The 71,196-nt window shown below is 30.9% G+C and overlaps 7 protein-coding genes and 1 pseudogene across 15 annotated transcripts; 6 read left to right on the top strand and 2 right to left on the bottom strand.

The window, feature by feature from the left end:
- The first annotated feature begins 1,540 nt into the window (after positions 1-1,540).
- On the top strand, positions 1,541-9,119 carry LOC111293850 (diacylglycerol kinase 5-like). Of its 4 annotated transcripts, none has more exons than XM_022886865.2 (13): positions 1,541-1,698; positions 2,321-2,524; positions 2,596-2,718; positions 2,821-2,949; positions 3,363-3,448; positions 4,603-4,726; positions 5,089-5,137; positions 5,815-5,897; positions 6,958-7,025; positions 7,431-7,511; positions 7,943-8,030; positions 8,153-8,269; positions 8,543-9,119. In XM_022886865.2, the coding sequence occupies exons 2-13, from the start codon at positions 2,333-2,335 to the stop codon at positions 8,870-8,872; spliced, it is 1,470 nt and encodes a 489-aa protein (XP_022742600.1). In that variant the 5' UTR covers positions 1,541-1,698; positions 2,321-2,332; the 3' UTR covers positions 8,873-9,119. The 4 variants fall into 4 exon arrangements, with proteins under 4 accessions (XP_022742600.1, XP_022742634.1, XP_022742609.1 ...); XM_022886874.2 differs by having other exon boundaries at positions 1,562-1,698; positions 2,318-2,524; XM_022886881.2 differs by having other exon boundaries at positions 1,668-1,865.
- A 6,157-nt stretch (positions 9,120-15,276) lies between these two features.
- LOC111298317 (zinc finger BED domain-containing protein RICESLEEPER 2-like) lies at positions 15,277-16,221 on the bottom strand. Its single transcript, XM_022893083.2, has 2 exons — positions 15,603-16,221; positions 15,277-15,512 (listed from the first exon to the last, which is right to left on the bottom strand). Exons 1-2 carry the CDS (start codon positions 16,219-16,221, stop codon positions 15,277-15,279), a joined length of 855 nt encoding a protein of 284 aa, XP_022748818.2.
- Positions 16,222-19,024: 2,803 nt separating this feature from the next.
- Positions 19,025-27,037, top strand: LOC111293819 (diacylglycerol kinase 5-like). 5 transcript variants are annotated; one of them, XM_022886791.2, is made up of 13 exons: positions 19,025-19,386; positions 20,009-20,212; positions 20,284-20,406; positions 20,512-20,640; positions 21,054-21,139; positions 22,163-22,286; positions 22,650-22,698; positions 23,376-23,458; positions 24,519-24,586; positions 24,993-25,067; positions 25,861-25,948; positions 26,071-26,187; positions 26,461-27,037. In XM_022886791.2, exons 2-13 carry the CDS (start codon positions 20,021-20,023, stop codon positions 26,791-26,793), a joined length of 1,467 nt encoding a protein of 488 aa, XP_022742526.1. In that variant the 5' UTR covers positions 19,025-19,386; positions 20,009-20,020; the 3' UTR covers positions 26,794-27,037. The 5 variants fall into 5 exon arrangements, with proteins under 5 accessions (XP_022742526.1, XP_089601418.1, XP_022742543.1 ...); XM_089745292.1 differs by having other exon boundaries at positions 19,230-19,386; positions 20,305-20,406; XM_022886808.2 differs by having other exon boundaries at positions 19,230-19,386; positions 20,006-20,212.
- A 26-nt stretch (positions 27,038-27,063) lies between these two features.
- On the bottom strand, positions 27,064-29,958 carry LOC111293840 (protein THYLAKOID FORMATION 1, chloroplastic-like). 2 transcript variants are annotated; one of them, XM_022886835.2, is made up of 5 exons: positions 29,584-29,958; positions 29,187-29,454; positions 28,623-28,839; positions 28,181-28,296; positions 27,064-27,589 (listed from the first exon to the last, which is right to left on the bottom strand). In XM_022886835.2, the coding sequence occupies exons 1-5, from the start codon at positions 29,786-29,788 to the stop codon at positions 27,511-27,513; spliced, it is 885 nt and encodes a 294-aa protein (XP_022742570.2). In that variant the 5' UTR covers positions 29,789-29,958; the 3' UTR covers positions 27,064-27,510. The 2 variants fall into 2 exon arrangements, with proteins under 2 accessions (XP_022742570.2, XP_022742588.2); XM_022886853.2 differs by having other exon boundaries at positions 28,181-28,237.
- Positions 29,959-45,747: 15,789 nt separating this feature from the next.
- Positions 45,748-46,861, top strand: LOC111298611 (uncharacterized). The gene has a single exon (XM_022893336.2). It carries the CDS (start codon positions 46,188-46,190, stop codon positions 46,452-46,454), a length of 267 nt encoding a protein of 88 aa, XP_022749071.1. The 5' UTR covers positions 45,748-46,187; the 3' UTR covers positions 46,455-46,861.
- Positions 46,862-47,840: 979 nt separating this feature from the next.
- On the top strand, positions 47,841-48,653 carry LOC111298610 (uncharacterized). The gene has a single exon (XM_022893335.2). The coding sequence runs from the start codon at positions 47,893-47,895 to the stop codon at positions 48,157-48,159; it is 267 nt and encodes an 88-aa protein (XP_022749070.1). The 5' UTR covers positions 47,841-47,892; the 3' UTR covers positions 48,160-48,653.
- A 7,324-nt stretch (positions 48,654-55,977) lies between these two features.
- LOC111298609 (uncharacterized) lies at positions 55,978-56,705 on the top strand (annotated as a pseudogene).
- Positions 56,706-62,268: 5,563 nt separating this feature from the next.
- On the top strand, positions 62,269-66,683 carry LOC111298608 (vesicle-associated protein 4-1-like). Its single transcript, XM_022893334.2, has 7 exons — positions 62,269-62,775; positions 63,786-63,856; positions 64,266-64,347; positions 64,500-64,618; positions 65,818-65,895; positions 66,020-66,145; positions 66,268-66,683. Exons 1-7 carry the CDS (start codon positions 62,499-62,501, stop codon positions 66,325-66,327), a joined length of 813 nt encoding a protein of 270 aa, XP_022749069.1. The 5' UTR covers positions 62,269-62,498; the 3' UTR covers positions 66,328-66,683.
- The last annotated feature ends 4,513 nt before the right edge of the window (positions 66,684-71,196 follow it).

The raw sequence follows: 71,196 nt of genomic DNA, 5'->3' as shown, positions 1-71,196 counted from the left end.
AAGGAACTAGAATAGAGAGATCACAGGGGAGAAAAAGAAAAAAAAGTTTCTTTCCAGCTCCTTTCTTTTATGGTTTTAATATATACATTGTTTGGTATGATTTTTCATTTTTTTTATGCATTTTTAGTCTTTGCAAACTCTATTCTCTTAGGCTATGGTGAGTCACCTTTCATTTGTCTCATTTCTAATTCCTTTTTTTCCCCCTAAAATTGTCAAGAACCCAGGTAGGGATATAATAAAATAGTTTCTTGATTACTAATCAAAACCCATGACTAGTTAATGCTGGTATCCTGCATGGCTTCAAATCACACTCCTTTTTCACCATCAGTGAAAATTTGGATAAATTACTGTGTATATCTTTTGTAGATATTGGTGTAATGAATGGGGCAGTGTTGTTTATCAAAGAAAACCTCAAAATCACATAGTTTAAGTAGAAATCTTGTTTTGTAGCCTGGATGTATTCTTTTTTTTTTTTTGTCAGATTAACTTGAATGTACTTTCACTCATAGGCTCACTTGTATTTGGCAAAACCTCAAATTACATAGGTAGGCATTACACAATTATCCTAGCAGTAGCCACATTCTATAAGGTAAACTTTTAATGGGTTTTGCACCATGTTTCCCATTACTTCTAACAGGTTCGCATAGTTGCTAGGATTGGTGGTGGCTGTTCACTCATGGTTTCTTTTGTATACTTAATTGAAATCTCCTTTGTTATGAAACTTGGGTGTCTGACTTCCCTCATTGAAGTATTCATTGTCTTTGGAATCTTCCTTGGTTGGCCTCAAACATAAACTAGAGATTGATACTTGGTTTTGTAGCAATACCAGCTATTGCAATTGAATTAGGTGTTTTTTTCCTTTTGTTGAATGAAAATTTTTGTCCAAAGGATGAAAAAAATAAAGTCTGGAATCGATGTTTGCTCAACCTATATTTGTGGCTGTACAGGTTGATTAACATTTAATCTGTTTTACAACACTATTAATGCTCTTTGAATTATGTGAAAAATATTTTACATCTTAAAGCTTAAAGATCTTTTATAAATAGAGGAACTGGTGTTAAGGTGTGTGATCAAATAATAAGGTATGGAATAAATAAGAAAAAGTACCACACAGCCTTCAGAGGCATAAGGGGCCTTTATGAAACCAAATGCCTTATGAAAGAACCTTTATTAAGGCAAATGCCTTATGAAAGGCACACAAAAGACTTGCAACGGCTATAATGATCGCGGCGGGAGGATTCTCGTAACAGTGGTAGACCCCAAGAATTTGCCAAGTGGAATCTGACGTCAGAACGTATTATCGGCCTTTTAGTTCAACGAATCATAAAGGGTGCAGCTGCTCGGCTCCATTAACAGGATAATATAACAATGGAAAAAGCCTTAAAAAAAAAATCCCAAACGATTGGTTTCCATAACGTAAACATTTATTGACGTTGGTCTTGTGCTCTTTATTTTTTATCAAATAATTTCGGAAATAAGTTCTCAAAAGGCAACCATATGATCTCTTTTATAAAATAAAAAAATAGTAATAATAAATACCTATACAGAACAAGTCAACTCTGTCCTTCTACATCTCGTCTTTAAACGTTTCATACAAATTTCAGAACCCGAGTTAACGAACTGTAAAAAAGCTTTATTAATTCAACAAAAACAGAGAAAGATAGTTCGAAACCAGATCTCTTCAGATTCATTTACCAGGTACCTCATAAATCTCTCTTTTTCAATCAAATTTCATCCCGTAATCGCAAGCAATCGAATCTCCTTTTAATTTCTACTATTTGGTTGGTGTTCTTATTCACATTCTCCAACACCCACCGAGAAAGCTTCTCTTAGCGAAGCTTTCTGCTCAACAGTTTCTAAATACGGTTGAGTAAAATTTTCTTCTCTTTTTCTTTTTGCTTGCAATGGATGCCTTTTTGTGCATTTTTCGTGTTTGTTAAAATTCCTGAATTCGAATGTTATAACATAAACTTATTTTCTTTTATTTTTTGGACTTGTGACTTAGAGAGAGTTGACTTGGCTAGAAACTTTCTTTCTGATTGGAACCTTTTCCCTTCTAATCATTTAAGTACTGATAAGTCGCTCACCCTGTTATTTACTGGTATAATCAATCTCATCGTTATTGTTGTTCAGCGAATGAGCTTCTGGAAATCCGTAATGCAGGGGCTTTATATAAGAGATCACATAATTCTATGATTTTAATCTCTTCATGGTTCACCATGGTGGAAAATTTAAATTCTATGTTATTTATATTTTAAATATTTTGTTTTTAATTCTGTTGTACCTTGATTTTGACAATCATTGATAATTTGGTAAGCAGTTGGGCCCGACAATGGCAGAATCTAACTCGGACTTGTTGAAGGAATTCTGCATCCCTACATATATATTTAATGATGAAACAAAGATCTCTGATGTTCCTGATGCGCCTAAATTTCCAGTACTAGTTTTTATCAACTCCAAAAGTGGCGGTCAGTTGGGTGGGGATCTTCTTAAAACATATAAAAGTATCCTCAATGAACATCAGGTACGTTTAGTCTTTCACGATTAATATTCGGATATTTGCTTTGGGGTTTATCTCTGTGTAACTAATTTCAGGTATTTGATGTGGGGGAAGAGGCCCCTGATAAGGTGCTTCACAGAGTTTACATGAGACTAGAAAAGTTGAAACAAGAAAAAGATGAATTTGCCTCTAAGATTCATGAGAGATTAAGAATAATTGTAAGTTGAGCCTCAGATAACAAGGAGCAGCAGTGCAGTTATTATTATTATTATTATTATTAATTTGTTTATTTTGCTTCTCACGAGTAGCTTGTTCTTTAGGTTGCTGGTGGTGATGGGACAGCTGGCTGGCTTCTGGGGGTTGTTTGTGATCTTAAATTGCCACATCCACCTCCAGTTGCGACAGTTCCTTTGGGAACTGGAAACAATCTGCCGTTTTCATTTGGCTGGGTGAGTATCTGCTTGCTCTTATTAGTTGTAATCAAGTATCGAATGATAGTTAAAACTGTAATGATATGTTTTCTTACATAGAGCAATCTAGGACAATTAATAAGTGGTCATGCTGTCATTTTTTGGGCACAACATGCTTTTAATTGGCTTGGTAGTATTTGAATTTTCTATACTCCGGTTTTGTTTCTTGTTGTCTTTTTTAATGTGGAGCAGAGGTAAGTTCACACTCTCAGTCAAACAAAATATTCAGAGCCCTTGCTTTCAGTAAAATTTGTAATGTTTGCTGAAAGTTCTTCTAATTCTTGATTGGCACTAGGCAATAGGAATCTGCTGGAAGTCTTTATATCATGAATAATCTCCTTAAATTTATGAGTATTCAGTGCTGGTCTAACTTGCAGTTTTCTAAATTACAGGGAAAGAAGAATCCTGGGACTGATCGTAATTCTGTGTTATCATTCTTGGAACAAGTAATGAAAGCGAAGGAAATGAAAATTGACAAGTAATGTAGTTGAAATGACTCGCTCTCTCTCTCTCTCTCTCTCACTCACACAGACACACACAAAGACACATGCTTGATACGAATTGTAGTTGTAAAATCTGGAACTCCCTGATCTGGCATAGTGCTGATGATAGCCAAAGTGTGGTTTGCATATCCAATTTCAGTTAAATGGGACTTTGCCTCCTTTAAGTGATGAACCTTTAGTGATGCGATATGCTCCCATCTCCGCTACCTGGTTATCATGTAAATTGTTGTGTACATTATTTAGACACATGTAAAACACTTGTCAATCCTTTGATCATGTATTAATAGCTATCAAGCATGCAGTAGGGAACAATTATGATCTATTAATTCTCAATCCTTTCTGTGTAACTTTATAAATGGAAGTTCGGGCAAAATTAAATGTGTAACATTTTTGACATATAAATCTTCTGGGAAAGATGTAGTATATAAAAAAAGAGTTCAGTGCTGTATAGCTACATCATTGAGAGAACTTTTTTTTCTTTTTATTTTCTTGGTTGATTCTTTCCATCATTTTCACTAGTATTCAATTTTAAGGAGGACAGAATTAAAAAAGATACAGATCAAATTAAATATATTAAGATTTAGCATAGCAAAATAAGGCAGACTAAACAATACTTCTTTAAACTCACCCAATCAAAAAGCCTTCAATTCTTACAAGAGAATAGAAGAGATCATACTTTCATACAATAACTTTTTTGATATAAGGAAAAAAATGAAGAAAGGAAAATAAGGCAGACTAAACAATACTTCTTTCAACTCACCCAATCAAAAAGCCTTCAATTCTTACAAGAGAATAGAAGAGATCATACTTTCATACAATATCTAAAATTGAATTATATGTAATGATCAATAAATTCGGTTTAATTCTCTATCCATATGTGCCAAAAAACGAAGCATTTTTGCATACCATGCTGCTTAACTCTCAAAGTCCAATTTATAACTACATTACTGCATTATTCTTTTTTCTTGTCACTTGTGTTTTTTAGTCTCTTTATGGATATAATGTTTCATTTTGGAAAAGTATTCTCATACCAACATACATCTAAATTTCTTTTTTCAATTAAACCACAGGGTTGACTAATATAAAGAACTTTAATATAGTTACTGATATATGCATTTTTGTGGTTCAGTTGGCATATTCTCATGAGGATGAGAGCTCCAAAGGAAGGTTCCTGTGATCCTATTGCACCTCTTGAGCTACCACATTCTTTACATGCATTTGGTCGTGTCTCTTCAACAGATGAATTGAACATGGTAAAACATTCTACCATTGCCTTCTGTGACTTCTTAGAAACATTTCTCTGTCTTACTCTCTGTTTTTTGCAATCAAGAAACTGTATGCTTTTTAAAAGCTTAAGGCTATCTCTTGTAACTTGCAAGTAAAAACTTCCAATACCCTTTTATGACTTTGAATGGTTCTTAATTTTCTTTGCTCTTCATACCATATGAATATTTTCAGTAGCACATAATCCTTCCTGAAACTTTTGGTCTAACTTCCAGTTTACATTCTCTACCTGATTCTTGAGATTTATGAAAGAAATCCAATAGGTGTATAGAATCATTATACCATAGTTGGTATTATTTTCCATTCTTATTTGAAAGGTTTTGCTCCTCAGGAGGGTTACCATACATTTCGTGGGGGATTCTGGAATTACTTCAGCATGGGTAAGAGTACTTTCTCCGGACAAGTATTCAAACTGTTATGTTGATAACATAAAGCTATCTTTATCTTCTTACAGAGTGTCTTATAACTGTGGATGCCTTTAAAATGCATCTGTTTTTGTAATGATGCTTTAAAGTGCAAATTGATTATAATTTCTGACATAATAAATTAACACAGTTTTTTATTCCTTTTACTTTCCGTTGCCTAATAGAAATTAAACAATTCTAGTAAAGAATATATGATTGAACAAAAACTTTATGAAATGATAGGTTTCTTTATGCGTCCAGTTCCATTTTACATCTGGTTGAACTATCGTTTTGAAATTCCAAGAAACTAGTTTTTGAGTCCTTTTGTTTCTTTTGCAAAGGTTATCTTTACTGTCTTACTATCTCCTCCATTTCTCCTTTTTGGGTCCACTTGTTAGGCTAAACAAGAGGAAGTTACCCTCCTCTTCATGTAATTGAAAGGCAGGATCTGATCACTAGTCCTGGTGCAACCACCAAAAGACTTTACCTGCTAAGCTAGTGGACACTTACATTACTGTCTTACAATCCAATGTAAATGACAGATTTATTTACTCTCACCTTCTAGTTAGTGTCTGGTTTATTTAGATTTCTTTCTAACATGACAAGATGACGACCGGTTACCCTCATTACTATTGTTGTAATGTTGTCTATAGGAATGGATGCTCAAGTATCTTATGCTTTTCACATTGAGCGAAAGTTGCATCCAGAAAAATTTAAGAACCAGTTGGTTAATCAGGTATAGTTCTGCATGGTGTCATCTGCCTTTTTTTTTTTTTATGAGATGGGCACATGCAGTCAAACCATCACAGTTTTCCTTTTTCAAGGATGTTACATGATTGACTGCTAGCATATACTTTCATTGTAGACTTATTCTCTTTCAGCTTTAAGGAAAATCATTTTCAAGAACAATCTTTTTCGAGAATTAATTATGTTACCATCCATACCTGAGAAACTGGTTAGTAAGTTTTTCAACTTACTTAACATTTACTAAGAAATTAAAGGGATTAGAAACCATACATGACACCAGCTAGATTGGTGGTCTTGTATATTGCATATGGACAATTTCATTGGAGAAGGGTGTGAGCAAATCCAAATGGTAGAAGATGCTGCTGAATTAATAATTAATTACATCTTTAGTTGCATTGTTTTGTTAAGAAACTAATGCACATTGTAGGTGTGGCATTTATCTGCTGTCCAAACTGGGACGGTAAACTTATGGGTGAGGTCCTACTTATTGAGTCGATTTGTAATCTAACTTTCTTACTTATTAGAGTGGGAACTAAATTCAAATGTGAGACACTTTGTTCAACACTTCCATGTGAAGTGTTTAAGAAAGATATTTGAAGCTGATTAATGCATTAAATTTGAAATTACTCTGGCAGGCTGCCAAAATGGAGCTCTTGAGTTTCCATTTGTAGAGTTGGTTTACCTGGATTTGAACTACTTGAGTGTCTATTATAACACGTCAACAGCACTTATTTTTTTTTTTTTTTTTTTGCATTTGATACTCAACAGTTTCAATCTTCTTCATAAAAGTGGCTTTTATGAACTCCTCCACAATGATTTTTAATTATCTTTCTTGGTGATTGAATACACATTTATGTGCTGTATAATGACATAACGTGTTGTATAATGACATACTTTTATTTATGGAATATGTACATGTTTGTAGGTGTGTGTTTCTATGCATAGATATGTATATTATCTGGATCTTGCTTGTCTTTGAGGAATATTCTCCCTTAGGAAGATATGCTGGTTAATCATTTTTTCATGTTCCCCAACTTTCTTTCCAACAGAGCACTCGTGCAAAGTTTGGTTGTACACAAGGGTGGTTTGCCGCATCTGTTTTTCATCCTTCTTCGAAGTAAGTGTGGTTGCTTTTTATCTTTGATACATAATAGTAACTTTTTTTTCAAATCATAGGCTTACGTTCAAGTTTCATGCATTTTCCTTTCATTGAAGCATGGCTTATTTTCTCCAATTAATTGTTGATAATGGAAAATAAAATATAAATTGAAAAAAAAAAACAGGAAGCGTGAAGGTGTAATATGAAAAGTATTGAAATGTTTCATGTTGTACTACCACTTGTAGTGTGAAAATGGAATTTTAGCCTTTTATTTTGAGATAAATTGTGGCACAATGTGTAGAGAAATCTCTTTTATTCTCCCAGGTACTTACAGTAGGCTGTATAAAGTAGAAAATCTCTCACCAAATAATTTCAGCTTCTTTTCTTAGTAAATTGAAAATTGTATATGATCTTAAACTACAGGAATGTTGCCCAGCTTGCAAAAGTGAAAATCATGAAGAAATATGGTCAATGTCAATGGCAAGACCTCCAAATACCTAACAGGTAATTCGCATTTTGTCTTATGGAGGTTACTGGCTTTAGACCATTTTTATTTTTCATATGTAAAAGAGACAGTTGTTTGCAAAAATTGGCCATGCTATATTGTAAAATTTCTAATTTTAACCCCAAAATTTCTGGGATAGCTTCATCAACATTATAGACACATCAACGTGGCTCTCTTTGTTGTTTGTGCAACATAGTGTTGTCTCTTTCTTCAATCTTCCTAAGTTTCATGTCCTTATTCTTGTTAATTAGATGATTCATGCTTTTTAACAATGAAAATGTTGTTTAAAGAGTTTTTGTGAAGTAAAACAACTGCTGCTTATTTCATATTTTTCTACTTAATTTCGTAATATTGCTTTCACTGTTGTTAACGAAGGGTGCCTCTTATGTATTTCTGTTTTGTCCCCGGACCCCCTCCCCAATTTAAACAGCATAAGGTCAATCATATGTCTCAACTTGCCCAGCTTTTCTGGTGGTTTGAATCCTTGGGGAAAGCCAAACAGCAGAAAACAGCGTGATGTCAGTTTCTATATATTTCATTTGATGATTTGTTTTGTATTTGAATTTGGTTCTTTTTGGTTAAGAAGCATGAACTTGCTCAAAAAAATCTGATGAAATATTTCTCTGAATCAACTTTACAGAGAGACCTGACTCCACCTTTTGTAGATGATGGCCTTCTCGAAATTGTTGGTTTTAGAGATGCTTGGCATGGGCTCGTGTTGCTGGCTCCAAATGGACACGGAACTCGTCTGGCACAGGTAATAATCAAAGAAGGCATAATCCAGCAGTCAAACCCTCCATTTAGAGATGACAGCCCTACTTTAAATCCCTCTCTCCCCAAAACTAAGGAAAAATTTTATGAAAAAGAATTTATCGAATCAATGATTTTACTTCTCCCCTATATTTTCCTTCATTCCTACAAGGACAAGAAATTAGTTAAATTGATCAAAATGTTACATAAGATAAATCTCTTTATGTGTTTGGTTCAGTATTTCAGTATTTGTTATTATTTGTTATCTGATGGCAACTAGGCACCCCGAATCCGCTTTGAGTTTCATAAAGGTGCTGCTGACCATACATTTATGAGGATTGACGGGGAACCATGGAAGCAACCACTGCCAATTGATGATGATACTGTTGTGGTTGAAATTTCTCACCTTGGACAAGTCAACATGCTTGCTACCCAAAATTGCCGGTCTAAAAGTGTCTATGATCCTTCATCAACTAGTCATCACAATGGTGAGGAAGATGATGACAGTGATGAAGAGGACTCCAGAAATGAGGCACATGTGTTTAGGAAATTTGGTGCAGCAGCCACCTTCAGAATCCCTGATGAGGTTGATATTTCTCAACTTAGTTAAACATTTAATATTTCACTCATCCTGTGTGAGTGTGATTGTCGGGGTTTCAGTAATAATTTGGGTTCAACAAAGGCTGCCGTTCATGTATAAATTGTTATCATCTTAAACCAGATGATGCCATCATAATGATGCCATTATCGGGGGGAAATTCTCGTCTTACAAGATTATTGCTAACGGTATTGGCTGGTTAATTTTGCGGTGGCTCTAACCCATGAGCAGTGAAAATGTTTATCATTATTTGATATCAGTATCAAAGTGTCAATGCACCAAAAATTTAACGAATGACATGCATTACAATGTATATGACACTGATAATAATATTTGAGTTAACATGATACACTATTTGAAAGGCTTGCATTGGAACAATGAGGATTCCTAGATAAATAGACAAAACAGAGTGAACCTCCTTAACATTTACACAATCTCATGTACGGATTGTACTGAAAGAAGTCAAGAGATGGGACAAATCGCCACGAGTTCAAATTGAACTACCAAGTTACATTCAAGAAACTGCAAGACTAACACTGCTACTGTTGCAACTTGTGAACAAAAGACATTTGGAAGAGTAAGACTGTACTTGAAAATACATATATAGTATGCTTCTCAACCCCCAGTCTGATGACAAATTGTGCCTAAACCCTGAAGGGAGCAAACAAAAAGGGGATTGATAAGCAAACTGGGAGTGGAGTAGATAGATCAAATTACTGGCTGGGCCACGTATCAGTATTCCCCCAAACATTTTTTATTAAACATTGCTATAAGGTAAATATTCTTAGACATAACCTTCGGTACATAGTAATTATTAAACATATATTGAGTTTTGAGTATGAAGTTTTTTTATATACCTCGATAAGGCATTCTAAATTAGTGCTTCAACCATGAATTACTTGAAATTGTGTCATTATCAATATAAATGCTTTCCTGATCTAACTATGACTAATGTGGAATGCTTGTTATTGATTTAAGTATGATCAAACACTTTAGGAGCTGTCGGATTCCTGAGAGATTGTAGGCTAATGAATGTTATCATAACAAGGGCACATAAATATGTAGTAGTTATGTGTGATAGCTCAACAGTTTGTCATAACAGTTTCTTGCATTATATCCACTATTTTGGTAAGGTGAAGCATACTAAATCCAATGCTTCTAAAGGATCTGGACTTGGCTAAGATCCAATGCTACCATCCATTAGTTAATACGACATGAACAAATCAAGTACTAAGCTTTAAATTTCTTTTAGGTGGTGATTATTTGGGAGTTTAATTTGTAGAATAGATGCTTATATTCATTTTTTTCTTCTTGGCATCAATTTCTATGTTAATTTGTGTACAAGTTATCATTTTTGTGAATAGAAAAACTGCAACCCTTAATTTAAGTCTCACTATAATACTGTATTTTTTAAATCTATGATACAATAATTGTATTAAATATTTTTATAGGTAGCAAATCACTCTTAAAAATGAAATTTTGCATTTAAATTAAGGTACAATGCTTTATAATTTAAATTGCTTGGTTAATGAATTTTTATTGTACCATGTCTTTCATGGAAAAGTTTAATTTGCAAAGTTATCTGACATAAACTTGTAAACTAGCAAAACCATTATATTTTCTTAAAAAAAAAGTTTTTGTTGCTTTTTATTTTTTTAATTTACACCATTATTTTAAAGATAAAACCTATAAAACTTTAACCTTATTGTATTTGTCAACATGAATGCTTTTAATAGATTGTCAATGTATCAAAATTTCTCAAATGCAATTTCTCAAAATATGAATTTGTGTTTGGTGCAAGAGATTGGTAGGTTATTTTTGGTAGTAGCATTCATTGCTCAATCTGCTACAAATATTTTTCAAGCAAGGATGAAGGAGTTCATTTTGAAGGTATTTTGGAAATGTACTTTTACTTTCAAAATCTAAGTTTCAATGGTATAATGAATGTAAAAGATTTTTTAATATATTGTTTTTGTTAACTTTGTTGTATTTCTCCTTTCAGTGATGTCCTTGACACAGTAAGGATTATTAACAAGACAAATATAACACATAAGAAGTATCAATAGCTTCAAAATAAGATTTTTTTTTTCTCTTTTTTCCTTTTTCTCCATTTTTCGTCGCTTTCATCTTTTAGAATTTTTGACTAATTTATGCTTAAAACTTGTATGCTTGAGTCACTTTAACAAATTGTATATTAATTAAAATTGAAATTTCATCTATTGATGAAACTGTGTATCATTAGTTTTGTCATTATAGACATCTTCATGATTGATAAATACTAGCCCATTCTTATTAATTCTTAAATGAGTATTAACTCTCAATTTTTCTATAATCTTCTAGTTGATAACATTTGTTATATATATATATATATATATATATATTATTTTTATAATCATCAATTTTAAAGCTTTTAATTGAAAATTAATAAACCTTAATCCTTGCACAGTTTTATGTATTTTACCTCCCCTATATATTAACAATTATATATTATTGTTACTCTAGTACAAAAAATAATAATAATATAGCCTTGTGACATAGTGCGGGTAACCCTCAATAGCAATAAAGATTTTGTTAACTGTTAAAGTTGTTTATCAATTTGTTTTTCCTTTTCCAAAATGGTCATGGTATTAGTACAATTAGTTTCACTTCCACGAAATAAGGAGTTTGATCTAGATCAATAATTGGACAAATCGAAAAAAAAAAAAAATCAAATTTACATATAATAAAAAAAAGCTACATGGTTTAAATTTTTAATAAAAATGGTATATAAGTTTAAAAATAACTAAAAAATGAGTTTTGTATTAAATATATTGACATGAATTATGATACAATAATTTTTTTTTGTTTTATACATGTTAAACATAAAAAAAATACAAATATGGGTATAGGAATTGTCAGAATTTTTAATTCTCTCCTAATCGCCCTTAGGAATGAGAAAAAAAAAAAAAAACTAAGAAAATTGAGAACCGATTTGAAACTGTAGTAATCAATTCGGATTAGTTTTTTTTTATTTTATTCGTATTAAGTTTGGATATTAAATCTATAAATTAGGTTCCAATAAAGAAGTTAAAAATTGAAAAAAAATAAACTGAACCAAATTATATATTTTTATTAATTATTATATATTTTAAATTTTTATAAAATAAAACAATTATTTTATATTTAAAGATATTAAAAATCATATTAAAATAATAAATAAAAAATAAAAAAATTTCAAAAATCATTGAATCAAACAAATAAAATTCAGTTCGGATTAAATTGGTTTGAAAGAAAAGTTAGTTCAAATTTTAAAAATTTATAATATTATATATTATTCAAAACAATTGAATCAACTCTAATCCAATCCAATCCATTATCACACCTAACAGCCTTAAGAAAATTCATATATAAATATTGAAAAGTTTTGCTACGTAAATCAAGTGTGTAAAATTTAAAAAAATTTAATAAATTTTGATATATATATTTTTAGACAGTAATTTAATAAAGATGTTGACATAATTTTACTATTGAAAAAATATTGATTAAATTTAAAATATAAATAACATTTTAAATAATTTTTTTATATATTATTGATCTTTACATTGAATTATATCAATCATTTGGATTTTTTTGTAAAGTTTTTTTTTTAAAATCATTTAAAACAAACTTTACAAATTTCACTTAAAAAATTTTATATAAATTTCATCTATAAGTTGATATGGTTGACATGACTAGAGTTAGTGTTATAACATAATACATAATTTAAAAATTTAAGATGCAAATTGGACTTTTTAATTTTTTAAGCATCAATTTATATATTTTTGTTCAAAATTTAGGTATCATAAGTATAATTAACTCAACTCAAAATAATTCAAATTGTATAATTCATACGTGAATAACATGGCTATCAAATTAAAAAAAAAAATCTGAATACTGACTCAAAATCAAAATAATTTTATCCCAAATAATCTAATCTAAACCTAATCCACGTATTCAATTATCGTCTCTAGTTTTGATGTTTCATTCCTAGGAGGATTGGATCGCAATTAAAGAAAATTAAAAATCAATGAGCCTGGCCCAAGACATGACTAGACTCACTAACAGAAGTCCATTCGTCCGTGTCCAATATCATCAAATGGCACATACCTCCTCAGTTTAACTTATTTAATATCAGAAACGCCTTCCTCTCTGTTCCTCAATTTAATATCTTATGAACATTAGTAAAAAAAAAAAGAAAAGAAAAAAATTTTAGGAATGAGTTATAAAATAATTATTTTTATTTATGAATTCAATTATTAAATAAAATAAATTTTTTATTCCTTTTCTTTTAGATTCCCTGTCAAACGTAAGAATGACCATGGGTTGGTCGGAATAAATTTTTATTTGTCATAAATTGACTTAATTTTATATTTATAATATTTAAATTTAATTTGATTTAATTTTTAAAAATTATTTTAAATTAAAATTTGATCTGATATAATATTACATAAAATTATATTCAATTTGATTTGATTTAAAATTAATAAAATATTATTTTTTAATATAAATATAATAAATAGATATAAAATTAAATAAATAATTAAAAATTATTTTTTATAAATATATATCGAATCAAATTAGAGATAAATTTATCTAAAATTTAATCTCAATCCGATCTTAAAATTTTTTTATTGTTATCCTATACAACCAACCTAAAATTTAATTTAAAAACAAAATCAACCCTAAATAGAGGTGTACAGTCGTTTAGTTTGATTAATTCTGTCTGAAAAAATTAATAACCGAATTAACCGATTTTTATTTTATCAATAACCGAACCGACCAACAAAATTTTAATTAACCGATTTAATCGAACCGATCGAAAATCAATTCGATTTGGTTAATTCGATTAAATAATCGAATTTTTCATCATTTTTTCTCTTATTTTGAATAATTATTTAACTACAAATTTAATCTAATAAAACTCAAATTCACACACCATTTAAACTAAATCACTAAAAAATTTAATAATTTCTACAATATTTTACACGAAAAAAGATAAATAAATACTCATTTAAACTTATTTAATCAAAATAAATTAAACAATAAGTTTTAAAAAGTATTACTCTAACATATATCAAATAACCAACAAAGCCATCAATACATAATAATTGTCATTTCAACACATAAACAAGTTTTCAAGAGTCAACAGGCCAACTTGAAAAAGCAAATCAAGCAAATATGCATCTCATAATTTTGGTGCAAAACATAAAAGACATTTTAAGTTGATAAATTGAACTAACAACTCATACAAAACATAAAACAAGCTAAGAACACTCCAAGTTGACAAATGGATATAAAAGTTCATAAAAAAAGTTAAAACAAGCTATTTAAAGGACATTCAAAGTTCTAACAGCATTCTTCATACATGAACCCCATAACTTTGGTGCACATCCTTCATTTTTTCCTAAAATGTTAAAGAGATTAAAACCTTAATTAGTTGTCAATGAATACAATAAATATTTTTTAAATGTAAATATTCATAGAAATTAATAATGAAATTACCTCAAAAGGTCCATGCACTTTTGTTTTAATCAATTACTAGATATAAGGTAATTTTTGACAAATCTAAAAATATATAAACAAAAAATAACAAAAGTAAGCTTTAAACAAATAAAAAAATAAAAAATAATAATCCTTAAAAAATAGTGATGGTATAAATAAAATATTACTTAAATCTATTTTGTTAAGTTGTATCAAATCATCTTCAGGTTGAAATGAATCAAGATTAGAAGATCTACGTAACTAATCTTGAGCACAAATAAGGGCTTGCACAATTTTAGGAGTTAAAGAGCTCATATATGCATCAAGCACACGACTACCAGTGCTAAAAGTAGATTCGAAAGCAATTGTGGATATGAGAATTGCTAATACATCACGAGCTAGATGGAAAAGGATAGGAAACCTATGGCTATTAAGTTTCCACCAAGTTAAAACATCAAAGTCATCACTATCATCATTATCAGGCTCTTCACTCAAATATTTAGCCAATTCTGATTTATGTTCATCTTTGCCATGTTCAATCCTATACCTCTTGTACTTGGACTTAAAGCTTTCCTTTTTTTTTGTCATTCCATTTTCACTTTCATCATCGGTGGGCTGTGACATTTGGCTCACTTGACTACTTTCACCAACTTGCTCAGACTGAGGTTCTAACATTCTTTTGTATTCATTAAATAAGTCTTCTATTGCTTGATGTACTTTTTTAATCATCAATGAAGCTTCATCAAAAGAATACATTTTCATGAAGCAATATTTAACAAAAGAAAACTTTTTTGAAGGATCAAGAAGAGAAGCAATATAAACCAACATATTCATCTTCTCTATATTTTTCCAATACTTATCATATTTATCCTTCATTCCTTTGCCATTGCATTCAACTCAACATTAGGATTTAATTGCTATTCTCGCAAAGTGGAATAAACATCACATATATCATCAAGAAAAGTATTAGATGTGACGTAAGAGGTACTTGAAACTTTCACGGTGAGATCATAAAATTGTTGCAAGAAAAGGCAAAACTTCCTAACAATTTTCCAATCATTTTGATCAGGTACCCTATCTCTCATCAAAAGCTCACCTCTATAATAAGGATCAACATCATCAAATGCATCAAATGCCCTTTCAAACTTTTGAGCTGCATCCAATATCAAATAAGTAGAATTTCATCTAGTGCTAACATCCAAACACAATAAACTTTTACTTTGAATATATTCATTCACAATACATTCTTTAAACTTAGCTAACCTGGAAGGTAATTGTCTCATATATCTTATTGTCCCTTTAACACGAGCAATTGTTTCATTCATTTCCTTCAATCCATCACAAACAATAAGATTAACAATACGTGCAATGCATCTTAAATGAAGATATTTACCTCCCAAAATACTAGTTCCAGCATTGTTAAATTTTTTCCTCAAATATGCAATTGTAACATCATTAGAACTAGCATTATCAACTGCAATAGTAAAAATCTTATCAATCCCCGAATCATGCAAACATTTTTCAACTGCCTTACCAATAGCTTCACCTTTGTGACTAGAAATAGGACAAAAATTTAATATCTTTTTGTTTAGTTTCCAATCTTTGTCTATAAAGTGAGCCGTAAGACACATATAATTGACCTTTTGTAATGAGGTCCATGTGTCAGTGGTAAGAGATACTCTTGTAAAAGATGATTTCATGAATTGCTTCAAATGAGTCTTTTCATCAATATAAAGCTGATACAAAATCCCTAGCAACTGTCCATCGTGATGGACACGAAATCTAGGACATGCAACTGATATGCAATGCCTAAATCCTTTCGACTCCACAAATCTAAATGGCAACTCATTTAGAATGATCATTTTAGCTACAGCTTTTCTAACAGCATCTTGATTAAATTTTCAAGTGCCTAAAGATTCCACTCCTCCTGACGGCAACACCAATTCTGTTTGAGTACCATCATCCCCACTAACACGAGGAAGCTTTTTACAAGAATTCATGTGATTCTTTAAAGCAGTGGTTCCATTCTTTTTAGGATCAGCAAAAAATTCTCTGTCACAATAATTACACCTAGCTTTACGATTACCTTCCTCATTAACAAATTTAGTAAAGTGGTCTCATACCTCTGACCATGGCTTAGATGCTCGTCTCATCACTTTGAAATTTACAGTTTCACTTTTTGTTACCTCATCATATGCAGGAAGTTGAGAGGCCAATTGTGTTTGATTAGGTGTAGAATCCAAAATCATATTATTCACTTCATTTAACATTTTCAAAAAAAAAAAAGCAAGTGATCAAATTATATCCAAACAATAAAAAATAAATAATTAAATTATATTAAAATAATAAATAAAAATAAAATTATATTCAAATAATGAAAATATAATAAAGTAATAGTCACACAATTATTGAACACATTGGATATTCAAATAATGAAATAGTTTGTTAATCAAACTATATATTAGTTGCTTATTTTATCAACAAACAATGTAAGTGTCTAGCATTCTAACTCCCTTACTCCATCAAGTAAGTACTTTCATTCCTTTGGAAAAAAGAAAGTCTGTTATCAAAAAGCAATCGTCTTCTATGATGTCAGGGAGAAATTGTCTGCTTACTTGCGATAAGAAGGCATACTTTGGCTCTCTTCCATTCGTTGATTTCTGTCTTTCACTCGTGAGTTGTGGGACCATCCTCGAATCATCTTAGTCCACATCATTACCATATTGCCATACCAATATTTTTTTAACATTGAACAAAACACTTCTTCTTCAACTTCAATGTAAAAGCTTTACTCTTAAGAAATGAATCAAGATACGAGCAAAAAGCATTACAGTTACCTAGCTTAGCTTGAGGAAGATCACTCGAAGGATATGCTTTTGTATTAAGCAAAGAAAGAGCTTGGAATACCAACAAGTCATCAGCTTATTTGACGAAGAAAATTTGGCTGGTAAAATCATTTCTATTGGTCCGGGAGAGGGAGGAGTTCATTCATCCTTTCACAAGGGGATTCGTAAAGTAGAAGTCATTAACCCGAAGAGTGAAGATGATAACATCTACATTTACAATCGATTCTTGGATCCATTGCCTTCTTTTGTTCGTGAATCTCTTCGTCCTCCTATGCCTTAAAGAGGGTCCCCAATCTTAGCCTTCCCCTTAAACTTTCGATCTTCCCTTTTTTTAAATGGGTGAAGTTGGGGGAAAGAAAGAATTAACCACCCTCTTTGGATTTGCCCAAAATTTATGGAATTCATTTATTTCTCTTAAGAGTGGCTTGCTTTGGCTTTGGCGCATTTCATGTAACAGGATTGTGTGGTCCTGGAATATGGGTGTCCGACCCTTATGGTCTGTAAAAAAAGGAAGTTAAGTTTATGGCCTTCTATATAGATATCGAAACCCTAGCAATTTCAGGGTTCGCTAGACCCGTGTACCGAACAAAGATGTAAGAGATGCGACAGTTTTGTTCCAGTCTATGACAGCACTACAGCTAACAAAACTACGAGCTAAGGCACAAAAATAATACCAGCGGGAGCGAAGCAAGCTGAAACTGATAGAAACTGTTATTGAAAATGATGTTCCCTTCATTTTTATAAGTTAAAACGCTTTCCTCGACCAAAAAGAGTATTTTCACAGCTCGCTACAGATATTGTAAATCCAGCGTAGGGCGTGGAAGGTTTTGATCTTTTTGTTCCAGAACCTAGTCAATCAACTGGAGGAGTAAACAAGCCACTGAAAGTCCTAGACCTATTCATTCCGGGCTAAAGATAGGATCCATCTATCGACTCACTTTAAACAACAAAAGGTACTAAAAAATACCAAAAAAAAAACATTACAGTGGGCACACCCTGGGGCTGAGGTTTGGCCGTTTGGATTATGCTTTAGCTTAAAACATATATGAAGAATACAGCTCTAAACATCACGTTAAAAGAAAAAATAAAAGTTATTAAGATTTAAGAACTTACGATAGCGTCTTGGGCAGATTAATCTTTACAATGTCTGATCTTGTGTAGCAAATTAGAGGGAGCAAGAGATTAAGAGGCAAGTAGCCAAGCAAGAGAGTAAGATGGAGGCAAAGATGCAAGAGAGTAAGATGGAGGCAAACTGCAAAAGGCAGAGGCACGGTAAGATGCAATAGAGGGGAGCAAAGAGCAGAAAGGAGAAATGACGTGGGTGGATGAATTAAAAAAAGTAAGTTAAATTTAGAGTTTTTTAAGAGAATTTACATATTTACCCTTAGTTATTATAAGATTGATTAATTCGATTAATTCGATTATCAATTTTAAAAATCGATAATCGATTAATTTAACTAATTTAATCGATCTTAAAATCGATTACAATCGAAAATTGATTAAATCGAATTAAAATAATCATATTTCATAATTTTAGTCGGTTAAATCGATTAGAACCTATTTATACTCACCCTTAACCCTAAATAATTAAATTAGATCGAAATCTATCGTACGGATAGATTTGCCATCCCTAGTCGAACATAATCTCAGGCGTTTGGGTAATCAGGTGATTGGGTAATAGACCGAGAAGCAACGGCAATAGTGATCGCGGCGGGAGGATTCTCGTAACAGTGGTAGACCCAAAGAATTTGCCAAGTGGAATCTGACGTCAGAGCGTATTATCGGCCTTTTAGTTCAACGAATCATAAAGGGTGCAGCTGCTCGGCTCCATTAACAGGAAAATATAACAATGGAAAAAGCCTTAAAAAAAAAATCCCAAACGATTGGTTTCCATAACGTAAACATTTATTGACGTTGGTCTTGTGCTCTTTATTTTTTATCAAATAATTTCGGAAATAAAGTTCTCAAAGGGCAACCATATGATCTCTTTTATAAAATAAAAAAAATAGTAATAATAAATACCTATACAGAACAAGTCAACTCTGTCCTTCTACATCTCCTCTTTAAACGTTTCATACAAATTTCAGAACCCGAGTTAACGAACTGTAAAAAAGCTTTATTAATTCAACAAAAACAGAGAAAGATAGTTCGAAACCAGATCTCTTCAGATTCATTTACCAGGTACCTCATAAATCTCTCTTTTTCAATCAAATTTCATCCCGTAATCGCAAGCAATCGAATCTCCTTTTAATTTCTACTATTTGGTTGGTGTTCTTATTCACATTCTCCAACACCCACCGAGAAAGCTTCTCTTAGCGAAGCTTTCTGCTCAACAGTTTCTAAATACGGTTGAGTAAAATTTTCTTCTCTTTTTCTTTTTGCTTGCAATGGATGCCTTTTTGTGCATTTTTCGTGTTTGTTAAAATTCCTGAATTCGAATGTTATAACATAAACTTATTTTCTTTTATTTTTTGGAATTGTGATTTAGAGAGAGTTGACTTGGCTAGAAACTTTCTTTCTGATTGGAACCTTTTCCCTTCTAATCATTTAAGTACTGATAAGTCGCTCACCCTGTTATTTACTGGTATAATCAATCTCATCGTTATTGTTGTTCAGCGAATGAGCTTCTGGAAATCCGTAATGCAGGGGCTTTATATAAGAGATCACATAATTCTATGATTTTAATCTCTTCATGGTTCACCATGGTGGAAAATTTAAATTCTATGTTATTTATATTTTAAATATTTTGTTTTTAATTCTGTTGTACCTTGATTTTGACAATCATTGATAATTTGGTAAGCAGTTGGGCCCGACAATGGCAGAATCTAACTCGGACTTGTTGAAGGAATTCTGCATCCCTACATATATATTTAATGATGAAACAAAGATCTCTGATGTTCCTGATGCGCCTAAATTTCCAGTACTAGTGTTTATCAACTCCAAAAGTGGCGGTCAGTTGGGTGGGGATCTTCTTAAAACATATAAAAGCATCCTCAATGAACATCAGGTATGTTTAGTCTTTCACGATTAATATTCGGATATTTGCTTTGGGGTTTATCTCGGTGTAACTAATTTCAGGTATTTGATGTGGGGGAAGAGGCCCCTGATAAGGTGCTTCACAGAGTTTACATGAGACTAGAAAAGTTGAAACAAGAAAAAGATGAATTTGCCTCTAAGATTCATGAGAGATTAAGAATAATTGTAAGTTGAGCCTCAGATAACAAGGAGCAGCAGTGCAGTTATTATTATTATTATTATTATTATTAATTTGTTTATTTTGCTTCTCACGAGTAGCTTGTTCTTTAGGTTGCTGGTGGTGATGGGACAGCTGGCTGGCTTCTGGGGGTTGTTTGTGATCTTAAATTGCCACATCCACCTCCAGTTGCGACAGTTCCTTTGGGAACTGGAAACAATCTGCCGTTTTCATTTGGCTGGGTGAGTATCTGCTTGCTCGTATTAGTTGTAATCAAGTATAGAATGAGAGTTAAAACTGTAATGATATGTTTTCTTACATAGAGCAATCTAGGACAATTAATAAGTGGTCATGCTGTCATTTTTTGGGCACAACATGCTTTTAATTGGCTTGGTAGTATTTGAATTTTCTATACTCCGGTTTTGTTTCTTGTTGTCTTTTTTAATGTGGAGCAGAGGTAAGTTCACACTCTCAGTCAAACAAAATATTCAGAGCCCTTGCTTTCAGTAAAATTTGTAATGTTTGCTGAAAGTTCTTCTAATTCTTGATTGGCACTAGGCAATAGGAATCTGCTGGAAGTCTTTATATCATGAATAATCTCCTTAAATTTATGAGTATTCAGTGCTGGTCTAACTTGCAGTTTTCTAAATTACAGGGAAAGAAGAATCCTGGGACTGATCGTAATTCTGTGTTATCATTCTTGGAACAAGTAATGAAAGCGAAGGAAATGAAAATTGACAAGTAATGTAGTCGAAATGACTCGCTCTCTCTCTCTCTCTCTCTCTCACTCACACAGACACACACAAAGACACATGCTTGATACGAATTGTGGTTGTAAAATCTGGAACTCCCTGATCTGGCATAGTGCTGATGGTAGCCAAAGTGTGGTTTGCATATCCAATTTCAGTTAAATGGGACTTTGCCTCCTTTAAGTGATGAACCTTTAGTGATGCGATATGCTCCCGTCTCCGCTACCTGGTTATCGTGTAAATTGTTGTGTACATTATTTAGACACATGTAAAACACTTGTCAATCCTTTGATCATGTATTAATAGCTATCAAGCATGCAGTAGGGAACAATTATGATCTATTAATTCTCAATCCTTTCTGTGTAACTTTATAAATGGAAGTTCGGGCAAAATTAAATGTGTAACATTTTTGACATATAAATCTTCTGGGAAAGATGTAGTATATAAAAAAAGAGTTCAGTGCTGTATAGCTACATCATTGAGAGAACTTTTTTTTCTTTTTATTTTCTTGGTTGATTCTTTCCATCATTTTCACTAGTATTCAATTTTAAGGAGGACAGAATTAAAACAGATACAGATCAAATTAAATATATTAAGATTTAGCATAACAAAATAAGGCAGACTAAACAATACTTCTTTAAACTCACCCAATCAAAAAGCCTTCAATTCTTACAAGAGAATAGAAGAGATCATACTTTCATACAATATCTTAATTGAATTATATATAATGATCAATAAATTCGGTTTAATTCTCTATCCATATGTGCCAAAAAACGAAGCATTTTTGCATACCATGCTGCTTAACTCTCAAAGTCCAATTTATAACTACATTACTGCATTATTCTTTTTTCTTTTCACTTGTGTTTTTTAGTCTCTTTATGGATATAATGTTTCATTTTGGAAAAATATTCTCATACCAACATACATCTAAATTTCTTTTTTCAATTAAACTACAGGGTTGACTAATATAAAGAACTTTAATATAGTTACTGATATATGCATTTTTGTGGTTCAGTTGGCATATTCTCATGAGGATGAGAGCTCCAAAGGAAGGTTCCTGTGATCCTATTGCACCTCTTGAGCTACCACATTCTTTACATGCATTTGGTCGTGTCTCTTCAACAGATGAATTGAACATGGTAAAACATTCTACCATTGCCTTCTATGACTTCTTAGAAACATTTCTCTGTCTTACTCTCTGTTTTTTGCAATCAAGAAACTGTATGCTATTTAAAAGCTTAAGGCTATCTCTTGTAACTTGCAAGTAAAAACTTCCAATACCCTTTTATGACTTTGAATGGTTCTTAATTTTCTTTGCTCTTCATACCATATGAATATTTTCAGTAGCACATAATCCTTCCTGAAACTTTTGGTCTAACTTCCAGTTTACATTCTCTACCTGATTCTTGAGATTTATGAAAGAAATCCAATAGGTGTATAGAATCATTATACCATAGTTGGTATTATTTTCCATTCTTATTTGAAAAGGTTTTGCTCCTCAGGAGGGTTACCATACATTTCGTGGGGGATTCTGGAATTACTTCAGCATGGGTAAGAGTACTTTCTCCGGACAAGTATTCAAACTGTTATGTTGATAACATAAAGCTATCTTTATCTTCTTACAGAGTGTCTTATAACTGTGGATGCCTTTAAAATGCATCTGTTTTTGTAATGATGCTTTAAAGTGCAAATTGATTATAATTTCTGACATAATAAATTAATACAGTTTTTTATTCCTTTTACTTTCCGTTGCCTAATAGAAATTGAACAATTCTAGTAAAGAATATATGATTGAACAAAAACTTTATCAAATGTTAGGTTTCTTTATGCGTCCAGTTCCATTTTACATCTGGTTGAACTATCGTTTTGAAATTCCAAGAAACTAGTTTTTGAGTCCTTTTGTTTCTTTTGCAAAGTTTGTCTTTACTGTCTTACTATCTCCTCCATTTCTCCTTTTTGGGTCCACTTGTTAGGCTAAACAAGAGGAAGTTACCCTCCTCTTCCTGTAATTGAAAGGCAGGATTTGATCACTAGTCCTGGTGCAACCACCAAAAGACTTTACCTGCTAAGCTAGTTGACACTTACATTGCTGTCTTACAATCCAATGTAAATGACAGATTTGTTTACTCTCACCCTCTAGTTAGTGTCTGGTTTATTTAGATTTGTTTCTAACATGACAAGATGACGACCGGTTACCCTCATTACTATTGTTGTAATGTTGTCTATAGGAATGGATGCTCAAGTATCTTATGCTTTTCACACTGAGCGAAAGTTGCATCCAGAAAAATTTAAGAACCAGTTGGTTAATCAGGTATAGTTCTGCATGGTGTCATCTGCCTTTTTTTTTTTTATGAGATGGGCACATGCAGTCAAACCATCACTGTTTTCCTTTTTCAAGGATGTTACATGATTGACTGCTAGCATATACTTTCATTGTAGACTTATTCTCTTTCAGCTTTAAGGAAAATCATTTTCAAGAACAATCTTTTTCGAGAATTAATTATGTTACCATCCATACCTGAGAAACTGGTTAGTAAGTTTTTCAACTTACTTAACATTTACTAAGAAATTAAAGGGATTAGAAACCATGCATGACACCAGCTAGATTGGTGGTCTTGTATATTGCATATGGATAATTTCATTGGAGAAGGGTGTGAGCAAATCCAAATGGTAGAAGATGCTGCTGAATTAATAATTAATTACATCTTTAGTTGCATTGTTTTGTTAAGAAACTAATGCACATTGTAGGTGTGGCATTTATCTGCTGTCCAAACTGGGACGGTAAACTTATGGGTGAGGTCCTACTTATTGAGTCAATGTGTAATCTAACTTTCTTACTTATTAGAGTGGGAACTAAATTCAAATGTGAGACACTTTGTTCAACACTTCCATGTGAAGTGTTTAAGAAAGATATTTGAAGCTGATTAATGCATTAAATTTGAAATTACTCTGGCAGGCTGCCAAAATGGAGCTCTTGAGTTTCCATTTGTAGAGTTGGTTTACCTGGATTTGAACTACTTGAGTGTCTATTATAACACATCAACAGCACTTAACTTTTTTTTTTTTTTTTTTGCATTTGATACTCAACAGTTTCAATCTTCTTCATAAAAGTGGCTTTTATGAACTCCTCCACAATGATTTGTAATTATCTTTCTTGGTGATTGAATACACATTTATGTGCTGTATAATGACATAACGTGTTGTATAGTGGCATACTTTTATTTATGGAATATGTACATGTTTGTAGGTGTGTGTTTCTATGCATAGATATGTATGTTATCTGGATCTTGCTTGTCTTTGAGGTATATTCTCCCTTAGGAAGATATGCTGGTTATTCATTTTTTCATGTTCCCCAACTTTCTTTCCAACAGAGCACTTATGCAAAGCTTGGTTGTACACAAGGGTGGTTTGCCGCATCTGTTTTTCATCCTTCTTCGAAGTAAGCGTGGTTGCTTTTTATCTTTTATCCATAATAGTAACTTTTTTTTTCAAATCATAGGCTTACGTTCAAGTTTCATGCATTTTCCTTTCGTTGAAGCATGGCTTGTTTTCTCTAATTAATTGTTGATAATGGAAAATAAAATATAAATTGAAAAGAAAAAACAGGAAACGTGAAGGTGTAATATGATAAGTATTGAAATGTTTCATGTTATACTACCACTTGTAGTGTGAAGATGGAATTTTAGCCTTTTATTTTGAGATAAATTGTGGCACAATGTGTAGAGAAATCTCTTTTGTTCTCCCAGGTACTTACAGTAGGCTGTATAAAGTAGAACATCTCTCACCAAATAATTTCGGCTTCTTTTCTTAGTAAATTGAAAATTGTATATGATCTGAAACTACAGGAATGTTGCCCAGCTTGCAAAAGTGAAAATCATGAAGAAACATGGTCAATGGCAAGACCTCCAAATACCTAACAGGTAATTCGGATTTTGTCTTATGGAGGTTACTGGCTTTAGACCATTTTTATTTTTCATATGTAAAAGAGATAGATTTGTTCAAGCCAAGCATTTCCATTACCACACAATGTAGAAGAAAAATATAGCAATATGGTTCAAATGATGAGTATAAATGTTGATCACAACTCACGACAAGCATGTGACAAGATATGTAGCTCATCTCTTCAGTTCTTGGAATTTCTTATCTGCTAAATGGTAATTCATTTTATATTATTATATATTAGCATTTGATTATTAATGTTATTGTGTTAGAAATTATTGACAAATAGAACAACTGAACAAGTATAAAATAGATTAATGAACCTAAATAAGAGAAAAGGCCTGACAGTTCTCTGGTGAAAAGAGAAAAGAGGTAGCTTACTATTCATTGCAGCTTTTCTTTGGTTAAGAGACAGTTGTTTGCAAAAATTGGCCATGCTATATTGTAAAATTTCTAATTTTAACCCCAAAATTTCTGGGATAGCTTCAACAACATTATAGACACATCAATGTGGCTCTCTTTGTTGTTTGTGCAACATAGTGTTGTCTCTTTCTTCAATCTTCCTAAGTTTCATGTCCTTATTCTTGTTAATTAGATGATTCATGCTTTTTAACAATGAAAATGTTGTTTAAAGAGTTTTTGTGAAGTAAAACAACTGCTGCTTATTTCATATTTTTCTACTTAATTTCGTAATATTGCTTTCACTGTTGTTAACGAAGGGTGCCTCTTATGTATTTCTGTTTTGTCCCCGGACCCCCTCCCCAATTTAAACAGCATAAGGTCAATCATATGTCTCAACTTGCCCAGCTTTTCTGGCGGCCTGAATCCTTGGGGAACGCCAAACAGCAGAAAACTGCGTGATGTCAGTTTCTATATATTTCATTTGATGATTTGTTTTGTATTTGAATTTGGTTCTTTATGGTTAAGAAGCATGAACTTGCTCAAAAAAATCTGATGAAATATTTCTCTGAATCAACTTTACAGAGAGACCTGACTCCACCTTTTGTAGATGATGGCCTTCTCGAAATTGTTGGTTTTAGAGATGCTTGGCATGGGCTCGTGTTGCTGGCTCCAAATGGACACGGAACTCGTCTGGCACAGGTAATAATCAAAGAAGGCATAATCCAGCAGTCAAACCCTCCATTTAGAGATGACAGCCCTACTTTAAATCCCTCTCTCCCCAAAACTAAGGAAAAATTTTATGAAAAAGAATTTATCGAATCAATGATTTTACTTCTCCCCTATATTTTCCTTCATTCCTACAAGGACAAGAAATTAGTTAAATTGATCAAAATGTTACATGGTATAAATCTCTTTGTGTGTTTGGTTCAGTATTTCAGTATTTGTTATTATTTGTTATCTGATGGCAACTAGGCACACCGAATCCGCTTTGAGTTTCATAAAGGTGCTGCTGACCATACATTTATGAGGATTGACGGGGAACCATGGAAGCAACCACTGCCAATTGATGATGATACTGTTGTGGTTGAAATTTCTCACCTTGGACAAGTCAACATGCTTGCTACCCAAAATTGCCGGTCTAAAAGTGTCCGTGATGATCCTTCATCAACTAGTCATCACAATGGTGAGGAAGATGATGACAGTGATGAAGAGGACTCCAGAAATGAGGCAGATGAGTTTAGGAAATTTGGTGCAGCAGCCACCTTCAGAATCCCTGATGAGGTTGATATTTCTCAACTTAGTTAAACATTTAATATTTCACTCATCCTGTGTGAGTGTGATTGTCGGGGTTTCAGTAATAATTTGGGTTCAACAAAGGCTGCCGTTCATATATAAATTGTTATCTTAAACCAGATGATGCCATCTTAATGATGCCATTATCTGGAGGAAATTCTCGTCTTACAAGATTATTGCTAACGGTATTGGCTGGTTAATTTTGCGGTGGCTCTAACCCATGAGCAGTGAAAATGTTTATCTTTATTTGATGTCAGTATCAAAGTGTCAATGCACCAAAAATTTAACGAATGACATGCATTACAATGTATATGACACTGATAATAATATTTGAGTTAACATGATACACTATTTGAAAGGCTTGCACTGGAACAATGAGGATTCCTAGATAAATAGACAAACCAGAGTGAACCTCCTTAACATTTACACAATCTCATGTACGGATTGTACTGAAAGAAGTCAAGAGATGGGACAAATCGCCACGAGTTCAAATTGAACTACCAAGTTACATTCAAGAAACTGCAAGACTAACACTGCTACAGTTGCAACTTGTGAACAAAAGACATTTGGAAGAGTAAGACTGTACTTGAAAATACATATATAGTATGCTTCTCAACCCCCAATCTGATGACAAATTGTGCCTAAACCCTGAAGGAAGCAAACAAAAAGGGGATTGATAAGCAAATTGGGAGTGGAGTAGATAGATCAAATTACTGGCGGGCCCACGTATCAGTATTCCCCCAAACATTTTTTGATGGCTTCATTGGCCCTTTGTGATTCTGATCTTTCTTCTCTTTTCTTCTTCTCTCTGGAGGTCAAAAACATTTTAGATAACAGCATCATATAAAAGAATTCAGCAACAAAGAAAAACTTGCATTAATTGCTTAAAATTGATTAGGGATTAATCACATCTGTAAGGTGAGGATCATTTCAAGTACATCCAAAATTTGGAACACAGCCAAAGTGCTGAACAAATCTAAAATTGAAGGCACTAATCTGGCTACTCTATTCAATTTTCGAGAGTGATTTTCAGGTAATCGAGGAAATTGTAGCAAGCTTGACTTTCACTAGCATGGTATCTTTGAAATTTAGTGTTCACTTATTTTCTCCCAATTTGCAATTTGTCTGCAAATTAGTATCCTTGCAGGAGGTTCACACCTAAAAATAGCTCTTTCTTGCAGGAGGTTCATATCTAAAAAATTGCTTGTTACTGCAAGAGGTTCATATCTAAAAAATCAGTTGTTTCAAGAGGTTCAATAGCAGGAATTTACACTGTAAATGCTTTAGCACTGACTGATTATATCTGTTGAACTTATGCAGCACAGAATACAGAGCAAGCAAAAGAAATAGTGTATAATACTTTTAACTACAAAATGTTAACAAGGATGAGAGAATTTACCTATCAACATACTCCTTAAGCAACTCTTTCGCTTGAACCAGCTTGGACAGCATATTCCTATACACATCAAGATCCCGATCCACACTTCGTTTATTGATATTTAAAGCTGCACAAAGCTATTGTACAGATGAAACAAATTAAAATCCTAAGTGCAGTTGTTCCTTATATTTTATCATTGCAAGTTTCTTTTGTGAATTGTGATAAATCCAGTTCTCTTGTCATTTTCCTTTTTCTATCCTCCGCTTCTTGCAGGTACAAGTACAATCAATGGAGATTCTGGTGAAGGCTTTATTGATTTAATGAGAGTTCACTTATCCTGCCTAACAATCCTACAACAGTGTCTTACGCCTGCCACTGTTAAATTCTACTTGTGCTTAGGTATAAGTAATTTAGAACATAGTCCAACAATAAACCAATAGATAAAAGCAAAGGAGGATTCCACCTTTTCTAAAACTGTAGGTTCAGTTGCATTGGCCAGCTCAAGAAGGCGAAACAACCCGACAGCAAAGAAACGGCTATAGCTAAAATTCCCCTTACCCCCAGCTCTTTCTGCAGTGTCTTTCAGCATCGCCTCAATTTCTCCATCTCTTGATGGAAACTCAACAAGTGAACTGGAAGTTTGAGCACGAGCCCACTCTTCCAACTTCTGTGCATCGTTTCTGTAGGGCACCACACATAAAAAATTAACATTATAAGGAAACCATCTTCTCATTTACCTCAAGATTTAATTCAATAAAATGGACGCATTGTAAGGAACAGCATCCCAGTTTCATGAACAATACCATAGTTAAGATGTTGGAACACATGAAATACCAACATTTCCTTTACACATTCTACTTCCTAAGCAGAAAAGTTGAGCATGGTATATTCCATGCGATTTCATTGGCCTAGCTTTTTGCATTTCTAATAGAAAATTCCATAATCCATATCTTGAATTCCAAGGCATGCCAATCGGTATTTGAATCATTGCTTGGTAAATGAAGACATGGAAACCCGATAAACAAACCTGTACTGTTGGGGGTCCTCTTTTAATGCATTGATATAAGCTTGGAAGATGGCATCTCGATCCTCATCACTCGGATATCCTTCCATCAATTGATCATATACAGTAACAAAACCAAGGGCGAAGACGGCGTCATAACGATGAGTCCTCTTGTACCTCATCAAATGTTGCTGCACAATCAGCTCCTGCAAAACTGTGTTGTACACACTTGGGATGGGTCGTTTATATGCTTTTAAAAAATTGGACTTAGTTTCAGATACGGTTGGCACATCTGAAAATCAAAAACTCAAAACAGACAAACAAAATAACCTGTCAACAAAAGAAGGTTAAATCGAATAATCCTCTATAATTTAATTCCGAGAAGCCATGTTCCTGCATTGCAAAGGAAAAATTAACTAACCGTTAGCAGTAGACATGCAGTGAATAATGGATGGAGAGGCAGTCGAGGAAACTCCAACTCTGACGGAATGACATAAAAGGCTTATCCGGAAACGGAATCCTTCGAAATTGGAAGCCAGGTAACGAGCCGAAGAGACATTGACTTTTCCGCCGTTGGAAGTTTGACCAATTGCCGAGAAGGACAGTGAAATACCTGCCGCCGCCATTGGGATTTTTCTATTAAGACTACCTTTGACTGTATGTGTTATTGCCTATACATAAGTATACAAGAAGAGAGGGAGAATTTTGGGAAACTTTGGGTTTTCAAAATTCCGGAGTTCTAAGGTTAAATCATAGTTTGAATCCGAGGCTTTGCGTTGGTTTTTGAATTGGAACCGAAGGGAGAGGGATAGACGCTTATCCAGTGTTTAAAGGAAATGGGGGATTTTTGTGAATTTGGAGAGGAGCTCGTGAGCTTTTGACACGTGGCTTTTTTGTTGCTTGTTTTCCCTTCTCTCTCTTACTTGGGTGGTTTAGTTTTCCCTGAAAGGGAGAGTCTTTGAATTTGAGTGACATATAGCCCGAAATTGTTTCTTTTTCTTACACAGCTACTCTGTTACACTCACTTTCTCCTTGAAACACCGGGTTCACAATTTGTAATTTTAATCACGATGATACTGATGTTATATAATTTAAAATTTTAATAAAAATAATGTACAAATTTAAAAAAATAATATATATGTTTAAATTTAATATATAATATAAATTATGATATAATAATTTTTATATTTTATACATATTTAATACAAAATAAATATAACACAATCACATAAATTACAAAATTTACTTTACAACCAGGTAATGTCTTAATTGCCTTTCCAATTTTACAGAATTTCTTTCCGAAAATGCCAATTTACTGTCAAGGATAGACCTTTTTTATGAGTTAGACACAAGGTTGAGCGGCTACGCTACAAAAAAAACGTGATGGGCAAGGAAGCGTAACAATGGGAGTCATTCAGTTTCGCAAGCAAACGAGGATCAATGTTTAGATTGACTCAACTTCCTTGTTAGTAGTTATCAAGCTTAATGGAATATGGTCCAGTGTTTGTTTATCTTATTCAGGAGAAGATAAGATTATGGCAAAGGAATGCTACAAAATGATGACATTTTTCTTGCCTAATCAAACAGCAAAGTGGACTGCTAGCTGGAGCCTGGATGTAAAATTTCTGGTAAAGGGTGAATAGTCTACGGGCTTCAACATATTTTCATGCCTTAAACTCAAACTGAAATCTAGAAGGCGGGTAGAAAGCTGTTTCTGGGCTTAAATATATTTGGATTCCAAACCGCAGCGTGAGCAATGCACCCTTCATTCATTGAAGTTTAAAGAAATAACTAAACTAACTGTGAATATCTAATTTTGTTTGAACAAATTCTAGTTAATTATGAGAGTTTTAAAGTCTGGCTAGTTTGAATCAAATATTTCTTTAATATCGATGATTTTTCAAAACTAAATTGGAGACTAAATTAACTTGAACGTCACACGATCAAATTTGGTTAAACAAAATTAAATCTAGTCAAAATCGATCAAATATGAGCAGACTCATGCTCACCCTTGGAAGTCACAACCAAATGAGATTATTAAGACTTGGAATTAATTCTGTGTGATTTTAATGTACTAAAAATCTTGATCGAACCTCAGAATATATGAAATTACTAAAATACTCTTAAATGATATTTTCATAATTTGATATCTTCAATGTCAGTTTTTCACAAAAAAGCTCCAAATCTTATTTTAATATTATTTTATGATTTTTTATGGATTAAAAAACTTTGATCGTATATTAGAAGGTGTAAAATTATTAAAATACCTTTTTCGGGTATATTCATAATTTGACTTTCTCAAAGTTAGCTTTTCACGAAAAGCCTTAAATCATATTATGATATTATTTTATGAATTTTAATATATTAAAAACTTTAATCGTACTTTGAAAGGTGTGAAACTATCAAAATAACTTTTAGAGGCATTTTCATAATTTGACATTTTCAAAAAATTTTTTTTTGTAAAAAGCTTCAAATCATGATTGAGTATTATTTTATGATTTTTAGTACATTAAAATCATAAAAACAAATAAGAGATCATAGGCTTATAAGAAAATCACACAAAAAGGTCAAACTTTTAGTGGGGTAAAAAGGTATTTTTTCATTTTACAGTAGCACTAAAGGCTACATTTTGTGCTGAATTCATTATGGATTGTTGATTTTTCAAGAGGATAGATCTAAGGGTGAAATGTGGTTACTTGGTGAATAAACTTGGGTGATGATAGGAGCTTTTGGATGGAAAATTGATCAAAGGTTAGCTTGCATTTGCATAACTTATATATTCATCATTTAGGGCTGGAAATAGATGAGGTGACAACAATATTGGTGGCATGTAAAGGAAGAAAAAAGAAAGAAAAAGAAAAAAAAATTTGAGAAACTTTGGAAGGTATAATCCTTCTCTATCTTTCATGCATTTTCATGTTAGTTTCTATGCTTTTCTATATTAGTTTTCTTTGGTTTTTGTGATTTTTCAAAGAGGAATAGCTCTCTCCATGGTGTTTTTCCCCATAAATCTAGGTTTGATCCAATAAATTCAATTGCCTAAATCAATAGTATTCGTTTGAAGTAAGAAATATCAAGAAATAGCAAAATGTCCACCATTGAAAACCTTTTGGAGGTTCAACCAAGCTTCCCCATACCATGGCTGAACCTCTCTTAGGTTCATTTCTATATTTTGCTAGCTTTGATTGATGTATATAGATGAGATGTGGTTGTATTGAATGTTATTTGCATGTTGTTTACTACTTTTATGGATTATATGTTGTGATCGGTTAGGATTTATGTTTCTAATGCTTTCTATTTTACTAGCTTATTACATATTTGATGAAAATCCTTTAATAATAAAATGCCTTCCTAAGTTAGATTTCTATGTGTTTGATAACGTTTTAGCTAAATGAATGATTGAGTGTTTGTGGAAAAGCCATAGGAAGCATTTGGCCAAGCACTTCTTATTATTGAGCCGAAACTTCCACCCTTGCTTGGTATGGTTAGAAGTTGACATTTTCATGCTTGTTTGCTTGTGTTTTTAGTTAGATTTTTATGTTTTCTATAAGATTTCTATGTTTTCTATATGTTTAATAAAATTTTCTAAAAATAAAAAAGTTGAGTTAGTGAATTTTCTAGTAAATTTTACTTTGTTTTGCACATGTTTGACTTGAAACAAAATGGTATAGAAGTTGCTCTATTTGTGTGGCCAATGCAATGGAGCTTAAAAACAGCCTTCAAAGTTTCACCCTAGCCTCCAACCATGGCTTGGTCAAACCTTTATGTTCCTTTTAACCCTTGGCATTTAATTTCTTTTTGGCTAGGTTTTTGCATGCATGTTTAGTTTGTCATATGTTTGAGAATTTTCCTAAATTAAGGTTTTCTTATGTAGCTTTATTTCATGCATTAAAGGTTTCATTTTTACATTAATATCATGGTTATCTTGCACATGCATTGTCTATGCAAACCTTAAACCCAAACATAAACCATAAATGCCCATATAAACCCAAAACACAAATCTCAAACCCTAAAACAAAAACCTAAACCCCAAACACACCCTAAACCCCCATGTAAACCATAAACCCCTATGCAAACCCTAAACTCCAAACAAAAACCTTAAACCCAAAATACAAACCGTAAACACCCTTGTAAACCATAAACCCCAAACACATCCTAAACCTCCATGCAAACCATAAAGCCCCATGCAAATCCTAAACCCCAAACACAAACCTTAAACTCAAAATACAAACCTTAATCACCCATGCAAACCATAAACCCCAAACACAAATCCTAAACTCCCATGCAAACCTTAAACCCTAAACATAAACCCTAAATCTTAAACACAAACCTATAACCCCAAATCAAAACGCCTAACTCTTTATCCCTAACCTAGACCTTAAACCTAACACAAATCAAACCAAAACCCAAAACCCTCCAACCCTAACCTAGACCCTAAACCAAACAAAAATTGAACCTAAACCCTAACCAAACCCTAAACCAAAACTTTAATCCCTCAAACATGAACCTAAACCTTAAACACCCAAGCAAATCGTAAACCCTCATGCAAACCTTAAACCAAATTGAACCAACGCCAAATTGAACCTAAACCCTACCTAAACCCTAAAAGCCAACCTTTGATTAATCCTCATGCATTTGCATTCCATTTTAATATATTTGTCACTTGCATACTTGAATTATCATGCATTTACATTTGTCATTCATATTTTAATTGTCATTCATATAGTATATCTTCATGCATGTTATTCACATGTTTTATAAAATAAAGTGCTACAAGAAAAAGTTTCAATTAACAAAAAAATAATGTAATATTTTAAGTAAAAATAACTCTTGAGATTTAGCTTAAATATAGAGGAGCTTTTAACGGTTATCATTTATGCAAATTATTGTCTTGATTTTTAGGACATTTTGAAAACTTTTAAAGTTAAGAACATTTATGAACTTCGCCTAAATATAGGGTAGTGTAGGAAATATGTCAATACTTAAGACTTTTCATCATGATCAAAAAATGATTGCTTTTGTTTTTTCAAAGAAGTTAGAAATACAAATGATTTATTTTCAAAAACATAAATTTTAAAAGACTAAATTTTTTAAATGAATAAATAAAATTAAGAAATTAATTTATAAACACTAAATTTAGGATTTTTTTTACAAAACCTCAATGATAACATTAGGGTTGTGCAGAAATCAGTTTTCATAAAAAAATCAATAAAAAATCGATTTATATGTTAAATCAATTTTGATTTTTTTGGTTAAATATATTAAATCGGTTTGGATATCGATTGAATCGATTTAGGTGGTTGATTTTTGGTTCCAAGATTCATGAACCGAATTGACTGAAAAACTCGATTAAATATTATTAAAATATTTTATATTTTTATTAATTTAAATTTTTATATTCTTTTTTATTTTTTACATTTTATAATTTATACAAAACTAAAAGCAAAAGTCAAACTTTGAAACTGAAAGTGAGTGAAACCTTAAGTTTTGTTATTTTCTCTCACTGACGGTCAAAGCCAACTGCCAATGCAAGTACGCAACCCTTATCATCGCCAATTCACCTAAACACCTACACCCACTCAGTCACTCACCTTTGCAACCATTTCCCAGTTGATCACCGACGACCAATGCAAGTACGTAACCCTTACTGGCTTACCCAGGCACCCATTCAGGCACTCATCCTTATAGCCATTTTCAGGTTGATTTCGAAGGCACAAGCTTCAATCAACGACCACTGACCACCGATGACTATTGTAACCTTTAATCGACTCCTCTCACCTATCACAGCTCTTTATCTGCTCGATCTTCTCTCTTTTACAACTTAACTGAACTCAAGGTAAGATCTTTAATCCTTTTTTACCCATGCTTTTCGATCTCGATCTTCACATCATAAGTCAAATTTTGCTCATTTTGAGTATGTTGCTATTTTTTCTTATATTTTAATTTCCCCTTATATTTTTTCTTTTTCTTTTAAAAGTTGCTATTTTTTTTCTTTCACAACCTAATATGGAACGATAAACCATTCATTTTTTAATATGACAAAAGGTTTGTTCTTTCTGTTATCTTGATTTTATATTTTAATATACTAGGAAATCATTAGTTAGTCTGAAGATAACTAGAAGTTTATGCACTTAGTTTTGGTAGTATGCATGTTTGTCTTTATGCAACTAGTTTACTGTTTATTTCATCATGTGTATGGGAGAGAAATGGAGAGTGGTTTTAACACCTAAGTAAAAAACTCAATATCTTCTAAAATAACCTATCCTTTCTTTTTTAAGGTCTTCAACCTCCATCAATTTTGTTGGTTTGACAATTTTTTTCTCATATATTGGAACAAGTATGTGATTCTTGATGCACTATTTTTTATATAGATTTTAGGGCATGTGTTATATGTTTGTCATTAGTTAGCAGTTGTATATCTGGTGAATTTATTATGATAGTTTTTTTATTATATCCTTTTAAAGATATACTGATTTGAAATGTATGAATTGTGTATAAAACTTATTTTTTTAAGAAAACATTCTCTTTACTAGGATGTATCTTTTTTATTGTACCATCTTCATGTTATATAGACTCTGTATAATTTGGCTAACTTTAAGTGAAAGTGTTTATACTTATCAGGAAAAAGAATGCCATTAGTTGATTTTTGGGCTTCTATTTAAAATTGGTGATTAATTAATTTCCTGTATGGACATGTCAGGTAAGTTTAAAGCTACCCTCGAGAACTTGGCCTTTTAAGCAAATAAATGAGACTACAATAATAAGTTTACTTTAGAATAAGCTTTGTAGAAAATTTTTTTTCTTTATTATATTACAGGGATTAAAATGGTTTTTTATTCAAATCTAGCTCCATTAGTGGCAGAACTTATGATCTATTGGTTACTATGCACAAATCAAATAAAATTCCTTAGGCATTTCAAAAGTATCCACTACTTTATTTGGCAGTTATCTTAGAGATGTAGACTGCTAGATGAACATGAAAGTTGTCATATTTGAATATGGTGTGTGTTTTAGCTTTTCTTCTTGTTTGTCTAAATAAATTCTGTTGATTCTAGTTTTAAACTTTGAATATGTCTAGAGATGCTTGTAAATTGATATAAATAATTATCATGTAAAAGGTGGATAATTTGGACTTGTTACTTTTACCCTTTTGATTGCCTTTTAAGCTAATTTATTGCTTGCAAAAGCAAGTGTAGTTGATAATTGTGTTATCTCACCTAAGCATAGAAATAGAGAAAGTTTACATGGTACATGAAGTTTGTAGATGTGCAATTACACATATTTGATTTTTAAGTCTTGAGATTGGACCATTTACATTTTGTTAATATATTTCTTAGGCATACATAGCAATGCATATAAAAGGCCATCAAAATTTTTCTTGTAATATTGACTTTATCCAATTACAAAGATTTTTTTTGTTATTTGATTGGACATTTAGTTTATTATTTGATTAGACATTTATTTTTAGCATGTAGTGCATATTTGATTGGATATTTATTTTATTATTTTTTTAGTTGTATAAGTTGTGTTTACTCTTAAAACTTACTTATATTTTATTATTCTTTTTGTTAAAGATGAGTGATAGAGATACTACATAAGCAAATACTCAATAAATCCCTCAAGGTGAAGAAGACACACATGGAACAAAAAGTGAAGTTGTGAGCACAAAACTAAAAAGAAAATGACCTAACACATGATCGGAGGTATGAGATCATTTTACCAAATTTACTAGTGATAATGGTGATCTTAAAGCTAGATGCACTTATTGTGATAGAGAATTTTATGCTTATCCTAAAAAAAATGAAACTTTTGCATTAAAGAATCATATGGGTGTTTGTACCAAATTTTCTCGTGCTAGTGACGATCCTTCCCAACCAAAATTAGTTTTAAACGTAAAAAGAGATACGTCTTTAGGTACTTGGAAGTTTAATTAAAATGCCATTATAAGAGGTGTGGCTGAGATGATTATTATAAATGAATTGTCCTTTAGATTTGTGAAAGCTAAAGGGTTTAGGCATTGCATGTCTATTGCTTGTCGTAAATTTCATATGCTATCATAATGGACTATTGCTAGAGATTGCTATTAAATTTATGTAAATGAGAAAAATTTCTTAAAGCAATTCTTAAAATTGTTTACTACGAGAGTATCTTTGACTACTAGTACCTCATTGCAAAGAGTCAATTATATATGTCTTACTGCTCATTTTATAGACAATGATTGAAAACTTAACAAAATGATTTTAAACTTTTATCCCATTTTTACTCATAAAGGTAAGGCTATTGGTAGGGCAATTGAGAAATGTTTGCGTGATTTGGGGATTGATAAAGTTTTCACTATCATAGTTGATAATGTTAGTTCTAATGATGTTGCAATCTCATACTTAAGGAAAAAATTTAATAATGCAAGAACTAGTATTGTATGAGGTAAATATCTTAATTTGAGATGAATTACTCATATTGTTAACATTATTATGAGTGATGGGTTAACGAAATTGACTAATTTAGTTGCTCATGTTAAAGAGGTAGTTAGATATGTGAGACAATCATCCTCTAAGTTAGCCAAGTTTAAAAAGTGTATTGTCAATAAACATATTCAAAATAAGAGCTCGATGTGCTTGGATGTTAGTACTAGATACAACTCTACTTTCTTGATGTTGGAACAAGCTTAAAAATTTGAAAAAGCTTTTGAGTCATTTGATGATGTTGATCCTTATTATAAAATTGAACTCTTGTTGGGATATGAGGTGCTTGATCAAAATGATTAGGTCACTGTTAGAAAATTATTCCTTTTCTTGTAAAAATTATACAATCTCATAGTTAGAGTTTTGAATTTTACATATGTCACCACTAACAATTTTTTTAAAGATATATGTGGTGTTTATGGTATTTTGTAAGAATGGCAATTGAATGTTGATGTTGAGTTTAGTGCAATAGCTAAGAGAATGAAGGATAAGTATGACAAGTATTAGGAGAATGTAGAGAAAATGAATATGTTACTTTATATTGCTTATATTTTTTATCCTAAAAAAAAAACTTGCATTTGTGGAGTTTTGCTTTATAAAAATGTATTCTCGTGATCAACTTTCAGTGATGATTACCAAAAGTGCAAAAAGTAATAGTTGAGTTGTTTGATGAATACAAAAATATGTTCTAACCTCAATCTGAACAAGTTGGTGATAATAGCCATGCGAGTCAACCACTACCATCTACCAATGAATTTAGAACTATGGACTTATATGACTCAAGCTATTATGGTTAGGTTTAAAAAGTTTAGGAAACAATAAGGTAGGGAAAAGAATAAATTATAGTTGGATAAATATTTGAATGAGGAGCTTGATGCTATTAAGAAAAGGGTGGACTTTGATGTTCTTTTTTGGAAGAAACTTAATAGGTGTAGGTTTCCTATCCTTTCCCATCTAGCTTGTGATGTGTTGCCGTTCTTATATCCATAGTTACTTCTAAATCTATTTTTAGCACTGGTGACAGTATGCTAGACACATATAGGAGTTCTTTAACTCCTAAACTTGTTCAAACTCTTATTTGTGCTCAAGTTTGGTTATGTGAAGCTTCGGATTTGATCCAAATGCCTTAGAGGATAAAGTGGAACAACTTGACATGATTCATTTGGATAATTATTTTATTTATATCATTATTTTGCAATGCTTATTTCTTTAAATCTTTTAGTTAAAGCTGATTTTTTTTTTTTTTTATGTATTTTTAGATTTATCCAAGATTGGATTGGACCCCGTAATTGATTAGTAAAGTTTATTAATCAATTAAGGTAATATTGGCATTACTTACATTGAATGTGATCCACACAATTAAATCTTTTTCTTTCAGATAGTTTTAAATGAAATAATTTTCATTGAATTGTTTTTTGCTTTTATTTATTTATTGCTGAAATTTTAAAGGGTGTTGCTGCCCATTGCTTGCTGCTGTCTGCTACCTACTACCTACTGCCCGCTGCTGCTTGCTATTTATTGGGTATTAATGTTTGAGACTTGAAATTTAACTATTTTAAGTGTTGTAATTAGTTAAGATGTTTGTTGTTGCTTGTTGAATGTTGTTTGAGAATTAAACTTTATGGATTGTAATTTGGTATGTATTGTATGTGTTTATGTTATTTAAGAGTTAGACTTAGAGTTTATAAAGCTTGTATTTAGATTTTATTTGTGTATTGCTCACTAATTTAGTACGTGTCTATTACTCAATGATTTAAAGCTTATGTATTGCTCAATGATTTAAAGCTTATGTATTGCTCATTCACTTAGACTTTAAAAGCTTATGTGTTGCTCACTGATGTTATTTGATATGTAGACTTACTGTGTATTGTGTATTACTCGCTAATTTAGAGCTTGAGACTAATTTTACTGTGTATAAAGCTTGTGTTTATGAAGTTTATGTTTAGATTTTATGAAGCTTGTATTTATGAACTATACGAATTACATTGAAAATTGAATACAAGAAATAAGAAATAAAAAACGACTATATCGAAAAAATTGATCGAAACTGACAAGATTAAATTGGTTCAATTTTTCAGTTTTATATTATTATTCGGTTGGTTCGATTTTATCTTTAGACTAAGTTGGTTAAATCGGTTTTCAAATTTTTCGAACTGAATTAATCGAACTGACCGTCCTAGATAACATGCAATCAATTGGTATCATTTTTAATAGGTATTATGAAGGTACTAATCCTTTTTTACACATAATTGACTTTCGAACTCAACTCTATTTTCATAGAAAAAAATATCTTTTTAATAAATTTTAAAATTTGTTTTAATATTTTATTAAAATGATAAATTTTTTTGGTGACCAATCATGTCCTAAAAAATATTGATAATAACTCATTGATTTTGATGTTTTTTCAAAAAAAAATTGCTTTTATTTGTCTTCTCATGTCCGGTCAAGTTCTTGAACCCCACCTCATGCCACCAACAAAACACGCACGTAATAGTGAGTTAATTTTTTTTTTGTTTGTTATATTTAATTAATTGATTTTTTATTATAAAATTCATACAATTAAAAAAAATAAAAAGTAAAAAAAAAAACAAATAGGGATAACATGTGTTTATTTCGATTGGTCTTTTTATTTATGAAAGCTATTTAATTTTTAAAAAGATAAAAAATAAAAAGGAAAATAAAAAATAAAAATAATAAGATCTCATAGAGGATGCCATATGAACACTTTTATTAAGTTTAAAATATTAATTCCTTAAATTAAAGTATTAAATAATCACTTTGTTAATATAGTATATAAAATAAATATATAATAAAATATATACTTTTTTATATATTTTAAAATTAGTCCGGACATAATATCTTAAAGATGCTTTCGCCTTGATCTCTTATTTTTTTTATAAAAAAAAAAAAAAAAACATGTTTCAAGTTAACCTTGATCTAAAAAAAATTAGCCTTTTATCTAATTAGGATTGATCAAACTTGTAGAATATAAATTTTTATGACATCTTTATCAACCAACACAATTTGTTGTAAATAATAATTTTATTGATATATAAATAAAAATATAAAATGAAATGAATAATAAAAAATATATTTATATATTCGACAAGATAAAGTACCCTAAAATCGTTTTCGACTTGACCTGAATTTTTGAAAAAAGAACTCAATTCAATCTCAATTTTTTTAAAAAAAATACATCTAATGAATCCAGAAAAATCAAAATCCATCGAATATGGGTATTTTGTCATATACACTTACATTGACATTTGTCTACAAAATTTTATTTACCAATTTATTCTGTTGAGAAATGCTTCTAATTAAAAAACTAAAAACAAAAAAGAAAAGGAAAAAGAAAAAGAAAAAGAAAGGGAATTAGGCACCACATATATACATTCGTTGTTTTTTTTTTTTAAATAAAAAATGATCTAATTTACAAAAAAAAAAAAAGAAAAAACCTTAAAAAAAAGACAACAATTTTAAAAAAAGTTCATAAGTGATATCAGCAATGGTGAACTTTTATCAAAAACTTTATATTATAAATTAAAAAATTAAAACTAAAAAAAATGCAAAAAAAATAAAATTCGGATGCAAAGCCAACACATCAACTAATATAAGTTTCTTTAAAAATGATCAAATTAAAAAATGAAAAATAAAAAAAATCAAACATATGTTGTTACAATATGAAAAGAAAATGAATGTAGCATAGATAAGAATGTTTAGATGGATATGAGGTAAAACTAGAAGAGACAAAATCATAAGTAAAGAGATTCGAGAAAAATTAAGGATAGTCCAAATTAAAAAAAAATATGAGAGAAGTTCATTTGTGATAGTTTAGAAATATAAAATGTAGGCCTATATGTGCATCGATTAGGAGAATTGAGTCTTTAGATATAGAAAAAATCAAAACATCCAGAAGTATATTACGAAAGATATGAATGTAAGTAATACAAAATGATATGGTAGTTAAAAAATTAGATGAAAATGTGGATCCTAATAAAAATGAGTGGTGCACGAAAATTTAAACTATAACCTATTTGATTTTTTTATTTAATTTTTTATATAGTTGACCCGTAGTATAAGATACGAGGCTTAGTGTGTTATTATTATACATGTTTTTAATAATAATATCAAGTGGCCAATATTAAAAAAGTCAAAATATAAAAAAATATATTAAATATTGAAAAAGATAATAGAAAAATAAAGAAAAATAAAAAATGAATAAAAATCAAATGACTTGACATGTTGTATATTATTGATATAAAATAGGTCTCACAAAAAATTGAAATAAAAAAATATTTATCAAGTATGTTAAAAAAAAGAAAAGTTAAAAAAAAATGTCTTGTACTCTTGATAACAAAATAAAATTAAAAAAAAAATTTTAAAAATAAAAAAATAAAAAAGAAAGAAGCAAAAAAAAAAAGGAAAAAAAATTTGATATAAGTAAGCCACACAAAAATTTTTTTAAAAAATATATATTTTTTCAACTATTAAATATAATAAAATGGGAGAAAAAAATTAAATCAAAGGATTAATTTAAAAATTATGGCCCCACATCTTTTCAAAAATTTTCTTTTAAATATAAGCTTTATCAATTAAAAAATAAAAAAAAAATTGGATCCTACACCTTAAAAAACAAAAAAGGATGGGAACTTTATACCCTTTAAAAATTTTTAAAAAATTGGTTGAGCCCATCACAAAAAAATAAAAAATAATAAAAATCAATAGGCTACCACGTGACATGTCATATGATTGATACATGAAAACCTTTGATGCAAATTTATAATATTTATATAGAGGATATAAATGGTATATATTGTTTTTAATATTTTTATTTGAATTCAATTATTTATCAATAAACATGAATGTGATAATTATTTAAAAATTTTTATTTTTATTATTAGAATCTTAGTCATATAAATAAAAAATTCACTTTAATTATTCAAACTCATTAAATATTCATTTATTAAATTAAAATATGACTTTCAAACTTAAAACTAAAATCAATTTTAATACATATTATAAAAAAATTTTAATTAACAAATTAAAATTCAGTTATAAAAAATAAATTAAAGTTAAAATTCATAATTAAAATATTTAATAAATATATTAATAACAAATAATTTATAAAAATATATATAATATTAAAAATATTATTTATAATCGAGTTCAAATAATGAGTATCATAAAATTATTACTTGATCAGGTAACAATAATAATTCTATTACTCAAACTTTAATCTAATTCGATTATAAGATATCCTTATCTTATTTAATAGAATCAAATAATTTCGAATATCTATTTGTAAGGTACCATTGTCATGTTTGAAAATAATTCTTTTTTGTAAATTAAAAAAAATCAGTAATAATGAAAATTTACTTAACAAAAATAACTTCACAACTTGAATTTGCATGAAATCTCACCTCAATATCAACGGTAATAAATTGTATTTTAAAAATTTGAATTTAGAAAAAAAAATGCAATGCCTCTGATTAAGACACTTTTGCTTACCGAATTATGTAAAGAAAAAAAAAAGTTATTTTAGTCTTTCGACTTCTATGTAGGTTTTTTTTTTTTTTTCCCTCTACATTTCCCTCCCACTCTCTTTCCATAATCTCTATCTGTAAGACTTAAGTGTGTCCTTTCCCGTTAATAGCAAGATACTTTCCCCTGTTCATGTCCTATAGTATCATACTGTATTTGGATATCGTATCATTTAATGAGTCAAAAGCAGATTCGTTTGCCCATAATATTTTAGTTAGCGAGGGCCACAAATATCTAACTTAAACTGAGTGCAGATGGAATTAAAGAAGCAAAATTAATGAAACGTGTGAATTAAATATTCTTTACGAACTTCATACTTGGAATTCATACGATGTGTAGGCCTCTTGTGATTGGATAAAAGACATACATGAGATCACGGGACGTTAATCCTTGATTAGATTACCCCTTAATCATCGTTAACTTGCGATCTTTGTTAATACATTTTTTTGTCCCTGGAAACTTAAATCATACGGTATCTATGCTAGCTATGAGACTGTGACTATATATAAATAACTATGAGCAATGAAATACCTATTAATCTAACAGCTTTAAAGAGAAAGTTACCGTAACAGTTCTTTAGATCATAACCCACACGGCAGGTTACAGTACAACTAGTCAAACTACTCAAAGAAAAAAAAAAAGAAAAAAAGAAAAAAAAAAACAGAAAACAAGAGCGCTCAAACGGCCTCGCTTCTGTGCATGTACGGATGAGACACTAAATGAGTCCCCGGCTGATAAGATGCATGATGTCGTCAGCCTTTTTATCTTCCCTTAAATTTTGTATCTTTCGTGAATAAAGAGTAATTTTGATGAGATTAGTAAAATTAATTATTACAGTGATAAATTAGAAATATTAATAATATATATTTGAAATGTAAAATTAGTGGTGTAATTAAATGATAATAAAAAAATTATTATTAAAGATTTTATTTTAAAACTATATTGATGAATTATTTATATATATATTTTAATGTTATTTATAATATTTAAAATATAAAAATTTTTATTTTCAATCAAAATAATAATAAATATTATTTATTATATACTATATATGATTTTATTTATTAATTTATTATATAATATTAAAAATATTAATTATATTAAATAAAAAATTATTTCAATATTTTTAAATAAAAAATTAAAATGAAAAAAAGTAAACTTATAATTTTAAGGCAAAATGGAAAAAAAAATCATAGGGGTAAAATTGAGAAAAAAAGGTGTGGTGCGAGTAAATTATTTTCACTGTAGCTGAAACCTCCGGTGATTAACTGGCACCGCAATGATGATAACCAAACACCGAAATGTTGCGTTTGAGCTTAAAAAAGTTATCAAATCTCACTTCATTGATGTTCCGGTCGGATCCAAATGGTCCGTAAGCCAACCTGTTTAACAGATTCTCTGGTACCTGAGACCCATCAGACCGGAGAAGACTTTCCAGTTTCCGATCTGGGATTGGCCTGATGATAAGGCTTGGCTCAAGTAATGATCCCTTTAGAGTTGTGGTCTTTCTGCCCCTGAATGCCTCTGAGTCTCACACATGCCTTAAGTTCATTCTTAACGCTACCCGCAGTAGGCCTGTAGCTTATGTATGGAACCTTCTATAGGGATAGCCTCAGACTTGGAGTTTGTTTTCAGTCCACCATGAATTCTTAGCTTATAAGTAGGGGGCTTCAACAGAGAGTACGTGAAAACCTTTTCTTTTGATTAGTCGCATCTGGAAATACAAAGCCACTTGATATTAGTTTTAGATACGGCCGGGGATAACGTCCTAAAATTGGTTGTATTCCGGGGCTAGCTATTTCCTACTGTTAACCGCCTTCGATTCACAATTGCCTGAGTCATTAGTATCTTGGTCCCGTCACTCCTTCAAATATGATAAGTGCATGTGCACATATATATCATCCTTCATAGGCCATCCATTTATATATTTCTTTCATCAAAATCAAGTAAGATGAATTTACTAGCTTTATCTAAGCTATTTTTTATACCATTAACTGAACGTCAACAATAAATCTGGTGGTCACCTCAGCAAGCTTAACACACGATAATTAATTCAATTAGTCACGTCATCGTTTATATGATACAAAAATAACATTGAACTAAACAAGTAATACATTGGCAACACTCTATTCTCCACATCCTCTACCTCTTCACCACTGTCACTCATTTCCTTCTCTCAAGTACCTAATTGATTTGAGTATTGAGTATCGAAACGTGTCTCAATCGGAATACTATCTTTAACGTACCCTAATTACTTTCCTTTTTATGATAGATCATGTCCATTGCCCATCTTGGCTTCCGGCAAAGTCTTCTTCCACCATACCATAAATTACATAACCCTCCTTTTTGTAAGGTTAAAATTGAAATAAAAATTGAGGTTATGGCTTCTTTCCCCCGCATGCTGCCGCGTGTTATCACAACTGTGCATGGAGCCTTATAATTAACTTAAATATATCATGATAACAGCCGCTAGTTGTCAATATATCAGTTACTTAAACACAAAATACATGCTAACATTTCCTGCTCTGAAAGCAGCAGCAGTGTCAACCTGCAAAACATATCCCAAATTCCCATTCCCATTCCCAAGAAACTAAGTTCGGCCAACGTTTTTGAGTGAAAAGCCAAAAGCACTCAACAAACTGGGGGCGGTTGTTATATGTCAACAATGATAAATTGATGATCATCACTTTCTATTGAGATGACGTTACATTGGATCAACCCCACTTTATTTCTTTTCGATAGAAGCTGGCAGGAAAAAAAAAAAGCAAAAACAGTAAACCACTCTCATTCTGTGTAGTATCTAATTCCAGCGGTTATATATAAAGGATCACTAGGGACAAAAAGTTCTCCTGATTAAACAAAATCAAAGTGCTATCGGCATATAATATCTCACCTTCTCTATAATACCTCCTCGGCGTTCCATCAGCTATCCAAATTAAGCATCGAGTGTAACACCTCACCAAGACACAAGAAGCTAAACAAGATAAAGAGCAGAAAAAACAATAAATTTTTTGAGTTGAAGATGGCTTCAAGTGGAGGAAGCAGAGCGTGGATTGTTGCAGCAAGTATTGGAGCTGTTGAGGCTTTGAAATACCAAGGGTTTTGCAGGTGGAATCATCCAATTAGGTCACTTAACCAACATGCCAAGAATAATGTTATATCATTCACTCAGGCAAAGAAGCTTTCTTCTTCTGCGATTGTTTCTAGCAAAATTACAGATGAAAAAACAAAGCAGGCTGAGGAGCCTTTGAGGAAAGTTATGTACTTGAGCTGTTGGGGTCCTTACTGACACTGATGTTCATTTTATTTTTGATAAAGCAGAGGTTGTAGTATGTTCGATTTCTAGTCGTTCAAAATGACGAGAGGAAATATGAAATTGTATAGGAAAGCCTTTTCTTTTGATCAGAAAAAAGAGAGTAACTTTGTCAACTTGTTTTCTTTCTGTTGGTTATACGGTAAATCATGGATCTCTCACCGTCACACGGTGGGCAACTGGGCATGTTGATATGTCGATAAATAAGGATAAAGAAGATTCTTTACACATAATCAGGCTCTTAATTTTGTTTGCTATTTTATGCATTGTGTGAAGATCCTTTTCTTTTCTTTTTTTTTTTTTTTTTTTTGAAATATTGTGTGGAGATCCTTAAATTCTTCATAGTGGAAAGCCAAACTCATCAATGGAAATTTCCAATTTGGTTTCCTAGAGGTGTAAGATACCATACATATGGAAACCGAGTACATGATATACACTGTCCCCTTGTACATTCATGATGTCTGATTTTCAACTCAAGAATTAAAAATTAATAGACACGTCGAAAAGGCTCGTAATCTTTTGTACATTTAGGAGCAGAAGAAACTTGAATGATCATGATTTACAATAGAAAACAGTAAATAGATGTAAATTAACCAGTACAATAGTAGAAAACGTTCATTTTTTGTGATGTGTTGTTTTAGCATTTTTAGGCAGATGAGATGAGATCATAAATGTACTATTTATCATGGTAAAATTTAGTTTAACGAGGCAAACAGGAGGCAAATATCAAGCTTGACTGCCTGAAATTAACCAAAGTAAAACAACAGAAAACGGGAAAGTAAGCACTAGTTTTTGACGTCTGTTAATCTTAATTTCACCTAGTAATAATTAAATTATATAGATGAAGAAGTATACAAAATAATAAGAAGCTTTACCTTTTTGCCTCCAACTGTATAAGCTTTAATATGATTAATTTTACATCTGAGAAATGCCAAAGTTTTGGAAATTAATTCCTTAGTCGACAAGCAGGCACCATAATGCTTTTCAGCCATTCCTTTCAAGATAACATAGCGGTTTTGATTCCAATACGCCCGGCTTAACTGTATTTTAGACAAGGCAAAACTGCGTGCGCATTGACAAACGACATGTTTGCTTTGTCACAATTTCTCTAGTATGATACGATACTATAATACTTTTGGGAAAAAAAAAAACGATCGTTGCTGAAAACCCAAATTTATCCCCATTTATTATATAAAGCCAACGTTCCTAAAAGGTCAGTGAAGTAATTTCATGAATGCCATTGGCATTTGCACACCCAAAACCACTGCTAACTGGTAAGTGGTGACAGCCATAGCCAGCCGCAGCATCAACCCTTATATAAGAAAGAGGTTTTGCATCTCTGTTCATTAAAAAAAAAAATAAAACAGCATTCTCAAACATAGTGTAAAAGAAAACAGTCTTTGCGACGCTAAAGATGAGTTCAACAAGTAGAACATGGGTGGTAGCAGCCAGTATTGCAGCCGTGGAGGCCTTAAAAGATCAAGGGTTCTGCCGATGGAACTATACCATGACATCACTTCATCAGCATGCCAAAAACCAGGTCAGGTCGTTTTCTCAGGCCAACAAGTTGTCCTCTTCATCATCTGCAATGGTTTCAAGCAAACTGATAGATGAGAAGATGAAACAAAAAGAGGAATCCTTGAGGAAAGTCATGTACTTGAGCTGTTTGGGTCCCAATTGAACAAATTAAATAACAAATGGTGACCGATAGAAGAACAGGTTTCCGAGTGCTTCTGAGAAATTTGGCGCGTGAAAAGTTTTATTCTTCAGAGAAATTTACTCTCAAGGAATTTTGGAGCCTAATTGCTCGTCCTTACAGCAAGAAATGAAAGATATTTGTATATGATTGTTTCAATATCATGAAATTAAACTGTATAGATAGTTGTAATTCTATATATGAAAAGCTGTCTGAAATGGATTTTTTGGGATGATAATAAATTAATTACTTCTGCTCTCAACATTGTTTCTCACTTAATTCTCTAATTCTCTCTATATCAACTTTTCTTTTTTCCTTGACAAGCTGAGGAACTACTATCAACTTCCTGCTTAATTTAGTACAAGGACTGATAAAAGAATTTCTTTAATTCTTTCTTCCGGGCTAAATATCATTTTTGTCTTCAATCTTAAAAAAAAATTTAATTTCTAATTAACAAAACGTGAATCGTTTTAGTTATTTCATATGCGAAACCAGTTGTTTCTGATATTAAATGCAAATTGACGCTACATGAATCATGTTCGGGATTAAGTGTCTATCCTGCAAATCGAAAGCGATAATATATGTAAAATATATTGTCCAAAAATTATTAAAAATTTATAGTGATTCAATTTCAATATGAAAATTGTGTCCACCTTTAAAATTGTTGTAGAAATTTTATTACGATAAAAATAAAAAATTACTAAAGAGAAGAACTATATTTTATTTTTTATATTTTGCACTAACTTTTTAGCTTTCTAGCTCTCTCTATCTCTTACTTCTCACTTCCTCACTTGATACTTTTACACTAAAGCACAAGTTAAAGCTCCATTTTATAATTGGAGTTCAAGCATTCTATTAATTACAACTTTTATAAATCAATTATCACCTAATTCCTATTAACAATTTACAATTAATGTTGAGAGTTACAATAACCAACTTTCATCTCCAATATAAATAAAAATTGAATTTGTCTCCACATTTTCTAACAATCTCCTACTTGGAGACTAATTCATTATCAACTATTTCCTCCTGTAGTAGTCGCGACTTCTCATTCTTAAGTAAAAAAGTTCAATTGAAGTTGCACACAACTTCAGTTTCTCAGTTATTACAATTTTTGTTTAAGTATCAGTTGGATTCTGATTCCCTTGAATCTTTTTAAGTACTAAGACACTATGTTCTAAAGTTGATCTTATAAGCGATATCGAACTTGTATATGCTTTGTCCTATCATGATAGATAGGATTTTTTGCCCAATGAATGGCACTCTGACTGTCCCAATGCAATGCACTTCTATCAAACTTGTGACTAAGTTCATCCAAGAAAGATTGCAATCATATCATCTCTTTCTTAGCCTATCACTACAACATATTTTGCCTCAGTAGTAGAAAGTGTAACTATATTTTGCAACTTTGAATCCTAACTGATTGTTGTACCACCCAACATGTAAACATAACTAGTAGTACTCTTTCTACTATCTATATCACTAACCATGTTGGTATCAACATAACCATGTAATCTCAAGTTTGAATTATTGAAACACAGAGCTAGATTTGTTGTACCTTTTAAGTATATGAGAATCCACATAACTGCCTCATAATAATGATTTCCTAGTTTTCTCATATATTTGGTCATAACTCTTACTCCATATGATATGTTCAATTTGGTACATGCCATGGCATACATAAGACTACCAATAATAGAGGCATAAGCTATTTTAGCCATAAAGCTTTTTCTTGCTTCAATGTGGGTGACTAATTTCTAAACAATTTGAAATGACTTGCCAAAAAAGTGCTAACAGGTTTTGCTTTATCCATATTGAATCTGTAAAACACCTTATTTATATATTCTTTTTGTGATAGTTTAAGACCTTCCCTATTACTAGTGATTCTCATTTCAAGAATATATTTTGTAACGCCCAAATCCTTCATTGAAAATTCCTTTAGAATCTTTCTTTTCAACTTTTCAATTTCTTGTATGCTTGCTTTGGCAATGAACATATCATCTCCATACAACAAAAGTATAATGTAAAAGCCATTAAACTTTTTGATATAATAACAATGATTTGCTTGACACTTAAAAAAAACCATTGTTCCACATGAAGTTGTCAAACTTCTTATACCATTGTCTAAGAGTTTGTTTCAAACCATATAGGCTTTTCAGAAGCTTGCACATCATTTTCTCTTTTTCTTGGACCTCAAAACCTTAGAGTTGCTACATATAGATCTCTTTTTCTAGGTTATCGTAAAGAAAAAGCTATTTTTATGTCTATCTATAGCAAGTGCATATCTTTTTTTGCCACTAGCCTAAGCATAGTTATGATTGTGGCCAATTTAACCACTAAAAAGAAAATCTCGATGTAGTCAATGTCTTTCTTTTATTGAAAGCCTTTATCTACTAGCTTTTCTTTATATCGTTTGCTACCATCATGTTTTTCTTTTATCAAGTAAATCCATTTTATTCTATAATGTTTTTTTTACTGCTAGTAATTTTACTAAGAGCTATGTTTGGTTCATCATTAATGAATCCATTTCATCTTTTATGGTTAGCTCCCACTTGATTGAATCATTAACTTGTTTTGCTTTTTCATAACATTCTAGTTCACCTTTGTCAATTAAAATAATGTAATTCAATGAGGGAGAAAATCTCTATGGTGGTTTGATTGTCTTTGAAGATTTTTTAAGTTCTACTGTTGGAGTGGATTGACTAACATCTAAGACTATATTCTCTTATTCTTCAATAGGTGTGTCTACTTGAGTTTCTTGAGCATTTTATTATAAATCATTCATTAGAAAGTTTTTCAAATGAATTACCTCAATTTTTTCATTTTAAAATTTATAATTTGTGAAATCTCGTTTAGCCTATTTTTATACAGAATCTACTTGTTAAAGATCATATTTCTACTTTTGATAATTTTTCGATTTTGATCATCCCAAAAATGATAACTAAACTTAGTGTCTTCATAGCTAATGAAATAGCATTTTTTAGATTTTCGATTAAGTTTACTTCTAGTAGTATCATCAATATAGACATAGGTAAGACATTTAAACACTTTTAAAAATGAAAGTTGTACCTTTTTACCACTTTAAACTTCTTATGATATTCTGCTATCCAAAGATACTGAAAGACCTTTGTTGATCAAGAAAGTAATAGTGTTGACTGCATTTACCCAAAATTCTTTATGTAGCTCTACATGAATTTTTATATTCCTTGCATGCTTATTTGAGGTTTTATTGTTCCTTTCAGTTACTCTATTATGTTAAGGTATCCACGAAATGATTTTCAACATCTTGATCCCATTCTTGGCATAATAAAGTTTGAAATTATTGTTCAATTATTCTTTCCTTTGTTGGACTTCAAATATTTCATTTTTAGATTAATTTGTTTCATTCTTAACCATGGCTTTTCACCTTTTAAATGCCTCAAACACATTGGATTTATTCTTCAGAAAATAACTGATTCCTTATATGTTAGAATGGACCAACTCTATTTTTTTTTTGTTTAAACTCCCTTTTAGCTTTTGAAAAGGTAACACTTTTCTTTTTCCAAAAATATAACTTTTACATAGTTGATGTTCAATAGATTTTAATCCAAGAAGTTTTTCTTTTGATACGAATATCTTTATTCCCTTTTTGCCCATATGCTTAGCTTGCAACGCCATAAGTTTAAGTTTACATCAACATCAATTGTCACTACTGTATTTCCACAACTTGTGGTCATATAGAGTCCTTGTTTTGGTTCCTTGATTAATAACCATAGCGTTTTTTGTGATATTAAACCTTTCATCATCTAGCTATGCTATCACAATCAGGTTACGCATCAAATTTGATACATGCCTCACTTTTTAAATCTTTCACACATACTATTTAGCATTTTCAAATGAATTTTATACATACAAACAATACCCAAAAGTTTCCATCAACTAGATAAACCTTTTCATAATTTCCAACAACATAATTTTTCATCATGTTACGGTGAGCAATAATATGGAAAAATGCTCCGGAGTTTAAAATCTAAAAGTCAATTGGGCTATCAACAGATAAGAACAGTGCATCATTCATTTCTTCAATGACAACATTTGAGCATCTCTTTTGTTTTTTCTTTTTTATTTTTGGGCCTAGCATTGTTTCTTTGTATGGCTCATTTTTTCATAGTTCTAAAACTCAATATTCCATTAACTTTGAAATTACTTATTCCATTTTTGGACTTTGATCGTCTTTTGTTTCAATTAGAATTTATGTTATTTGCTCTACCTCTATTCTCAAGATTTAAGGCAATAACCGATGTCGTTGCTTCACCAAAGTCATTTCTACAAATTTTTTAAATAAAAATTTAGTCTCTAGCATCATTAAATTTTAATTTAACAATACCAATAGAGTTACTAACCACTACCATCATGGGCTCCTAGCCATTTGATGGGGATGCCAGAAGAATTAGGGCGTGAATCTCATCAACAAAATCAATTTCAATGAAAGTCAATTGATTGACAATTGTGTTAAACTCATTGAGATACAATGCCACTAAAGCACCTTCAACCATCTTCAAATGGAATAGTTTCTTCATGAAAAAAACTTTATTGTTTGCAGTAGGTTTTTCATACATATTAAAGAGAACGTTCATCAAATTTACAATCAATGTCTTCTTGGCTACATTGTGAGCTACGTTCTTTGACAGTGTTAGTCGAACAACTCTTAACACTTGTCTATCAAAGAGCTTCCAATTTTCATCTAACATATTTTCTAGTTTCATGCACAGAAGTGGTAAATATAGCTTTTTATCGAACAGATAATCTTTCATTTGCATTTTTCAAAAAGAATAATCTGTACTATCAAATTTATTGACTCCATATACTACACTTTCTTTGTTGGCCATTACTTTCATATCATGAAATTATAGACTATAAAGCATACGAAATATAGTACATTGTGAATAATACTCCTACTATGTAGGTTTCTAAAAAATATTGGAAGGGTCACAACCAATCCCACTCAAAACCATATTTTCTTAGACAAAACTCCTAGAATCGTATTTATCCATATAACTAAATTTTCGTATATATGAATAGTACCATATATGTGAATAGTGCCTTGTACTTGAACAATATCACCTATGACAAAACTTTAGCCTTATAGCTTCAATACCAATTATTGGTGATTAAGCACTTGTCCCACGAACTTAAAACGATAATATATGCAAAAAAAAAATTACATAAAAAACATTAAGGAGGTGTTTGGTTCCTAAAATTTTAGATTTTGGGAGACAAATTGATTCTCAAATAAGTGTGAATCCCTGATAATAGATGATTCTTCATGTTATGGGAATATTAGATTCTTATGTTTGGTTTGAGAGAAAATTAGATTAAGTAATAAAAACATTTTATTATAATGACCTTCATTACATGTAAATAATACGTGACCAATATTTCAACTGCCTATTATGTTGTTAAAATTAAACATGTGACAACCATTAAACAATCAAAATAAAAAAAAAAGTTTTCATTTTTATAATGTTGAAAATAAGTTGTTTTATTACAAACAAAGAATATATATATATATTTCAAAAAATATATATAAATAACAAAATAAAAAATGTAGTGTTTAATTAAAAAAATTTTTACAACCACTATGTTTATGAAAGTAGAAACGTGGTCTTTAATTAGAAAAAAAATTTGCAAAGACTATATTTTTTAAAATAAAAATGTAGTCTTTTATTAAAAAAAAAAATACAAATACTACATTTTTGTAAGTAAAAACATAGTTTTTTTATTGGAAAGAAATTATACAAGAATTATGTATCTAAAACTATAAATGTAGTTTTTAATATATATATATATATATATATTAATATTATATATATTATATATTATATAAAAATTAATAAAAAAAACTTTCAAAGAACATCATCGAACCCCTCACCAAACCTTTATTTACTGCCAAGATGTCGAATCTACAAACCTTTCATTCAACCCTTTTATTTCCTTTTTTTTTATACACAATTTGACCACACGTTTCTTATATCATAAATGTGGTCTTTATGTTTCAAAAACTATATTTCTAATATATATATATATATATATATATATATATATAATCTAAACAATTTATAAATCTAAAATTTTTAGTCATTATCAACTACATTTTGAAACAAAAAAAAGTGGTTTTTAATAAATTATCAACTAATTTTTAAACTAATAAATGTGGTATTTGTGAGCAATGACTACGTTTTTAAGTATCATAAATATTTTTTTAAAATTACATCAATTACTATGTTTTTCACTTTATAAATATCATTGATATGAAAATATCTATATTATTTTGTTAGTATTTTAATTGGTCTACTATGTTTAAAGTATAACAAGTGTAGTGCTTTCTAAAATTAAAAAAATTCAAAAACATAAAATTATAATTATCTACTATGTTTATTCTTTAAAAAACATTATTTTTATTATATGTAATATATTAAGTGTCTAATCATGTGTTAGGTGTCTAATCGTGTAGTTAGGATTATACCTTTGCCCAATCGTGTGATTATGAATGCCCATTTTCATATCAGATTGGGTTTTTATTTATCATGTAATTATGTTGATTTTCAAAGATAAAATAGGTTGAAAAAATTTATTAGTGAGGTCAAATGTAGGATAAATAAACTTTTTTTTCGGAATCTTAAAAAAGCAGAGGGAGAGGTGGATTTATGATTTTAGGACATTTTGACACTTTTAAGAATCTTAGAGTACTCTCAGGAATAGATAACCATGAACCAAACGTGATAATCACATTTCAAAAAGTAAAATTTTAGGAAAAAATCTTATATTCTCCTGAACTAAATTCCCTTAAAAATTTATAGTGATTCAATTTCAATATGAGAGCTATATTTACTTTTAAAATCATTACAGAAATTTTATTATGATGAAAATAAAAATTACAAAAGAGAAGAATTATCTCTTACTTTTTATATTTTGCATGAGCTCTTTAACTCTCTCTATCTCTTCTTTATCTTACTTCTCACTTTCACTCTTAATATTTTAACACTAAATCACAAGCCAAAACCTCTTTTATAAATAAAGTTTAAATGCTCTATTAATTATAATTTTTATCAACTAATCATTATGTAACTTCTATTAAAAATTTATAATTAATGATAAAAATTACAACAATTAACTTTCATCTCAAATAATAAATTAAAATTTAATTTATCTTCACAACTTCTAACAAATCACATGCGAGATAAGGTGGTTATTAATATAATTAAAAAATATTATTTTAAAATTTTTTTCTCTTTTTTTTTTATCTTTTTGCGTGATCAAAAGTCAATTAACGCCCATAATGGTCAAATCGAATCTATTTTGTCAGATTTGATCCAACTGATGTCACATTAATAGATTATATTTGGACCCATAATTGTCTTTGTCATCATTGATCCGATAAGGAAAAAGAGATCGAGTTAGTGAAAACTAACTTATTCGACAGTGTTTGATGTGTCTCCAACCGGCCATTGTGGTGTTGGCTGAGCCAACCCGGCCCTAGCCACTGTTAGCTGCCCTTGCCAACGGGAGAGAGGGTGAGAGAAAAGCAAAAGAACAGAAAAAAAATAATAATAAAAATAGTTAAAGAAAAACAGGTGGCTTGGACTCCCACACTAAAGGCTTGGATGGAATTTATGAAGGATATACCGTTTGCCCACTGGCCCATTGTTTTAATTGTCAATAATTAAATATAATAAAAAAATCCCATTTTTGCCGCCGTCTAATTGATGTCATCAATTGGTTTTAACATGAGTCATATTGTTCCAAATGCGTCCCATCCAGACATCCACCAATCGGAAAAAGAAAAGCATTGCCTTTGCAACCCCTCAAACCCACGAACGAGAGCAATATAGCCGGTAGTTTCTACCCAAAGATTTTGCCTCTTTTTTTCTGATCCATCCAACAATTATTAATTATCATCCCAATTCCCCACCCTATATATATAAGCCACTCCACTTCACTTATCCATAAAAAAAAAGCACAAAATCTTCTATATTTAGACAAGTGTTCAAGAGCTGGTGTTAGAGTATTTCAAAGATGAGTTCAACTAGCAGAGTGTGGATTGTGGCCAGCTAGTATTGAAGCTGTGAAGGCACTAAAAGACCAAGGTATTTGAAGATGGAACTACACTGTAAGGTCAGCTCTCCGGCATGCCAGGAACCATGTCAGGTCAGCTTCACAGGCCAAGAAGCTCTCTTCTCAATCCTCAGCTGCAACTTCAAATGGATTGCGCAGGGAATCGGAAGAGTCTTTGCGGAAAGTCATGTACTTGAGCTGTTGAGGTCCTAACTGAGCCATAACTCAATTCTAATCAATTGGTTAGAAGAAGCATTCTTTCAGTGCATTGACTCATGGACAAGCTTTGGTCAGTCAAAAGAAGATTTTTAGGATTGAGCGAAAGGGGTATGCTACAGGGCTTTTCATGCGTGGGTTCTTGTCTTACATATAACTAAAAAGATTGTATGAGAGGAATTTCTCCATCATCATATAACTAATGAAAAGTACTTTGAGAATTGCTTGCTTTTCATAGTTTTTTGCTACTTTCTCTTGAATCAATAACTTTTGGCATAAATTTTGACGTGCTTCTGTCAAAATGTTGATCCTTGAATCTTGCAGAGTTAAACACCAAAACTTCATGCGCTAACAACAATTTGGCATCCAGCACCGCAAGAATGCTCATTAAGGCCTCTTTTAGCATTGCTCTTAAAATGCTCTCTTTAAGTCCTCGCATTAGCTTTCATTTAGCATTGTTGTTGAAAATGGCTTATTAAAAATAGTTTTTGATTAAAATTTATTGATTCAACTTCAAAGTTACAAAAAAAAAAAAAAAAAAAAAATTTAGTTTAAAAACTTAATTTGCAAATTTAAATAGAAAAAATCTGTACATAAAAAAAATACATTTGTCATAAAAAATTTTATATTATTTTTATAGTTTTAATATTTTATTATTTTATAATAATTTCTTTTAACATTTCAATTACTTATAATACTTTTTTCATAATAATACAAAAAATTTAAAATTTCTAACCACAATTTTTTCAATCTAATTTTTTACAACGGCTACAGTTAGCATTGGATTATTATGTAGACTTTGAAAGTAGCAAATTTGGAATTTCATTTTTAACTAAAAGAACGAAAAAAAAAAAAAAAAGAAGAAGGTTAGAAGAGAATGTAAATTTCCGGCAATGGACGGAGAAGGGTAGGTCTCAAGACACCTCACACACGTTCACTTTCGCTTAGAACCACTGACTTCATCCTAGCGGATTAGGCAGTTGGTTAAAAATCGAAAACATGCGACACCGCAATTGCATCAAGGTACAATTTTCATGATACAATCATTTTGTGTTCCACGGCAATAGATTTGATATATGATGAATAAGATTAGATTAAATAATATTATTTTATTATATATTTAATATATATATATATAAATTATATTAAAATAATTTTATTTGTTGATCAAAATTATTATTTTTTAAAATTTATATAATTTTAATTTATTGATATAATTTTTAAAAATATAATAAAATGTAAAATTAAATTTTATAAATTAAAAATAATCATCTCTATTTTAAAATGATTGAATCATTTTATATAAAAAAATAATTAAATCTTTTTACCATCCAATATATTTTTTTACATACAAATTAAATATAAGACAAAATGATTATTTTTTTATTATATCCATCATATTATGTGTTAATCTTAAATCTAATTTAAATCTTGATTATTTCTTCATTTGCCTGCTTTCTCCAATCACTGTACACTTTAAGAAATGCATCAAAGATCTAAGAATGTAAAATTTTTCTCTGATTTCAAAGTATTTTGCTTGTAGTCTTTTGTCAAAGGCATACATTTCCTTTGTTTGGATGAAATACATTCCAATTCTTGAATGATATTTTTAGTTGAAAATAAGAATTGAAATTTTAATTTTAGTAATCAATAATCAATATTTTAAAAATTTTAAGCATTAAAAAGAATAAATATGAAAATATAGAAAAATAATATTATTTAATTTAATAATATATAAAATCTAATCATTTCCAAATAATCAGCTATGTTCTAAGATTCAAGAATTGAAATATTATTAATTTACCATAATTAAATAGTGCATGCAAGGCACTCCTTCATCTATATTGGAATATATCTTAATTTGAAAATTAAAAAAAAAAAAATCTAATTTAGCCTAAATACTGGGTTTGATCATGACAATAGAGATATTACAAAGATTTAATTTGAATTTGAGCATTTAATCGAAAAAAGTACAAAGAGTAGAAAATTTTTGTTACAAGCTATCATTGTGGGCTTAGATTAAGGCCCAAAACCCACTGAACTTCCTGTTTGGGACTAATTTATTAATTACCACGCCATGGATCAATTTGCAATGTGCTCAAGAAAGACAGAAACAGTAACTTCTTCCATATATTCTGGGCTAAAGGGAACAATTTCGGCCGCTTGGTTAGAATGTAGCAAAGCCTTTTGTATTGGCCGAAACCAGAAGCTAAAATGTAACTGCCTCTACTTTCATCTCCTCATTTTCATGTAGATCCGTGCATAAATACAGGCTCATGCTCATCCTGGCTTCACCCCACCAAAATTCTCAAGGCTAAGTTTTCAGTCAATCACGGTTTCCTTCTGTCTAGAAAAAAAATTGAGATGAATTGGAAGAGTAGGGCTTGGGCTGTAGCCGGCACTGTTACTGCAGTGAAGTTTCAAAAGAAAGAAAACTATGCAGATGGAGCTCCGCAAAGAACCAGCGCCAAAATGTCATTAACAATGTGGGGTCAGCAGTGTCTGCACAAAAAGAGATATCATCATCCACTTCTTTAAGGATGACATCAAAGAGGAGAGACACAGAAGAAATGCGCCATCAATCTGAAGGATCCCCTAGAAAAATTATGTACTTAAGTCGCTGGGGAACCAACTAATACAAGATTAAAATACCCATAACAATGAAAAATAGAGCTCTAGGGAATAAAGCAAATAAATAAATAAATAAAAAGAAGGGGGGATGTGCATATATAATTTCTACACATGGGGAGGAGGGAGGCATGAGAAACAGTCAAAATGCGCGGTCCATTCTTTCTTAAGTAGTGCATCCTTACGTTTTGTTCCAATCAAATGCAAAGGTCATGACTCAGCAGATTTTAGGGTTTCATCTTCCAAACACATGAAAAAAAAGGTACAGAAGAAATTAGATTATGTAATGATGTCAACATTTTCCTCTGTTTCTTCCCCTTAAGATTTGAGTGTTGACACATATTTTAGATTATACTTTTTTGGATTAAAATAAATGTGTTGCAGATTTTTTTTTTTTTTTTTGGCTCAAAATTTGGGGAAGTTAATGTGAATTCATATAATTAATGTACATATTCCTAATGTTTGAAGCATGTATAAGGAAGGACGTGGGTCATTTCATTGACCGTGTCAAATAGATTTGGAAAGAGAAAGTGACTTTATGCAAAAGTTGTTTAATTACATGGCAATTTTCTGATGTCCGAATGTGTGGTGGGTTAAATTATCGCCTGTCAAACATAATTTTGGTATTTGGATGAAATAAAAAAACGCTTTTCTTGAAAGATGGCCATGTGGGAATATATATATATATATATATATATATATATATATTCAGTGGATACAGCTGTGCTGCTATTTTAATGCCCCAAATCTTAACATCATAGCATATCACTATCTCAATTCACCCACCAAAAGAAAAAGAAAAAGCATTTCAGGATCTCATGGCCGATTGGTCCCTGTTGAAATTTGCATTTCTTGAAGCTTTAATCCATTCTTTTCAAGCATAAGTAGATGTTTCCTATAAATTAAAAAGAAAAAGATTAAAACAGAAATTCATTCAACATCCCCAAATCAAAACAGCCATAACAACAACATTTAAATCTATTCAAAGGATTAGTTTAATTGATAAGAAAATTAGTTTTTTTTTTCTTTTGTCAATTAATGGTTGATTTTGTTAGAAAACATTTTAAAATTTTAATGCATTTGACAAACGTGAGTAAAAATATTAATTTTATCCGTATAAAAATCTGATATTAATTTCTAATTTTAAAAATAAAAATAAAAATAATTATGATTTTAAAATATTCGTCATCAGTTATGAGGATAAAAATAGATGATTTAGAATCCGCCTCATATTTTTATTTTATATGTTTAATAAATAAATAAATAAATAAATAATATATAATTGTTAATTGTTATGTCATTAGGATTTCGAAGTTCATTTTTGGCTTTTCCGTCAGCCATTTCTGCATCTGTTTTCTGCATATCAATTAGTCAATATCTTTTAAGAGGCTAGAGTTGCAAACAGCAGTTATATATGGAGAAATTGGTTTAGATTAGTTCTCCCTTCTCGAGGCAAAAAGGAAAAGGACTTTAACGGATATCTAATGCTTGGATAACACAAAGCCCTTGCCAGCCCGAATTGATGATTATGGACACATGGAGTTGGAACCTTGTCAGCCCACCTGATACAGAGGATTCAAATTAAATCTCCGCTATATAGCAAATCTGCAGTATTTCTAAGAAAAACCATAGGTCCTCAGAGTTTGGATTGGCTTTAGTATTAGATTTCCCTTCTTTTTCAATAAAACATTTATAATTTTTTTTTTTTTTTGGAATGGCATTGTTTGTTCATGAGTCTGAGTATTTGCAGTTTCACCTGTCATAGTTGTTGAGTAGTGATCAGAATATGCGTAGTTGATTTTGTAGGTTGCAGGCAGCCAAATTGCATTTTTCTGCATGTATAATTTTTATTGGAGCTTGTCTTAGATTATTGAAGGCTTTTATCTGAATTTTCCAAGTAGAGGTCACTCCCAATGGCTTGGTTGTTAGTAGTTGGGGAGCTATGTTTAATTTCCTAACATTATGAAACCCAGAATAGTTTAGTTTCTGCTTTTTTTTTTTTTTGTTTTTTTAATTCATACCCGTTAAATTCTTATGAAAATGAAAATGACTAAAAAATTTTATCCAAAACCGAGTTCAAAGATGAGAATATTGTAAAAAAAAAAAAAAAAAAAAAAGGAAAAAAATAAGAAAAGCTTTACCCGCACTATATCTGTGCTGTCCACATTTCTATACGTGAGAGAGTATGCTTAAGATCACTCGTAGAATAGATTAAATTCGAACAAAATTTAAAAATAACTAGACTGTATTATTAAAAAAATAATAAATCTAAAACATTTAAGTGCTTGGCTTATCTTCTATCTACTACGAAAAAAAAAAAAAAAGTTATTATTACAAAGGTTAGTATCTAAGTATACTATCAGGTTAGTTTAAAATCTTACTTATTTGGTCCAAGTCCTTATAGCGGAGCGGAGCGATGCCTCACGTTTTCCGAATAATGCTCCTCAATCAACATTCTTTTTTTTTTTTTTTTTGCAGTGGGAACAAAATGGAAGTATACTTGACTTGACTTTGTAGTGACAACTGATGCTACAAGTCACTTCCAAAGTCTACTGTTTTCTGTGTTAAGAGCAGTGAATATCGATCGTTTCAGTTTTATGCTTCCAATTCTTTCATAATCGTCTCATATTTGTCATTTTCGAACCACGTCCTTGCTGCTATATTTGTTGATTCTGTTATTTTGCGACGATGTGCTCAACAATGAATAAGAGTCAATTGACTTGATTCTTTCAGTTATTTAAAAAAAAAAAAAAAAGATAATATTTAAATCTATAAAAAAAAAAAAGATAGAAACAAAATTTTGTATGGTCATTCCAAGCAAGAAAATCTAAAAAGATAAAGAGGTAGTTTGCAGAAAAAGACTTAAAACTCTGGAAATGGCAACTAGATATCTGAAAGGAAACAACTGTAATGCTCGGTAGTCATATATGAAATCGGACCTCAAATACACAAATCGAATGCTGCAAAATCCCAAACTTTGAGATCCAAACTTAATATACTACTACTATATACATTGGAATGAATAAGATCCAAAAATTTTTATTAACCTGAATAGACTTATAAAAAATAGCACCGCCATTTTCCAACAGTGAAAACAAGCAACAGCGAAAGTTCGTGTAAGATATAAAACACAAGAAGAAGCCAAACCAAAAACATGTGTTTGCAAAGCATATAATTTGTACACGTTGAGGAGCTTTCACCAGCAGTGACAACTCAAAGCCCACCCTCCATACCTGATTTAGAAACATCGTCTAACATTAATCCCCATATCCAATATTTTCCCATTTGCAAACAAAATTCCATCCTTTTTCAACTTTTTGTTTGCTTCTATCTAAACAATTCAATAAACATATCCAAGTTTTCCTGAAAGCCGAAAACGAAAAAGAATGGGTTTGGATGAGGGGAAACCAGAGGGTGAAGGGAAAGTATGGAGTCTTCCTAAAATGCCATTTTGGCAGACGAGTAATGGCAATGAGAAAGGCTCTTCTTCATCTTCATCAATGTGCCAGGGCAACAACAATGTTTATCAGCAAAGCCAAAGTAGTCAGCTTGGTGAAAGATCAATCGTGACGTCTTCAAATGCAGTTTCTTCTATGGCAAAATCTTTGCTTCCTACTCGAAGAAGACTCAGGCTTGATCCTTCCTACAAGTTATATTTTCCTTGTAAGAATCTGTTGTTAGTTTCTTCCTTTAATTGAGATCTTTTTTTCTTTTTTTGTTTTTTTTTTTGGGGGGGGGGGGTGGTGGTTTATAGTTCTGCTTTGTTCCTTTATATTATCTTTTTCATATGGGAGTCTCTTGGAGAGATCTTTTTGGCTCCTTTGGTTTGGTTTCCATTGCATGATTTTGTTAGTTATTGGAGTTGAAGGTGTTCATTTACTTATTGCAAATCTGGGCCTTCTTTGCTTAATTCTCTGGAACTGTAAATTGATCCATACTGGTTCACTTGATTAGGACCGTTTTAAATGATTTAATTGCTGATTGCTTGATCTGCAGTTTCTTGAATCGATATCTTTTTTCTAATTGCTTTCTTTACTTTGTCTGATATATGTTTTTGAGTTTGAGAAGGATTTAAAATGCCAATTGCTAATTCAGAAAGGATCTAATTCAATTGCTAAAATTGAGATTCTTTCTTACATTGAATCGCATTTTGAGTAACTCAAATTTCATGGCTAGTTATTGGCTAAATGCTGCAAGTTTATTTCCTCACGGTCCAGAGAAAAAGGTAAAATTTTTATCTCCAGTAACTCGTTTGAGTTACCATTGACAAAAATGTTATATATTCACTGGTTTGATCAAATTGATCCATTTGGAGGTGGTAGTAGCTACTGTATAAGGAGCAGATTGTGACAAAACCATTGTTTCCTCTTTGATTGTCTCAATTAAGTCTTCGGCTATCACATCATTATCATGTTGCATTCAATGACTTGAGTCTTAACTGGGTTCCTGTCTTCTTGAGACTTGCCTGTTACTTGACTTTTACTAATCAGTTGTTTGCTTCATCCCAAGTTTTCACTTTTGAATGATTTCACTTTAATATAGTGGGTAAAATTTTATTTGGAAAAATATTGGTGTTCCCTTTTTTTTTCTTTTTTTTTTTCTCTCTAATTGCTGCTTATAAGTAATATTAGTGTTTTTCTTGGTGTTTGACATTGAACTTGTTCATTTTATAGATGAACCAGGTAAACAGGTGAAGAGTGCCATTGGCATTAAAAACACTAGCAAGTCTCTTGTAGCTTTCAAGGTATGGAAGATGTCCTTATCAATTTTCCTTTATACCTGTGTTTGATGTTGACGTCTGAGGTGTGGTACACATGGTCATGTATGTCACCTGTGTTTGATGTTGATGTATGAATTGTGTTACACATGCCTTGTAAGTCTTATTGGAAGACACGTACAAGTTGCTTATGGATCTAAATGTCAGGTAACTTTTTTTGCCAAAATGAAATTATGCAAATATTGAATGGAACTTAGGATAAAAACACATAACCACATTGTGAGCACATATATTATATGAAATCAGTTTCAAGTAAAAAAGTTTCTCGGCATAATATTCCCAGTTTTCTTCATTGTTTAAACTGCAACAAAAACAAGTAGCTAGTGATACTACATTTATTAGGACCATCTAACTGGTGTCCTTGTGGTTCCTACAGTTCCAAACTACTGCACCAAAGAGTTGTTACATGCGACCTCCGGGAGGTATACTTTCTCCTGGTGAATGTCTTGTTGCAACTGGTAATGCATCAATTTTGTTATCCTCTTATTTTATGTGCCTCACCAGTCATGTCTCTTTCTTCTTATCTTGTTTTGTTCCTTCTTTACACATTTGAGATTGGCAGAATGCTGTAATGAACAAGGTTTTAACGAGTTTCTCTCCTGACAAACAGTATTCAAGTTTGTGGAACCTCCGGAGAATAATGAGAAACGAATAGAACAAAAGAGCAGGGTTAAATTCAAGATCATGAGCTTAAAAGTGAAGGGAGAAACAGATTATGTCCCAGAACTGGTATTTTTTACAGGCTTGTTATTTGACCTCAACTCTTGATTTTAACACATTTCTGTCAGCATGATTTGGCAAACTAAATTAATGAAATAATAGTATTTTTATCATTGGAAGTGTCATCTTTGTGCGAAGTGAAATAAATTATTCCAAAAGAAAACTTTCATTTTGTCTGATGAGTTTGTTGGTCAAAATGTTCTAGTATTTGCATTTCCGCAGAAAGAAAAGAGTAACTTTATTTTGAGGCAGTTTTATTTCTTCTTCGTGGAGCGTGTGTGGATTGGTTGAGATCTTAGAGATGGGGCTTGGTTCATTATTTGGTAGATTTGTTAAAACTTACCATTCATGTTGCGATGAATTGAAGTACGCCATTTGTCTATAGAATAAATAAGTTCTAGTACTCAGTTATCTCTTTTATAACATGTGTTGCTGCACTCATATGTTATTTGTTTCTTGAACTTTACGGACTTCAGTCTTGAACCAGAAAGTTTATGAATGTTGTAACCAGAATAATGGCTACAAAACTATAGTGCTATTTGGTGCTAAGGCTTTGACAATAACTGCAGGAAATAGTTTCTTACTCCTTAAATTTTCACACTTAGTTGTCAAGAGATCTAAAGTGGGAACTGAACCTAATCCTACAGAGTATAAACATGTTGCTCTGTGTACATGGATCTGCTCCAATTACTTGTACAGTATGATTCAGATATAGAGCGCAGAATTGGCTTCTTAACACTGAATTACATTATATTTCTAGCCTGTAATATGGGGCATCAATTACAGCCATCTCTTAGGTTAGTTCCATTTTGTTTCTCCATCGTTCTTCCTTATGATTTAATGATCAAAATTATGTAATATTTACAATAAAAAATTGTTTGTTTCTATTGGCTGACAGTAACTTCTGCAAAATTTGCAACAAAAAAATGCATGTGATCTTAGCTTAAATTTTTTCTTAAATGTCCATTTGTTAAACCATTTGCTGAAACTAAAGCATAATAAAGTATAAACCAAGTTATCTCTTTTTTTACTTTATGTTAGTTACATTCAGATTGATGTCCAGTATTGTAATTTTGAACAACTATTAAATGTTTAATCATGAAGAACCTGGTTCATGAGTTCTACACCGACAATATAATTTTTCATGTCAAGCAATTCTGCCATGCTACACAAATACTGAAAATGTGTCATATGACAATTTTGCACAGTTTGATGAGCAAAAGGATCAAGTTGCAGTCGAGCAGATTCTACGTGTAGTTTTTCTTGACCCAGAACGCCCTTGTCCTGTAAGTAGTCAACACGTAATATTGGATGACTCCTTCATTTCCTGTTTGTTTTCTTGTCTGTTTTTTCCATTTTTCAAAAATCTTTTATAATCGCTGAAGGACTATTGTGTCTTTCTCTTTCAAGGCAATGGAAAAACTTAAATATCAACTGGCTGAGGCAGAGGCTGAGGCTGCACTTGAAGCACGCAAAAAGCCTCCAGAAGACACAGGACCACGTATAGTTGGGGAAGGACTTGTTATAGATGAATGGGTGAGGCACTCAACTTGATGAGTTCCCTATCACCATCCCTTACATTCTGTTTTGACTAACTGAAGTTAATATTTCCTTCTACATTTTCTAACATTTGATCCTGTTCTGATTTTGCTTTGTAGAAAGAACGGAGGGAAAGATACCTAGCTAGGCAGCAGGTTGAAGGTGTTGATTCTGCATAGAAGTGCAACCTTTCTATTGCTTTGTGCCTTGGACACTTCTTTTCTTGAGCTGAAGTTTCCATTTTGTGCGGTTGAGCTCTTTTCTAATTTGTCACCGTGTTGATGTGATCAAGATGGGACTCGAAAAAGAGGTAAAATGTAAACATGTTCGTTGCTGTTAAATTTTAGCTGAATTCCATTTGGTTTAAGATAATTAAAGGGTTTTCCCCTTATTTGTTGTAGATAATGGGTTTTCTATTAGTAACCAAATTGTCGATTTTGGCAGAACAAAGTTAGATAATGGGGTTCCTCATTGTGGTTTTCCTCTAGTTTTATGAATTACACTCGAGAAACTCAGTAATTTGGAGCTTTAAAAAGCCAATTGCTCAAATGAACACATGGAAAAGTATATGCATAATAGTAGTGGGGCCCAACATTGTTATCGGTTCCGGCAAAGCAATCAAGAAAAAAGGTGTTGATTAAGATGCTTTGGTTGGTTCTCACATGCAATGAGGAGTCACCATTATTAGCGTTGTCTAATGTGGTGATGCCTGATAGGTTGAAGGCGGGCAAAAATCCTGTTTCATTTTTTTTTTAATTATATGAACTACTGGAAAATAGATTTGCCTCTAGATACGGTTTTGATTTTCTTGGTGGTAATATACTCCACTAACCTCAAATTAACATTTCATACAGTGACTTCACTCCGAAACAATATTCTCCCTCTGGGGTCAAAGCTATAATTGAAATTAATTAAATATATAAAGATTAAAATTGGCCAATAAATATTATTCTCTATTCCTAATGAATTAGGAATAGCCATTTCTATGGAAAAGTCAGGAATGGCTATTTTGAGTTCTAAAATGAATAAACTATTCCATAATATATATATATATTTGCTAAATAATAACCAAGTGATGAAATAACCACCCCACCAGAAATATGATTGGAATGGAATGGAATAACCAACCAAACATGCCATTAGTGAATGGTTAAGATTTGAAGTCCAAAATTTGCCCTCATTGCTTAGCTTTGTTCAATTGCAACCAAAACTAACTCATAGCTCATGTATCTATAAAAAAGCCAAACAAGTCCTAAACCATTAGGTATATAGTAAATATTCTCATCCCAAGAAAGAAATCAAAACAAAAGTAGCAGAGTGGGTAAGAATGATAGTTCCAGGAAAGATCCTATCTTAACAAAATAGAGTAGAATTAAAGATCCTATCTTATAAAATATAGTAGAATTATCCCAGAAGCCAGTGGATTAGGAACTTGTCACTTTTCAACAGAGAATATAATTAAGCCTAATGCAACCAAAAAAAAAAAAAAAAAAAAGGGAAAATGCCTAATTCTACAAGCTCTGCTTCAGCAACCTGCTTGTTAAAGCACCTGATAGGACCAAGTCGATGAGCAATTAAAAACTCTTGATCTGCCTTTTTATTTTTTTATTTTTTAATTATAAATTGTTAGCTTTCTAAGGAAATCTACAATCTGATCTTTGAATTCATTATGTTTTGCCAAACACAGATGAAAATGATATTTTAAACAAGAATGAAAAAGCTAAAGCATAGTGTTTCACTCACTATCACTCTACCATTATATGTATAAGGTTGTTGTCCTTCTTAACTTACATGTGTAAATTAAATCAACAAATCAAACTAGATGATGTGATTTTTGGTTAGTGATAAAAAAAATTTGTTGACAGGCTATAGAGCTGAAATGGAGAATGTATCATACTCATCGCAAAAATAATATTTGAGGATGCGTTTTAATGCTTAAATCACCTTTATATGTAAGAACGAAAGAAACAAGAGACAGCATAAAGATAACTAAAGAAAGCAGAGAGAGTTGCGTGAAACATATGTTACTTGCTTAATCTGATTTTCCCAGTTATACTTTTAAAAAAGATTATGTGATTAATTAGATTGCCATAAGTAAGTCATGATTGCGTAACAATCAGACCATTAATTTATAATAATTAAGAGAAGAAATCAACTTATGTTAATATAAAATTTTTTTAATTATATATATTTTTAATTATTGATTTTAATAAATTTAAAAATGAGATTAAATTATTTTCTTTTTAGATTTGTTTCTCTCATCTCTTATATCTATTTAAATCAATAATTAACAAATATATATAAAACTAAAAAATTTCAAAATTTATGTAAGTTGGTTTCTCTTCTACAACTAAATAAAAAAAATCATGATATAGAAAGATAATGTCTTGATAAATATTTTACATATTAATATATCTTCTTACACTGGTATTGAATAAATAGTAAATATAGGGGTTATGATTATGTTGTATCCCTGGTGATGGTAGATTAGCAGTAAAAAGGGAAGTGGCAGTATTCCAGTTCCAAATTATCCCCTTTTCTAAATATAAATGTAACTGTTTGTTTTGCACTTTGAAAATTGAAATGATGGAAAGTTGCCAAAGTATGTGGACCTTATTCGAATTACATATTTTGTAGTTTTTGAGGAAACAATGGAGATTGGGGGTCCATGATTACTAATGGACAAGGACAAGACAGATGACAAATTGTGGTAGACTTGGAACATTGAATCAGTAAACGAACATTTACCATTATGGTACTTTATTTGATCGATCCTAATTTAAAATTATATATGATTCATCGCAGTTTTATTTTGGATCCATTCCCGGTGAATTTTTTTTTTATAATTTTTTTTGTTGTAATTGAAAAGTTGGATGACTGCTTTCATATATTTTTTTAAATATTTTATTATTATTATTATTATTATTGTTATCGTCGTCGTCGTCAATGACTATTTTCTCTTATCGTCGATTTTAATAATAATAATTAAGAAACAAGCAAAATAAAGAATAAAGATAATTTCTTTTTTTGCCAATAAAAATTAATTTAGTAGCAAGAGATTTTAAAATTTTAAAATTTTAGGTTCAAGTTTTATATTTATGAATTTAGTTTAAATTTACATTTAATTTATTTAATTATATTTTAATTAATTAATTTTTTAATTTTTTATATAAATATAATACTTGATTATAATTATAAATTTTCTCATACTTATAATTTTATAATAAAAAAAAACAATTAATTTTTTCTATATATTTAACAATCCACTTTTTTTTTTATGTAATAATAAAAATATCAAATGAATCGTACTAAATCAACACAATTCATTTAAGTATTAATTCATTGTAAACATGTTGGGAGTCTACTAAGTTAATTTTATTGTATTTTATTATATTATTATTGTTATTAGTATTATTATTATTATGATATTGTACATAATTTATTATTATTATTATTATTATTATTATCATTATTATTATTATTATTATTTAAAAAAAAGTTTAAAATAAAAAAGAGAATAAAAAGAAAAGAAAATTGGTGATTCAATCTTGGATCCGTCGGAGCATGATTCTTGGTGATTCAATCACAGATCCGTTACAGCATGCTTCTTGGTGATTCAATCCCAGATTTGTTGGGCATAATTCATGCAGAGAATCAAGCATATACAACCGGTAATAAAGAGCAAAGAATGGAAAAAATTTAAGAGGAAGGAGCCTGAAAAATCAATCCACACCCAAAAGCCAACACACAGCCTCATATACAAAACCTAGAAACCTATACCCAGGATTTCATCAGAAAACAAGCAGAAAACCAGCCCCACAATTTCAGAAACGAAGTCAACCGCCCTTTCCTTTTCCTCCTCTCTCAAACTGCAAGGATTTGGGCGAATAGGAAGCAGCACTCTTCCTTTGTCCAAATGCCGGCCGTCCACCCTGTGGCGGGATCCCTTACCTGAACTCAAGGCCTTCGCTTTGCCGTGATTGTCGCCTGTTTCAATAAGATTGTGACTAGGCAGCTCTTAAAGGGAGTTCTGGACACTTTCAGCAAATATTCAGTTAATGAAGAAGACATTGATGCTGTTTGGGTCCCGGGTTCTTTTAAAATTGGTATTGTTGCGAAAAGGCTGGGAAGTTTCAAAAATATCACGCAATTGTATGCAGTGGTGCTGTGATAAAAGGCATTAAATCGAGCTGGTGGCAAATCTATGAATAAAGGCTGCTAAAAATTGGTTCTACTGTGAAGAAATGAAGATCCGCTTGAAAGCCATACCCGACCCGTTTGACCCAATGTTCATTTGGCAAATTTTTATTTATGATTTTATCCTTTTTTTTTATCATTTTATATTTAAAGTTTTTATTTTATTTATTTTATTTTTAGTTTTTTATTATTCATTTTATTATTTTATCGGGTAATTTATTATTTATTAAATGTGTTGTAAAAAATTCCTTTTATCATTTCATTTTTAGAAAACAAAATTAAAAAATCTTTTCAAAAATAGATCTATGAATTCCACTAAACTATTGGAGGAATTTTATGGATCTAAATTTTATAGGATCCATCAAATTATTGGATAATTTCATGAATAAATATAAAAAAGAAAAAAGATATCAAAAAATAATGTTATCCTCGAAACTATAAGAAGATTGCTTCCTAAATTACGTCATACTAAACTATTAGAAGACTTAATGAATTTTTTTTTAAAAAAAATTTTTGTAAATATTTTTCAAATAAAATCTTATCAAACTATTGGGAGACTTTACTAATTTTTTAAATAAAAAATTATAATAAATCTGACGACGGAGCCTCTTCAAAGTAGGACACTAGTCTCTATAAATACTTCTGACGTGAAGAAATTATCTTAAATTGTTACTAAACTATTAATATAATTTTAAGACTAATTTTCAATATTAAATAATTTGATAAATTACAAACATGATCAAGACTTGGATAATTTGGAATCAAACTGATACCATCTTTAAAATGGGCGCTATGAAAGTGTTATAATCTTTCTCATGCGTAACCGAATCTGATTTTGTGGATCAGATTTG

This window comes from Durio zibethinus, chromosome 16 (genome assembly GCF_047325235.1).
Source record: "Durio zibethinus cultivar Kanyao isolate XHJ-2024 chromosome 16, ASM4732523v1, whole genome shotgun sequence".
NCBI classification, from domain to species: Eukaryota; Viridiplantae; Streptophyta; class Magnoliopsida; order Malvales; family Malvaceae; genus Durio; species Durio zibethinus.
This window is presented reverse-complemented; position numbering and strand designations above follow the sequence as displayed.

What these genes read in the sequence shown, in the direction of transcription:
- LOC111298611 (XM_022893336.2), top strand. Translation starts at nt 46,188, where the DNA reads ATGGCTTCAAGTGGAGGAAGCAGAGCGTGGATTGTTGCAGCAAGTATT.
- LOC111298610 (XM_022893335.2), top strand. Translation starts at nt 47,893, where the DNA reads ATGAGTTCAACAAGTAGAACATGGGTGGTAGCAGCCAGTATTGCAGCC.
- LOC111298317 (XM_022893083.2), bottom strand. Translation starts at nt 16,221, where the DNA reads ATGATCATTCTAAATGAGTTGCCATTTAGATTTGTGGAGTCGAAAGGA. An exon ending in GTTAGCTAAGTTTAAAGAAT is followed by an intron (nt 15,513 to 15,602) that starts GTATTGTGAATG and finishes TATTGGATGCAG; the next exon opens with CTCAAAAGTTTGAAAGGGCA.
- LOC111293850 (XM_022886865.2), top strand. Translation starts at nt 2,333, where the DNA reads ATGGCAGAATCTAACTCGGACTTGTTGAAGGAATTCTGCATCCCTACA. An exon ending in GTATCCTCAATGAACATCAG is followed by an intron (nt 2,525 to 2,595) that starts GTACGTTTAGTC and finishes AACTAATTTCAG; the next exon opens with GTATTTGATGTGGGGGAAGA. An exon ending in CTGGAATTACTTCAGCATGG is followed by an intron (nt 5,138 to 5,814) that starts GTAAGAGTACTT and finishes TGTTGTCTATAG; the next exon opens with GAATGGATGCTCAAGTATCT.
- LOC111293819 (XM_022886791.2), top strand. Translation starts at nt 20,021, where the DNA reads ATGGCAGAATCTAACTCGGACTTGTTGAAGGAATTCTGCATCCCTACA. An exon ending in AGAACCAGTTGGTTAATCAG is followed by an intron (nt 23,459 to 24,518) that starts GTATAGTTCTGC and finishes TCTTTCCAACAG; the next exon opens with AGCACTTATGCAAAGCTTGG. An exon ending in GACCTCCAAATACCTAACAG is followed by an intron (nt 25,068 to 25,860) that starts GTAATTCGGATT and finishes CAATTTAAACAG; the next exon opens with CATAAGGTCAATCATATGTC.
- LOC111293840 (XM_022886835.2), bottom strand. Translation starts at nt 29,788, where the DNA reads ATGGCGGCGGCAGGTATTTCACTGTCCTTCTCGGCAATTGGTCAAACT. An exon ending in CTGCATGTCTACTGCTAACG is followed by an intron (nt 29,455 to 29,583) that starts GTTAGTTAATTT and finishes TTTGATTTTCAG; the next exon opens with ATGTGCCAACCGTATCTGAA. An exon ending in CTTAAGGAGTATGTTGATAG is followed by an intron (nt 27,590 to 28,180) that starts GTAAATTCTCTC and finishes TTTGACCTCCAG; the next exon opens with AGAGAAGAAGAAAAGAGAAG.
- LOC111298608 (XM_022893334.2), top strand. Translation starts at nt 62,499, where the DNA reads ATGGGTTTGGATGAGGGGAAACCAGAGGGTGAAGGGAAAGTATGGAGT. An exon ending in CTACAAGTTATATTTTCCTT is followed by an intron (nt 62,776 to 63,785) that starts GTAAGAATCTGT and finishes TTCATTTTATAG; the next exon opens with ATGAACCAGGTAAACAGGTG. An exon ending in ACCCAGAACGCCCTTGTCCT is followed by an intron (nt 65,896 to 66,019) that starts GTAAGTAGTCAA and finishes TTCTCTTTCAAG; the next exon opens with GCAATGGAAAAACTTAAATA.